This window comes from Drosophila guanche, unplaced genomic scaffold (assembly GCF_900245975.1).
Source record: "Drosophila guanche unplaced genomic scaffold, DGUA_6, whole genome shotgun sequence".
In the NCBI taxonomy this organism is placed as follows: Eukaryota; Metazoa; Arthropoda; class Insecta; order Diptera; family Drosophilidae; genus Drosophila; species Drosophila guanche.
In genome coordinates, this window is record NW_022995759.1 from 220,160 (window position 1) to 292,248 (window position 72,089).

The 72,089-nt window shown below is 37.2% G+C and overlaps 5 protein-coding genes across 19 annotated transcripts in view; 4 read left to right on the forward strand and 1 right to left on the reverse strand.

The window, feature by feature from the left end:
• Nucleotides 1–2,664: 2,664 nt before the first annotated feature.
• Nucleotides 2,665–15,015, forward strand: LOC117590652 (apolipophorins). Of its 3 annotated transcripts, none has more exons than XM_034283494.1 (8): nucleotides 2,665–2,770; nucleotides 2,908–3,011; nucleotides 4,664–4,689; nucleotides 4,757–11,934; nucleotides 12,002–12,222; nucleotides 12,285–14,403; nucleotides 14,469–14,589; nucleotides 14,649–15,015. In XM_034283494.1, the coding sequence occupies exons 1-8, from the start codon at nucleotides 2,759–2,761 to the stop codon at nucleotides 14,969–14,971; spliced, it is 10,104 nt and encodes a 3,367-aa protein (XP_034139385.1). In that variant the 5' UTR covers nucleotides 2,665–2,758; the 3' UTR covers nucleotides 14,972–15,015. The 3 variants fall into 3 exon arrangements, with proteins under 3 accessions (XP_034139385.1, XP_034139386.1, XP_034139387.1); XM_034283495.1 differs by having other exon boundaries at nucleotides 2,908–3,007; nucleotides 4,660–4,689; XM_034283496.1 differs by having other exon boundaries at nucleotides 2,681–2,767; nucleotides 2,906–3,011.
• Nucleotides 15,016–17,514: 2,499 nt separating this feature from the next.
• LOC117590629 (lipoma-preferred partner homolog) lies at nucleotides 17,515–25,363 on the forward strand. 5 transcript variants are annotated; one of them, XM_034283445.1, is made up of 8 exons: nucleotides 17,515–17,680; nucleotides 19,381–19,622; nucleotides 20,635–21,022; nucleotides 21,081–21,373; nucleotides 23,745–24,048; nucleotides 24,108–24,456; nucleotides 24,523–24,643; nucleotides 24,709–25,363. In XM_034283445.1, exons 2-8 carry the CDS (start codon nucleotides 19,401–19,403, stop codon nucleotides 24,838–24,840), a joined length of 1,809 nt encoding a protein of 602 aa, XP_034139336.1. In that variant the 5' UTR covers nucleotides 17,515–17,680; nucleotides 19,381–19,400; the 3' UTR covers nucleotides 24,841–25,363. The 5 variants fall into 5 exon arrangements, with proteins under 5 accessions (XP_034139336.1, XP_034139337.1, XP_034139334.1 ...); XM_034283443.1 differs by having other exon boundaries at nucleotides 17,516–17,684; nucleotides 20,584–21,022; XM_034283442.1 differs by having other exon boundaries at nucleotides 17,516–17,680; nucleotides 20,584–21,022.
• Nucleotides 25,364–27,506: 2,143 nt separating this feature from the next.
• Nucleotides 27,507–39,924, forward strand: LOC117590597 (calcium/calmodulin-dependent protein kinase type II alpha chain). Of its 7 annotated transcripts, none has more exons than XM_034283358.1 (16): nucleotides 27,507–27,786; nucleotides 29,797–29,986; nucleotides 30,045–30,139; nucleotides 30,263–30,322; nucleotides 30,386–30,440; nucleotides 30,803–31,128; nucleotides 31,237–31,331; nucleotides 31,391–31,513; nucleotides 31,567–31,693; nucleotides 32,723–32,815; nucleotides 34,349–34,405; nucleotides 37,070–37,135; nucleotides 39,185–39,263; nucleotides 39,336–39,430; nucleotides 39,488–39,602; nucleotides 39,660–39,924. In XM_034283358.1, exons 2-16 carry the CDS (start codon nucleotides 29,922–29,924, stop codon nucleotides 39,802–39,804), a joined length of 1,596 nt encoding a protein of 531 aa, XP_034139249.1. In that variant the 5' UTR covers nucleotides 27,507–27,786; nucleotides 29,797–29,921; the 3' UTR covers nucleotides 39,805–39,924. The 7 variants fall into 7 exon arrangements, with proteins under 7 accessions (XP_034139249.1, XP_034139250.1, XP_034139251.1 ...); XM_034283359.1 differs by having other exon boundaries at nucleotides 39,188–39,263; XM_034283360.1 differs by lacking the exon at nucleotides 37,070–37,135.
• Nucleotides 39,925–45,783: 5,859 nt separating this feature from the next.
• LOC117590615 (ATP synthase subunit beta, mitochondrial) lies at nucleotides 45,784–48,216 on the reverse strand. Its single transcript, XM_034283407.1, has 3 exons — nucleotides 48,082–48,216; nucleotides 47,113–47,427; nucleotides 45,784–47,042 (listed from the first exon to the last, which is right to left on the reverse strand). The coding sequence occupies exons 1-3, from the start codon at nucleotides 48,143–48,145 to the stop codon at nucleotides 45,901–45,903; spliced, it is 1,521 nt and encodes a 506-aa protein (XP_034139298.1). The 5' UTR covers nucleotides 48,146–48,216; the 3' UTR covers nucleotides 45,784–45,900.
• Nucleotides 48,217–65,132: 16,916 nt separating this feature from the next.
• Nucleotides 65,133–72,089, forward strand: part of LOC117590631 (paired box protein Pax-6) — a 23,306-nt gene continuing 16,349 nt past the window's right edge. The window contains exons 1-2 of one of the 3 annotated variants that reach the window (XM_034283450.1): nucleotides 65,133–66,073; nucleotides 66,190–66,370. In XM_034283450.1, the coding sequence (XP_034139341.1) occupies nucleotides 65,820–66,073; nucleotides 66,190–66,370 (435 nt within the window). In that variant the 5' untranslated portion in view covers nucleotides 65,133–65,819. The remainder of the gene's footprint in view (nucleotides 66,074–66,189; nucleotides 66,371–72,089) is intronic. The other 2 variants (XM_034283449.1, XM_034283448.1) reach the window with 2 other exon arrangements.

The window sequence follows — 72,089 nt, forward strand, 5'->3', positions numbered from 1 at the left end:
CAAAATCGTGTCGAATAGTGTTATTGTCTAAAATAACATAACTAACGCTTCTACATAAAAAATAATATAATATAAATAATAATAATAAATATAAATATAAACGGAAATAATAATGTAAATAAATAAAAATGTGATAAAAAGCTAAAAACACTAACTAACATAATTATCACATCAACATAAAGAAGTAAAACTGTAGTCTATCTGTCTAACTGTCTATCATCATAGACTATGAAAATAGATTTTGTGTTTCCCAACAAAGTTCGTCATATTCATGTTATCTTTTAATCTAATTTGAATGTATAAATCTTGAAATATTTTCCTGAAGTCCCACATTCTAGTCATAATTCCAAATTACATCCTTCTGAGCCGAAAATGTGCATTATTAACCTACATTTCAAATAGCAATTGATTGAACAATATTTTTTGTCATTCCGTCTTTAGCAAAAATAAATAAATAATCTCTATGGTTAGCCCACTCGAGAATATGCCATGTATAATTGTCCATGTGAAAAACATAGAGTTCCTAAATATAATCAAAAATAATCCTTATTAATGGGAAATTGAAAGCGTTTAAATTCAATTGCCACGTCGTTTCATTCGTGGTAACAATATATTTTCTCCTATGAACTTTCTATGCAAAACGGTTGCTTCGATAATATTTTTCAAAACTTTTTGAATACCCAATCTCGTGCTATTAAATAGACGTGGTTGGTTAAAATTTCGAACTAAAATAATCCAATTACACTGACTCAGTTCTCAAAAAATTATAAACATACAAATATTAGATGATTTTGAATACTAATAAATATAATAAATAATCATTTCGCAACTTTTTCACGAAAAAGCGACATGCCCATATGGACATTTATGTTATCTTCTTTGGTCGTCTGCCCTTTCTGTTCGACGGTGGACAGAGGCCTTGCATCTTGCTTGAAATGCTTCCACAAACAAATATAACTAAACTAAACAATTTAACAAACAATTTACATATGTATACACACAGACGAATATTATTTTATGTCACCTCTCAATATACAAAAAAAAGTTCATAAAAATCGGTCGAGCCGTTTAGGAGAAGTTCAGGGACTAACCCCGTGACACGAGAACTTTAAATATATAAATATTAGTGATTAAAAATGATATCATAAATATAAATATCATTAATTATCATTCCTTCCATCGTGGCATCAAATCTACTTCTGAATCAATATTAATCAAAAATCAACATTCTTTAGATACCGGTAAATTTCAACCTCAATGGTAATACATACATACATATGCAGGTCTTTAAGAAAAGAGAAACATTTCTAAATACTTTAGATAAACAATATTCAGGTGTATTTTTACTCGCACTCGAGTATTTTATTATGACTCTTTTAAGTTGTTGTGATTCACAAGGTAAAAGGTGCATCAACATATTGTTATCAAAAGTAATGATATTGTAGGTTATATATATAAATATACAAAATAAGTACACCATTCTAGAAGTAACATTTTTCCGAACTGTAATTTTTTCTGTCAGGTATACATACTCGGTCATTTTGCGGGCTTATCGAGCAGCATTTTGCGTTCAAGCTACTTTTAATTAAAGATTAAAGTTTCTTATCAGGCAATAACTGCAATTCATGTACATATGTATGTACAAACAAACATCACATAAAAGCGATCCCAAACAGTACATTCATATGTACACTAAATAAGAGAATTTGTCCAGTACAAATGCTAAAAATCGGGGACATATGTACATATACATATATGTGTATGCATGCGTGCCTATGTAGTACATTACATATGTACACTAAATAAGAGAATTTGTCCAGCACAAATGCTCAAAATCGGGGACATATGTACATATACATATATGTGTATGCATGCTTGCCTATCTAGTACATTGCATATGCACGATATATATTATAAATTAAAGTTTTAAAACCACAAAAATAGCTTCGGTAAGACAACACTGGTGTCTAACTTCTTACATACAAATTTTATAATGCAGTTTTGACATTGTTTAAACAAAATGTTTGAACAATTTAAAAAATGCATGTATGTATGTTTGAAGACAACATACATCACATTTTTATATATGTGTGTACGTATGTATGAACAAGTTCAATTACTGTTACTGGTAAAACGCCTTAGTACATTCAAACATCTACATTATGAATGAGATTGATTCAAATATAAATAAAACTTATTGGTTTTAATAAAACAATAATATAATTTCATCATTATTGGAGGCAAAAAGTACAATTATACAGCCCTATCTATTAACTTTATAGGAGATAGAATAAATGTAAAGGTACTGAGCTAGGGTCGAGTATCGAAGTCCGACTATTTTGAGATAATAGAAAGTAATCGCCCTTTTCTGGTGATAAAGCAATTTTTCTGTGCCTGAGAGCTACTTACATACAAACCTTCGTATGTACATATAGTTGCTATTCGCAGCCGCATGAGACTGCTCGGATCGAGAGGGGAGAATTACCCACCCAGAGCGCACACCAACTGTGCTCATCTTTGCATTCTCTGTACATATGTATGTACATGCTATTCATTTAGCCTACGCATGTGAGCGTACTCTCATTATGTACATATTTCTCCGGATGTATGAGCTCTTGATTTAGTGAGGTATTTAAAGTGAGTGTTTTCAAGAAATCCGGCTTAATTCGAAGTCAGTCGCCATCGGATCCGTATAGAGTTCATAACGGGGTCGTGTGTACATGTGTTTATCAATTTAAAAAGAAAAGTGCAAGTTTATATGGTGCTTAAGGTATTGAAGTGAGATTGTCAGCTGGATCTGACTAAGATTCTCGTTTTGTGATCTTACCAAAACGACAGTTACAAAAAGTTGAGAAGTCTCCACATTCGCATGTCAATAGTGCTCACAGACATTTCCACTTCCTCCAGGAAATTCCTAAGGGGCTCCACACGATGGCCAGGACCACATATGTGTGGCGTTTGATTGCAGTCCTTCTAGCTCTGCTATTAACAGTAGCTGCAACAGATGGTAAGTACTTTTGAGAAACCCTGTCTGAATGCAAGAAAATATACTAAACATAAACATATAACATACAAATGTAGGGATATTTTTGATTAGACTTATTTGAATAGAATTTGTATATCTCCTAAAGGAGATATAGAGATATAGAGATATATATGCATAGAGATATAGAACCTATAGGTTTAATTTTCTCCTGTGTTTGCAACTTACAGAAGGAAGCATATTCTGGAATTATCGGAAAAGCACGGCGGAAAAAGCAATGCACTTATTTATTATATTATATACTATTATATATATTTTTCTTTAAATTCAATGATTAATGTTCAATGTTTGGGTTCAAGAGTATGGATGGGGTCGAAGTTTTAAAATATAACATATGAGAATATAAATATATATTCAATTCTTTGCATTCATCTCTGTCTTGCTTTTATATTAATCCGTTAATCCGTTCACAACTGGATTTTGTGCATGCTTTATTCTCAACGTTAAAATTAACGAGAAGGGAAGTGTGAGACGCTTCTTACGCGTCACAACTTTTATACCCGGTACTCAGTACAGTACTACTGTACATCTACATCTCCGTTAGCTCGCCCCCTTCCCTAGACCCAAACACTGCAGACTCACTGCAGAGGCAGATACGTGGCAGAGGCAGCGGCCGCACACTGCGTGAAGCAGAGTGTGAATGGGAGAATTTGAAAATAACAAATATAAGCTGCGGGACGGGGTGGGTTTAGCCACTGCAAATTAATTTTATTAATTAATTATTTTGGGTTCTTTGCCCTGATTAATTATTAATTAAATTAATTAATTTGGGCTATAATAATGATCCAATCGGATCATAGATCCATGATCCCAATTTGGTGATCTGATAGACATGGTCCTTACCTACAGAATGGCGTTTTTAGTTTTCTTTTATCTTCAAAATTGTAGGTTTGGGAGGTTTTCGCACTTTTTCGGGGGCGGAAGGGGGCGGGGCTCATTTTTTAAATACACTTGTAACAGTGTGAGCATACAGCCATCTGAGTGCAAAATTTGGTGGATCTAGCTTTTATAGTCTCTGAGATTCAGGCGCTCAACAGGACGGACGGACGGACAGACATGGCTCTATCGACTCGGCTATTGATGCTGATCAAGAATATATATACTTTATGGGGTCGGAAACGTTTCCTTCTATATGTAAAAATCCACTTTGTGCACAAATACAATATACCCTATTTACTCTTTGAATTCCCTTGTATAAAAATACTTATGCACATATTCAAAGTATTACATTTAAAAATATTAATACTGGAAAGAATGGGAATTACATATGTATCACAGTCAAATTATCACTGACTCAGTGCTAGAATCTCTCTATAGGCGACATGAATATAGATGCCGAGCACTTACCGGAAACTATAAAGGTTAACAGATACATAGATCTTTTTTTAAATTTCCGAATTACCTATGCGAAGTTGTAATTTTATTTTAAAAGTGAATTTCAAAAATGAAATTGAAGTCAGACAAGTCGACACTTATAGTGTCTGATATTTATATACTTATATGTACATACATATGTGTAAAAGTTCATACACATTGTAGGAAGTTTATTCTTTGTATTTACATATGTATGTATGTAGATTCGGAATTATAAATCCCATGTTTGCTTGAAATTACAGGTAGCAGCTGCAAAAAAGGATGCCCAAAATGTAAGTATTTTTTTTTTAGAATTGCTAAACAAACATTTAAACATATTTTTGCGACCATTTCTAATAGCTGACAATGGCCCATTGAAGTATACACCCGGAAATTATTATGAATATGCATTTGATAGCATTTTAACGGTTGGATTAAGTTCCGGTGCAGTTAGTGAAGCCGATGACACCAGCCTCAAGGTGACAGGGTCGGCGAAGATATTCGCGGAGGGAAACTGTGGGTACACGCTTCAGGTCGGCTCTGTGAAAGTTGCCAACACCAAGGAGTCTGTAGAAAAAAAGATACTGAGCAGCATTCAAAAGCCAATTTACTTTACCCTCGTTAGTGGCCACTTGGAACCGGAAATTTGTTCAGACCATAATGATGCAGCTTACTCTCTGAATATTAAGCGAGCCATTATTTCACTTCTGCAATCGGGAACCGATTCGGATTATGAAATTGATGTATTTGGCCAGTGCCAAACGCACTCATCATCATCCAAAGCGGGTAATGCGGAAATTATCACAAAGGTACGCAATTTGAACAGCTGCGCCTACCGTGAGCAGATAAACAGCGGACTGGTTTCGGGAGTTGTCAATGCGAAAGCTGGCATAACGTCCAGCTTGCTTTTGGATGCCAATTACATTAAGGAATTGAAGATTGGAGGAGGCGTTATTGAAAATGTACAACTGGTGGAGACATATAAATTTATTGCTTCTGCCAGAGGAAACTCTGAGATCAGTGCCAAAGCTATTACCAGCCTTAAACTGAAAAATCCTGCCGGTACAAAGGCTAATGCACCGGCGACTGGAGCAACTGCAAGAAGCTTACTATACCAAAAGCCCGAAACATACGCATCCAAGAACATAAATTCACTAAAAGCCATACTATCGGATCTTGTAGACTCAACCACCGAATATGTTAAAAAGGACAGCGCCAAAAAGTTTGTTGAGTTTATTAGATTGCTCCGTCAATCGGACAGTGATACCCTGCTAGAACTTGCCGCATTTCCCCACCCGAACAAGGTATTGGCTCGCAAGGTTTACCTAGATGGACTTTTTCGCACCAATACCGCTGAGTCTGCTGTGGCGATTCTTAAACAGCTCTCAAAATTGGGTGAAAAGGAGCAAGCTATAGCCATACTATCATTAAACTTGGTAGAGTCTGTTGACAAAAATACTCTTAATCAAGCTGCTTCTCAATTGTCACCCAGTGCTCCTAAGGAGTTATACTTATCAGTTGGTACTTTGGTGGCCAAGTACTGTGCCCAACACGGCTGTCAGGCAGGAGAAATCGACTTTATATCCAAAAAATTTACAGATAGTCTTAAGCAGTGTAAACCAAATACCAAGAAGGAAGAAGAACGCTTTTTATATATATTGAAAGGCATTGGTAATGCACAAATCCTGCCTGGCAGCACTGCAGCCTCTCTGAGTGAATGCGCGTCGACAGGGCGACCGAATCGTATTCGTGTTGCAGCTTTGCAAGCATTTTCAGCTGTCACCTGCGACCCAACGCTGCAAAATAAATCCTTGGAACTGCTAAAAGACCGCAATGAAGATTCAGAGCTACGCATTGAAGCCTACTTGTCTGCAATTTCATGCCCTAATGCTGAAGTGGCTAACGAAATATCACAAATTGTGAACTCCGAAAATGTATATCAAGTCGGTGGCTTCATTTCGTCTAATTTAAAGGCGATTCGAGATTCCACAGATCCCACTCGGGAGCAACAAAGATACCATTTAGCCAACATTCGTGTGACTAAGACATTTCCAAGAAACTACAGGCGATATAGTTTTAACAATGAGGTGTCCTACAAACTGGATGAACTAGGCTTTAGCGCTAGTTCTGACTACAAGCTAATATATTCGCAGCATGGATTTCTCCCTCGCTCATCCCGCATAAATGTGACTACAGAAATCTTTGGGACTAGTTTTAATGTGTTCGAGGCGAGCGTGCGTCAAGAAAATTTAGAAACCATTTTGGAGTACTATTTAGGACCCAAGGGTTTACTTAACAAAGACTTCGATGAAATTGTAAAGCTCATTGAAGTTACTGGAGCTGGAGCCGGAGCCGGAGCTGGAGGACGTGCCAAGCGTTCAATTGTTGATGATGCTGCTAAGACGTCGAAAAAATATAAAACATATGGCAGTAAAAATAAGCAAGATCTTAATTTAGATCTCTCGCTGAAACTTTTCGGATCGGAGTTGGCGTTCCTGAGTTTAGGCGACAACATGCCAAGTACAATGGACGATATCATTAAGCATTTCTCTGAGGCGTTTGATAAGGCTAAGAATGACTTGTCTTCCTTCGAAAAGCAATTTGCTAGTCACCATCTATTCCTCGACACAGAGTTTTCGTACCCAACCGGCGTAGGCGTGCCTCTTGAACTTACAGCTCAGGGATTCGCTGCTAACAAAATCGATTTCGCCGTCAATGTTGATGTAAACGCTATTTTGGAGCAAAACTGGCAGAGAGCCAAGTACCGTCTAAAGTTTGTACCCAGCATTGATGTTAATGTTAATATTCAAATAGGGTTCAATGCTCATGTACTGTCCACTGGACTTCGCGTAGCATCTACAGCCCACTCGGCTACGGGAAATGATGTTACAGTATCGCTTATTAACGACGGCGAGGGATTTAATATTGACGTAGAACTGCCAAGAGAGAAACTAGAAATAATTGATATTAAAATAAACACTGAATTCTTTGTAGCTGAACAAGACAAGCAAAAGTCAGTTATACTGAAGGCTACCAAAAAAAATAAAAATTCACAGCCCAGCGAGCTTTGCTTTAGTCAATTGGAAGTCGTTGGCTTGAACGTGTGCATCGAAAGCTCGACTAGCCTCAGCGAAATTCAAGGGAGATCTGGAAGTGATTCCGAAAAGGGTCAGACCCTTTTTGACCAGTTCTATTTATCACGACCATTAAGCTTTGCAATCTATTTATCGTCAGAGCGAAAGTTGAATTTTAAGGGTGTGCACTTAGTAAAACCCTCCGGAAGCCAGCAGTGGAAACTGGACTACAGCACTCCCGGCTCTAAAGTTTCCCACGATACCAGCGTATCCTTCGAGCTAGGCTCAAAGCCACGTATATATGGGCGGTTAGGTTTTGATAATTCTCAATACCACTTTGGAGTAGAAACTGGAATAACCAATGACAATAACGAATTGGTGGTCTATGGACAGTATGAGCAAGATAAGGATATACAAAAAAGCAAAATCGGGTTTAGCAAGAACGGAAACGAATACAAGCCTTTGATTGAAATACATGACAAGAATGGCGTCACGAACAGCATTAACGGATACCGGGCCGACGGAAAAATCGTCGTTCAGAAAACCAATGACAAGCAGGCTCGGTATAACTTCGAAAATTTTCAAGTATCAAATTCCAATAACGAACGAATCATTATAAACGGATGGACTGATGTTGGCCCAAGTTCAGTAAATGCCGAACTGCACATAGCTTCGGGGCAGCAGTCCCACCTAGTAAATGGTAATTTCAAGCTGGAAAATGGGTTTTACGCAGCGGGACTCTTCGTAAACGACGAAAGCTCGCCGGAAAATGTATATGGAAGCTCCGCACAATTGACAGTTAAGGATCAGGCATATGCTCTTACAATAGCTGGAAAAGCTGCAGCATGGAGCTTCGACAGCGATACCGGGGTTGAGTTCGAAAAAGTTGACAATTTAAATTCCGTACGTACCGGCACATTTTCACAAAAACTATCGGTCGATCACAAGCAAAAACCAGTCGGTTCAGTTGGCGTAAAGTCCACTTTTGACGTGAATAAATTCGATTTCACTGCTGAAGTTTCAGGTGACCACAAGGTAGGATCGGTGACCGTCAAATATCAGAGCAACCAGCGATCCGTAAGTGATTATGCCCTCGAAGTAAATGGAAAGCTGAACAAGCATTCCGTTGATCTTGTATCGAAGTGCGAACTGAATGGAAACATTTACGTTGTGGAAAATATTGTCACTACTAGTTGGGGTGCTTCTCTGACTGCGAAGGGTGAACTTGGCCAACGCTACACGCTCCAAGACGTCCGCATTGATCTTCAAGGTAACGTTCAGTTTAGTGGAAAAGACAAGCCTACTCAATGGACACTTAAAATAATCGGCACGCCAGACAAAACCAACAGCGAGTTTCGGGTTAGCCGAGAAGCCGCAGATCTGCTTAAATTGACTGCCGAGGCCCAGCATCCTCTGGACAAGATTTCTGCAGCTAAGGTCAACCTGGTTGTAAAGAATCTCTTGACCGCCAAAAGCGAGTTCAAGATTGCAAAAAATGGTAAGGGGGAGTTAACAGCCATTATTGATACCCAAAAGACGGAACCCAAGCACAAGCTAGAGCTCGAGTCCAAGTTCCATATTCAGGCTCCTAAGTACGATATCGACACAAGCTTCACACTCGATGGCGACAAAAAAATTCACTTCAAATCGGAAAATAATCTGGATAAGCTCAAGTTCTCCACTAAAAATACAGCAGAAGCGAGCGACAAGAAACTCTCATTTGAGGCCAATGGCAATGTAAAGGGTGACTGGCGAGCAAATGGTGAAGTTCAGGGTGTGTTTGCGTTAACTACTCCCGATGGTCGAGTAGTCGACGGTGGCTTCCATCGCAAGGTTACAGCCAACGTCAAGACAGGAATTACCCAAGGAAGTATGGACGCCCAGATTAATGACCAGCCGTCTGGCAGTAATAATAAACGTTCGGTGACATTAAAGGGAAATCTGGATCGCCTGAACATCCGGACTAAAGAATTTTCTGTTTATAGCCAAATTTTATACACATCATTGGATGGGCAAAAGTCGGAACTAAGCTATAAGATCAAGCAACAGCTAAAGGGGGATGGCAAGAGCCTCGACATAACTATTTCTGCACGTGGTAGTTCTCTGAGCCAGCCCATAGAGATCTCGGTTGTTGCGGATGAGTACAGTACTCACCAGGCTACTGGTCGCATTAATTGTAAATATGGCGAGCTTCTGTTGCTGAATCTGAACGGCAATTATCATTGCGCACAGAACAATATACCAACTACATATGAGTTCCAGGCTGATATTCAAGTCCCAAAATCCAGCCTCAAGTCATTGACTATTAACAGCCATGGAAAGCTGTTAAAGAAAGGTACCACTAATGGTGTCTTCAATGTTGAGTTCTTCACAGATGCGAAGACAGGTGATGGACAATACGTTCGCGTCAATACCGACTGGAAGGGCACACCACAAGAGGGAAGTTACGCTCTCGAGGCACAAAGCACCCACATGGGCTCTCCCTTAAAAATCAATGGTGACTACCATCGCGAAAAATCTGGCAGCTTGAAGGATGGCGACGCCAGCGGCAAGCTAAAGTACGGATTCAATGCACTATATGGAGACAAGTATGTAAAAAGCGACGCCGCCCTTGACTATAGCTCTGAGACAGCATCGCTGTCTTATACATTAGATTCAAGCTACGAATCTGCCAAGAACATCGAAATAAACATTCGTAGTCAGAAGTCTGTAGAGGAATCTTACGTTGTGGCCGTGCAAGCCAAGCAGGCGGGTAAGTCCTATGGATTAGACACGAAATTATATCGGTCTGCCCACAAGAAAGGAGTTGATATTCGTGTTGATTTGTCGAATGGGCAGCCGATTGTTCTAACAAGCATTGCTGAAGTGTTGGGTGAGCGGAAGGGTAAAGTGAGCCTGGAAATAGAAAACCTAGCCGACCTAGATTTAAAATTGAATAGCGAAGCTTCGTATGTTAGCGTTGACGACTTCTATATTGTTGGGAGCTGGAGCTCCAATAAATTAAAACTTGACGGCTACGAATTGGATATACGAGCCCAGGGCAAAAGCATTAAAGCACAACTGAAGAATATACAAGGTCTGGTATTCTTAGGCACAGCCACCTATACCTTTAAAAAGGAACAGAGCAAGGCCATCATTGAGGGTCAAGGCCAAGTTCAGTATCAAGGAAAATCACATTCGGGAAATTTTAAGCTCGCCCGTCAGCAATTTAATTTAGACACTGATAAGGAAATTGGCTTTTCTTACACCTTTTATGGAAATTTTGGACCCAAAAATAGCGTGTCTACGGTGAAGATAACCAACAAGGAATTTAACACAAAATTGTCTCTATGCGAGGAAAAGAAACAGTGCACAAATGTACAAATTCAGTCCATTGTAAATATAGACGAGCAACAACTGGATTCTGTACAACACTCCACTCTCATTCTTGTGGATCTACGTGAGTTGGGCTACCCATATGAATTTGAATTAAAGTCGCAGAGCATACGCCAAGCATTTAAGTATCAATATCATCTAGACAGTTTCATTATTTCGGGAAAAAATCTAAAGTACCAACTTACCGCAAGCGTCCAGCCCACATCATCCACTATCAAGCTAGCATTTCCCAAGCGTCAGATTTTGTTCGAAACCTCCCAAAAGACTCCTGAAGGTAGCATTTTTGGTCATTATGAACAATCAGCTGCATTCTACATCGATAAGCTTGAACGCCCCGAGGATGTCGTTCGCGTTTCAGCTATTTTAGACGTATCAGGGGTCGAGCAAGTCGCTTTTAATGCCAAGGGTCACCTTAAAGTTGAGCATCCCACTATTCGTCCACTCAGTATTTCGGGACACGCTGATGCCAATCGCGAGCATCAAATAGCAAGTGCTGAACTCGTATTTGACATATTCCGGTTGCCAGAACAAAAGATCATTGCATCCAGCGTCATAAAAAATACAAGAGCACAACGGGGTTTCAACATTACAACCACACAACAGGTTAATTCCAATGGACTAAAGTTCCAGTATGAACTAAATGGTCACACAGCCGTCAACACCGAATCCCAAGAGTTCAGTTTTGGAGTAGACCTTCACAGTGGCAACGGTAATGGAAAGGTTGGAGCGTATGCATTGGCCAATAAAGAAAAACTGGAGATTTCTGTAGACGCATTAAACGATACGATTCTTCGAATCATTGGCGACTTCAACAGGCAAAAACGTTTTGCCAAATTCAACTCAAAGCTTCAAGTTTTTGATAAAATTCCAATTGAAATTGCTAGTGAGATCCAACCCACTTTTGCCAGAGTTTCACTTAAGCGCCAGGATCTAATTGATGCAAATACAGAAATTAAATTGGGAAAGGAGTTAAAATTCGATATTTCTGGTCGGGGAAAATCGCTTTTGAATGGACGAGTAGCTTTAGACGCTGCAAACTTCCTTCAAACCACATACAAGTCAAATGATGATGATGTGAAAGCCTTCTTGGTAAGAAAAAGTTTATTTACACACACGTATAAGTTTCAATGATATATTTTAATATTATTTGATACAGCTGATTGTTGAAGCGGAAGTTAAAAAGGACACAAAAGACTTTACTGAGAAGCTAAAGCAGCGCTTCGAAAAGTTAAGACAAGAATCCGAACAGATCGTTAAAAGTGCTAAGGAAGCCCAACCAGATTTCTCGAAACTTAAGACTAAAATTGACGACAATCTTAAAACAATTGTTCAAGAGCTGGAAATCGACCCCTCCTTAGCACCTATCATCGATGGCATGTAAGTTCCATACAGAGCAAGGCCTGCCAAAAGTTATTTATTATTATTGCCCTTTTTTCTAGACGCACCGTGGTTACAAAAATCGCAAATATTACTGATGAGTTGGCCAAGACGACATCAGAGTTTTACGAGAAAGTTCAGACGGCATTGACTGAGATTTATGAAAAGCTGCAGGCCCTTTGGAATGACTCACTTTCGAAGGCATGGGAGGAATTTGTAATAACTGCCACTGAAATTATTGGTCAGCTGCGAGTTGAGATAGTCAAAGTTTACACTAAAGCATTCCAGGATCTGCTGGGTCTCCTCGAAAAGTATGGACCAGCACTGAAAAACTATTGCAAAGCAGTCAACGAATTTCTGAAACCAATCAACGAGGCAGCTCAAGAATTCATTAAGGTGCTGGTGCATGCGACTGAAGAAGTCATTGAAGAGCTTAAACAGTATGCTTCCAAATTCCCTACGTTCGAGAGCATACGCACAGAGTTCAACGAAATAATGCAAGCTTTGAAATTGGTCGAAAAGACGTTGGAGATCGTTAACAATCTGTTTGATCAATTGCATATTTTACCACAAACTCAAGAAACATCAGAATTTCTACAGAAATTACACGATTATTTAGAAGCAAAACTAAAGCAGCAATCTGTCAATGATGAAAAATTGCTAGAAGAATTAAGCAAGCTTTTAATTAAGGCCTTCCGCTCAATTTGGGCCTCGATCGAAAACAGCGCTCCAGGTGCTGCCGCTCCAGTGGGTGATTTGCAGACATGGTTTGCTTCACTCCCTCACTCTGTAGACCAGCTATTCAAACTTCCAGTCTTACTTTCATTCCGTTCCAGTTCTATAAACTATTTGCTAAACGAGAACTGGGAACAAATTTTCACAAAAGACTTACTAAAATCATGGGTGTTCTTCAATGACTTTGAATTAAGAGGGCATGTCGTGGATGGGCAACACGTGTTTACTTTCGATGGACAGCATTATACGTACCCTGGCAACTGCAAATATATACTGGCACAAGACAGTGTGGACAATAATTTTACCGTCATTGGGCAGCTTACCAATGGAAAACTTAAGGGCATAACAGTTGTAGATAGGGATGGAAACTACGTCGAGGTCGCTGATACTGTTGCGCTAAAGGTAAATGGTAAACCAGTAGAATACCCGCAACATTTGCCCGGAGTTCACATATGGCGCCGATTCTATACTATACACTTATTTTCGGAATATGGCGTAAATGTTGTGTGCACCACAGACCTGAAGGTTTGTCACGTTAACGTGAACGGTTTCTATACTGGAAAAACACGAGGTCTGCTCGGCAATGGGAACGCTGAGCCATACGACGACTATTTACAAGTTGATGGTACCCTAGCTGCCAACTCTGCTTTGTTAGGCAACGATTATGGCGTTGGAAAATGCTCAGCTGTTCTATTTAACAATGAACAAATAGATAGCAAAAAACGAGATGAAATATGTGATGAGATATTCGGAATAGAGTCCCCTTTGGCGCTCAATTATTTGACATTGGACTCTAAACCATACCGAAAGGCTTGCGATATTGCTCTCAAGAAAACTGCAGAAAAGGATAAGGAGGCAGCTGCGTGCACTTTTGCTTTGGCATACGGCTCCGCAATCAAACAAATTAACCAGTGGGTATTATTACCACCACGCTGCCTCAAGTGCACTGGTGCACCTGGCCAACGTGACCTCGGTGATGAGTTCACAGTCAAGTTGCCAAATATCAAGGCCGACGTCGTGTTTGTCGTTGACATAAATGTAACGCCGGCAGTTCTAGGCAATCTGATATCACCGGCCATCACAGAGATTCGCGAGTCGCTCAAGAGCCGCGGCTTTACTGATGTGCAAATTGGCGTTATTATATTTGACGAGTCAAAACGGTACCCAGCCCTACTTACAAGCGATAACGGAAAAATTAACTACAAAGGAAATGTTGCTAATGTTCAGCTCAACGGACCAAAACGATTCTGTGACAATTGTGTGGAGCAAATAATTACTGAAAAGAAAGTTCTTGACATTTACAATGCACTAGAAGGTCTGGTGAAGAATCTTGTTCCTCAGTCGGATGAAAAGGCCTTCCATCTGGCCTTAGACTATCCATTCCGAGCTGGCGCTGCGAAGAGCATTATTGGTGTGCGGAGTGACTCTCTACAATATAAAAATTGGGTAAGCATTGTTTTTCTTAATTTCAAAATATGTAAATGGAAACATGTATTCTTATCTTCCCATAGTGGAAGTTAGTACGAGCTCAAATAACTGAAGGAGTTACCAAGTTTGATGGCGCCCTGCTCCATCTCGTAGCACCAGTAAAATCGCTTGCATTGGAGGGAGTACCAGACGAAAAATTAGTTGGTAAATATATTTAAGCTACCTCATCATGAAACATATTCACAATGTTCTGTTTATTACAGGCTTTAATTCTCGCTTAGTTGCAACTTTAGATGGTAAAGATAACAAGAAGCGTACTAAGCTCCAATTTGAAAGTGACTTTGGCATTGATTTTGTTCTCAACAATGGTGGATGGGTGTTTGCCACTCAAAACTTTGACAATTTAAAGGCACAAGAGCAAAGGAAATTCCTGAACCAAATTACATCGTCTATCGCAGATACTCTCTTCAAGACCGACGTCGTAAGTGATTGCCGTTGCCTTCCGGTTCATGGACTACACGGCCAGCATAAATGTGTCATCAAATCGTCGAGCTTTATCCCAAATAAGAAGCCAAAGACCGCCTAAAATTTCCACTTCGCGTTCACCCATAAATACGTTTGTCATTTTTTTACGTAATATGTAGAATGTAAATAAAATAAAACATAAATTATTAAAAACGTAATTAGTAAGGCTTTTATTTTTTAAAGAAAATAAAAGAAAGTCTTTAAAGGAGAAGCGGTCTTAGCGTCTAAGACTAATAACTAAGAATAAGAAGAATAAGAATAAAATAACTAATAACTTTGTATGGCGCTAGGGGGGCGTAACTAGATTTAAAACGGGAAGAGACGTGTGAGACGCTTCTTACGCGTCACAACTTTTATATCCGGCACTCAGTACTACATCTGCACCTTAGCGATGTTTTGTCAAATTTTAAATATTTTCTTCATCTGTCATCTAAATCTACAACAGTGTGAGAAACACCAACACGCTCCGTTTGCTCGCCGTCCTTCCCTAGACCCACACACTACAGACTCGCGACAGAGGCAGCGCCCGCACACAAAAAAACACAAATATAAGCTGCGGGACGGGGTGGGTTAAAAGTCGGCAGAGGCAGTGGCAGAGGCAGAGGCAGAGGCCGAGTGAAGAAAAAGCAGAGTGTGAATGAGAGAATGTGAAAAGAACAACAAAAGCTGCGGGACAGGGTGGGTTTAGCCACTGCAAATTGATTTCTTCATTGTAGCCATAATAATGATACAATGGGGATCTGATAGATATGGTCACTTCCTTCAGAATTCCGTTAGATTTCTTTTATGTTCAAAATTGTAGCTTTGGGAGGTTTTCGCCCTTTTGCGGGGGCGGAAGGGGCGGGGATAATTTTTGAAAAGCACTGGTTTCAGTGTGGTCATACAGCAGTTTGAAGCCAAAATTTGGTGACTCTAGCTCGTATAGTCCCTAACATCTATCTTTCCTGAATGCTCGCGACCGGTTCGGTTAATCTCGCCGCGCGTCATTTGGCAGCTCCCCTCGGTCGGTTGGGCGGGAGGAGGGCTGCGTTCTGCTGGGTTCCGCGCGTAACAGGCTTTGGCTTGGTGTCGCATTGCATATCAACGTCCAGACAATAATCAAAAGAAGTTGCGTGCGGAAAAATATAATCTTCTTGCGAGTCGCTAAAGCCTAGTACTCACATCCGAAAACACGTTTTCTAGCAAACAGTGCAATTTATTTTGCTAGCAGCAGAGTGTGAACAGATGTGAAAAGGGTGTGGGTTCCGTACGGTTACACTTCTCAGGAAGCCGTTTGGCTTTGTTTACTTTTTAAAAATCTTTTAATAATCCGCAGTTTGAAAATATGACAGAGAATTTGCATATGGCTGGGAATAACATCAGCAGACTTCTTTGATTGGTGGAGCAGCAAGGCCGTGCCAAGGAATATTTGCCCCCGTGCCGAAGTTGTAAAACGGCGCCTCTAAGCACCCTTCCTATTCAAGATAGTTTCTAGTCCAAATCGTCGCCATCGCCCCTTGGCACGACCCTGTGGAGCAGTACTTGGTCACATAAGGAAAACATCTTAAAAAATTTGGTTAACAGCCCAGCCAGGTCTGTGTCTTGGCAAAATGAAGCAACTGCCGTTAAAATAAGTTATACAATTTAAATATGCAAATAAATTCAATAAAATCTCATTAATCTATAATAAGTGTTTCCTTTTTTTTTACCATTTGATGACCTCAAGTTCATTGAGAAGCACGGTGATCATTTATCTTTCAACTTTAGCGGCATTGTTGACTCCATTTTATTGAGTCTTTACTGTCTGTTTTCTAGGTACCCTCGCTTAATATAGAACATATCTATACTTGTCGAGCTGCTAAAAACATACCATCGAGTACCACAAAATACTATCGTCTAATTTTCTAATTTACACCCGCTAGAAAGTACAATATTTCTTATCGGTTCCATACGAATATCATCTCTGATTTTTCTAGCCGCCCCTTTTTTTCGATCTGACTACTAGGCTTTACGATGACACTCTTAAGAACTTTGTAGTATTGTTTTGATTTAAACGTCAAAAATAAGATCGATAAGTCAGAAGAGCATTTAATTGAATCAAGTTTCATACTATCACTGACGAAATATTTCATAATTTTTGGCTGTAAATTTGCCGCTAATTATGAAGTGCCAGCATAAGCCTTAGGAAATATAGGGACCAATCTGACTTACATAAGTTCAGCTGCAGAAGACGATATGTTTGACGAACTTTATGAGTTTTCAAAAGTACTAGATTAAATCGATAAAAATAACTTTTCAATACTCTAGCGTTTTTTTAGCTGTCATCAACATTTTCTGGCATTCGTACTTTTTTCAAAGTTTAAGCTTTATTATGACAAAGAGTGTTGGCAACACTGCGCGTAATGTCTGCTGATAAGTTTTTGGTCGACCGAAATACAGGCACTTATTTTTATCGTTCCCGTACGAATATCATCCTTGTATTAGTCCACGGAAAATGTATCGCATCTAAGTAATAGGATGACATCTAGTAATAACTTTATAAAAATAAAAAAATAAAACACGTGAATACCCTAAACCCCTAAACCTTTCGACGCTTATCGAGTATTTGTACTGTTGATATTTTTCAGTCTCTACTTCTGCCGCCGCGAAACAAACAGAAATATTATGTCGAATTTATTTTCGTTAAAATGGGATGGAAAAATACATTAAGATATTCAGATTTAAAGTTTTGACTTTTAAATTACTTTAAAAAATAAATAAAATTTATACATGAGTACATTTGCACACAAATGTAGGTTAGAACAGAACTGTTTATTCGATTTACATACATACAAATGTACATAAAATGTGTTTGTTGTTTGAGTGAATTATTTTTTACGTTTCTAAATTTAATTATTTCCGTTAATGATTATTACAAATGGAAAACCTAAAACTTAAACATTCAAAAAAATAAAAGTACATGTTTCATTAGGGTCCTATAAGTCATAAAACACGGCGACAATTTACAGTTAGTGCTTAAAAAAAAAGTAATTCAGAATCCAATAATAGTAAGCCGAAACAATAATTGTTCGAGAATAGTTGCTTTTAATACTTAAAGTAAAAGTCTCAGTCGCTAAGAAGCGAAGAATCTTGAGAAAATGAAATGCTTTTAACGGCGCATATGATCTGGATCGAATCTCCACATCAAATGACTTAGAAGTCCTTTTTGATCCCAATAGCCACATTTAATAGCCACATTGATTCAACGCTGAACAAAGCTAAGGGAGTCCTAGCGTTTATTAAGCGTTGGTCAAAAGAGTTTGATAATCCATATATATGTAACTATAACACTGTACGTCTCGTTGGTACGTTCGATATTGGAGTATTGTTCTCATGTGTGGAGTCCTCAATACAAGGAGCAAGAAATTCTTGTTGAATCCGTTCAAAAACAATTTTTAATATTCGCCCTTACAAATCTTAACTGGGACTCTGACAGACTCTTACCCCCATACCGATCTATGCTAAAGCTAGTGGACCTACCCTCTTTACACCATCGCTGAATTTGCAATGGGGTGGTATTCATTCACAAGCTCATTCTCGGGATGGTGGACTCATAAACTCTTGGGACAGATAGATTTCACAGTTCCCTCCAGACCAACCCGTACTTTCCGTCCCATTCTATTACCCATATGAAGATCTAATTCCGCACAGCATGAACTTATCCGGGTTGTATAATTATTATTATAATAATTTGTACCATAAATTAAATCCACCGAAATATCCCTTTGAATAGTTTAGCCTTGGTTAAGCAAATTTGTAAATTGTATCCTTCCTTCCTCTCCTATACTTATATTTAATTTATATTTATTTCTATTCCATAATTAGCAGATAATTGTTAATTTCGGGGTTCGTACTCAATTTAAGCTTTATTTTAAAAATCATTCAATAATTATTTTGTTTAAGTTTTTAGCACGATCAGTATTGATAAGAATTATTATTAATAATTATGAATAATAAATATGTTTGAGTAAAAAATATAAAACTCAAAAATCATGATAAAATTGAAAAATTGAATGAAAAAATAAAACTAAAATTTTAATTATTATTATTTAGTTTTACTTTTTTAGTCAAACATAATTTTTATTTATAATTATTAAAAAAAAGTAGCAATAATAGTTAGAGCAGTCTATTGCTCCATTAAATTCTTCTGTGCGGCGTATTTAAATGGATGATTTGTTCAAACAAGAAAAGAATAATAATCATTATTTACCTGGTTAATTGAAATAAGTAAATAAACTAGTTTTGCACAGCCTAACTCCTGATTTTTCCATCGAAGATTCCTTAAAATTCTAGAGTTTCCCTCATGAAAATTCGGTTATACATACATTTTAACATCCCAGTTTAGGTTAGATTCCATGATTTGTGAGCCACTGTAGTTTAGTGCGTGTTATACGCACTATTTACTGTTAAAAAATTAACACGTACATATTGTTATTATTACTTGTTTGACAGATTAACATCAATGTGTCAGCATGGAATCCTTAGACAAGCAACTTAAGGAACTGTCGGTATTGAACGATAAGCCGTTGTCGCCGAAAGGGTATGCCGTCGATTACGGGAGACATGGGACAGTCGCAAAATTAGTTGAAAATTTACAGAAAAATTCGTACAGGGTGCAAGATGATACTCTCTATAAAAAAATGGCTCCATCTGTTCCACCGAAGCCGCCGAAAAAACTAAATGAGATGCCTCAGGTATGTATTTAATAAGATTGAAACCTTTTTTTGGATCGAACAAATTTTTATTTTTTTTTTGCCAAGGGGTATTATATGTATATAAATATTCTCTACTTTGTCGAGGAATAGGCAGTGCAGTAACAACAAAAATGTATGCAAGCGAGAAAGCGAAAGTCAGCTAGAATAAATTCAATAATGATGAAAAATTTAATCTAATTAAGACCTTCGAAAAAACACAGACTAAATGGATTTTATATAATACTATTTGACCCAGCAAATCATACTGCACAGTATTGTGAACTATTTATATATTTGTTGAACCGATTGATGCCATTTGGAAGCGTGAATTAAGTGTTCACACGGACTTCAGGAACAGGTTTGAATTCTGATGCGCCCTCCGTGCAACCCGGTTCAATGGTTCGGATGGTTTCTCAATTTCTGATAGTTGCACTTTTCCTGATGCGTAGCACCTACAATCTGATTCAGGTTTGAATTTAAGCGCATGAAAATTCCGACATAAATAGCACTGCTGTCCATAGTACTTATCAGCACTATCAGCCTTATCATGATGTATGTCACGCAGAGAAGGACAAGTGTCCGACCCCATAAAGTATATATGTACATTCTTGATCAGCATCAATAGCCGAGTGTAGATGTAGGTGTAGATGAGATGTAGAAACAATATAAAATGTAAAATTTGAAAGAAAAACCACCAAGGTACCGATGTCCTACTGAGTACCGGGTATAAAAAATGTGACGCTTAAGAAACGCACACGTCCCTTCTCGTCTATTTTTTGCTTTTAATTAACTAAGTACATACATATTATGTAGATATATATTGACTGAGAACCGGGTATAAAAGCTGTGAAGCGCTCTAGCGCATCTCACAAGGTTCCTATTTCTTTTGTTTTGTGTGTATATTATGTAATCTAACTGCCAACTTTATTGTAAAGTAATTTGAGTGTGAAACAAATTGAAGGTTCCATTAAGTAAGCAAGTTACTTGTTCACGGGAACCGCTTTATTCACAGCCACTACTTGGTTCGGAGAAACCATTTGGAACGTCCGTTCTTTTTCGTAAGAACCAACAATTTGACTGCGAAGTTTCCGGAAAAGCCAGCAATAGAAAATCAACTTTGGACAACCCGGCTGTATTGGAACAGCAATTAGAAGCTCTAGCGTATCACAAGCTTCAAATGGAAAAGAAAGGACTTTTAGGAATACAGATACAATCCATAAAATCTACCACAAGTATTCCAAAGTTGTCATCTAACTCCTTGGGAAACAGTATAATCTACAGCAACTTAAAAATGCCATCTGAAAGTAAACTACAATCAGAAAATATACCGCAAACTGAATCAATATATGGGTACCCGTCTTCTGAACGCCCCACAATGTACTCCAATGTAAATTCAACAGGTAAAAGTCTTTTGCCAAAGTATAATAATGACTGTACTTACTGAATTCATAATTTCAGATGCAAGCACTGATGCCACCGTGTCAACACTGCTTTCCTTACCTGGAATGCTTTCGGTCTGTACTCACTCAGTGTTGGAGAAGGAGCGAGAGGAAGATATGCTGCCACCTCCTAGCCCTGTAAGTGCTGTTAGCTCTTCCTATAGTGAGCTACGACGTGCCACCAATTTGTTCAGCAAGCCAACGGAAATGGCGGAAGCTGAGCTAAAACTTCTGCCACCGCCTAAAACATATATCAATGCAGCAAACAACTGTTCAAGACAACATTTGATGCAACATAACGCAATGATTAAGGTAAATTTAGAAAGAAAAAAAGAAAAGGGACGTGTGAGACGCTTCGTACGCGTCACAACTTTTATTCCCGGTACACAGTAGTAGTAGTTTTACATTTTTTCTTCACATGACTTCTATCTACATCACATCTCACGCTAACAGGCTCTTTTAGCTCGCCCCGCTTCCCTAGATCCCCACACTGCACGAAGCAGAGCGTGGAATGAGAGAATATGAAAAAAAAGCAATGCTGCTGGACGGGTTGGGGATAGCTGATGATCCAATCTAGATTCCTCTTATCTTTAAAAGTGTGGATACTGCAGATTTCGCCCTTTGTGGTGGCAGAATTGGGTCGGGGCTAATTTTTTTAATTAACTTGTTTCAGTGTGATTTCGCAGCAGTCTGGAGCACAGCAGTCCGGACGAACAGATAGAAGGACATAGACTGGATCATTGGGATCAGATAGGATCATTATTATAGCCAGAATGAAGAAATTAATTTGCAGTGGCTAAACCAATCCCGTCCAGCACCTTTTGTTGCTTTTTTCGCATTCTCTCATTCACACTCTGTTTCGAAATCTGCCTCTGCTACGTCTCTGCCTCTGCCGTGAGTCTGCAGTGTGTGGGTATAGGAAAGGGGGCGAGCTAACGGAGCGTTTTGGCGTTAGAAGTGTTGTAGATGGCACATGAAGAAAAAATTTAAAATTTGACAAAAAACCGCTAAGGTACAGATGTAGTACTCAGTACCGGGTATAAGAATGATGCGTAAGAAGCGTCTCACACGTCCCTTCTCGATTAAACTTAGCATACATTCTAGAATAATGAAGTCTTACTACGGCGTCCCTAAAAAATCACGTCTCAAAGCCGAAGACAGATACCTGATTAGGTTATGCTGGTGCAGCCACAGACTCGGCTATGGCTCGTGATCAAGAATATATGTACAAAGAATAGGGTATATTTTTAGAAGTGTCATTACAAGCTACTTCTAAAACCCTGTTCTAAAAGTCCTTTTTCACACAATGTATGATAAAGAAAAGATATTTTAATTATTATTGTTCAAAATGAACACTTCAAGTTATTTTCATTCATAATCATATTAGATCCATATAAAAAACACTTTTTTCATCTTTGCCGATGAGCAACCTGTTTAATGTTACTGTTTTGACAATAAGGACATTCTTTGTCCATACCACCGATCAACACTTTCTGATGAGTGGAATTATCCTATTTTGCTATAATTCGAATACCATACGAAGGAACGGAACGGATATTTACCGGTTACCGGTTTTTTGCTGTTATTACCGGTTATACAGTTGCGAAAAAATAATAGCACCACTACAACACATTTTGTTCTTGGAAAAAAAAAAGCAATTACTGTTGCGATTTTTTTTAATTTGTAGTTTTTTCATATAGTTAAGTATTCTCCATTAACAAACAAAGTGTTGCCTTTCTTCAAATTTATGTCTTTAAATTTTTTTTTTAACTTCAAGAAAAAATACCACGAACATGGCGAAAATAACGAGAAGGGACGTTTGAGACGCTTCTTACGCGTCACAACATTTATACCCGGCACTCAGTACTACATCTGCTCCTCAGCGGTGTTTTGTCAAATTTTAAATTTTTTCTTTAACTATCATCTACATCTACAACACTTCTCACACCAACACGCTCCGTTAGCTCGCCGCCCTTCCCTAGACCCACACACTGCAGACTCGCGGCAGAGGCAGAGGCAGCGGCCGCACACAAAAAAAAACAAACATAAGCTGCGGGACGGGTTGGTTGAAAAGGCGGAAGTGGCAAAGGCAGAGGGACGGCAGATGGGTTTAGCAGTCGGATCCCAATGGGGATCTGATAGATATGGTCATTCCCTACGGAATGGCGTTTTTAGTTTTCTTTTAGTTTTTTTTAAATACACTGCGCAGTCTATATCAAAAATTTGGTGGCTCTAGCTCTTATAGTCTCTGAGAACTAGCCGACAAACAAGACGGACAGACAGACATGGCTCAATCGACTCGGCTATTGATGCTGATCAAGAGTATATTTACTTTATGGGGTCGGAAACGTTTCCTTCTGTGCGTTACATACAACCGTTATTCCCCACAAATACAATATACCCCAATATACCAATATACTCTTCAAGTACCGGGTATAAATATACTAAAACCGCAATTAGGAAATTGTTGAGCTGAGCTTCTTTAGCCGTGTCAATGAAGAATTGCACCAAGTTGGAAAACGGCGCCTCCAATCACACTTTATATTCAAAATTTGATAGTTTCGAGTCCAAATCAAAGCGGCAAACGCCCCCTTGGCAGGGCCCTGTTCGGATTTCTTGTGTTACTACTTAATTTTTTGTATGTATGAAAGTGTATATATACGGTTTATTTATTTTTTTGCAGAGTTCATCGACATACGATTCAATCTATGAGCCTATAAATCCTCGTCCCCCTGGCGATATGCTATCACATGCATGTTACAATACGTATGATACATACGTAAATGATAACAATGTTGCGAATAGATCATGTGAAGTTAATTCTTTGATAGCAATTGATTCGAACAAGCCACTATATGTCAGAGGCGATGTCATGGCAGAATGTTATGATGAGCAAAACACTTATCAAAATAGAAATAAGAATGAAGGTGGTATAGGACTCTATGCTAGCGATCCAACTCGCCAAACAAATGACTTTGAAAACTATGGTACGTGAAACATGTTGAAATGCTTATTTTAAACTAATAAATATTTATTCTCCGGCTAGGTCGGTGCGTCAAATGCAATAAGCGAGTGCTGGGAGAAAGTAGTGGTTGTACGGCCATGGACCAAATTTACCATATATCCTGTTTTACATGCTCAGACTGTCAAATAAATCTTCAAGGTAAACCATTTTATGCCCTGGAGGGGAAACCATACTGCGAATATGACTATTTGCAAACTCTTGAGAAATGCTCAGTTTGCATGGAGCCCATTTTGGAAAGAATTCTCAGAGCTACTGGAAAGCCGTACCATCCGCAATGCTTTACATGTGTTGTATGTGGAAAAAGTTTGGATGGTTTATTGTTCACCGTTGATGCAACTAATCAGAATTATTGCATTTCCGATTTTCATAAGTAAGAGATTTGATTAAAGGACATTATTTCCGTTACTGCATGTTTTTTTTATATTGCGAAATATAGAAAATTTGCACCACGTTGCTGCGTCTGCAAGGAACCAATAATGCCTGAGCCAGGGCAAGAAGAGACAGTACGAGTGGTGGCCTTGGACCGTAGCTTTCACTTAGAATGCTATAAATGCGAGGTAAATTATTGAATTGATACACTTTCGTAATGAATTATTACTAATGTGTATATTTTTTAAACAAGGACTGTGGGCTCTTATTATCATCCGAAGCTGATGGTCGGGGGTGCTACCCTTTAGATGATCATATACTTTGTAAGAGCTGCAATGCACAACGTGTCCAAGCTTTAACGAATCGTATGACAACGGAGCACTAAGCACTAGCTACTTAAGTATTATCAAAGACTATACAATACCAAGATGTTGCATGAGCGACCAAAAAGCTGTTCTTTGGTGTGATGTTGCGGTCTCAATTCTCTTTTCGCCTATGCCTGTAATCGAGACCCTGTTATCGAAGGGCAGAACCCAGACGGTCTCTACTCTCGAGGCCCGTCTCACAGTGGGCAATTTCAGCTTGCAAAATTAATAAGTGAATGAGAGTTCAACAGAGTTTTTTGCAAACTGAAACAATTTTCTACTTTAAGTACTCTTATCTCCGAAACTAAAATTATCTTGAATATTCAATATTTTAAAAATATCTTGGTACCTTGTACCTTGTTCATCGATACATGAATAATCGAATTTGCATTCCATACACAGTACTTATTGGATATTATTTTATCGCAAAGCTATGAAACCAAAAATATTCGTACTTATTTTTAAATCCATACACCTATTAGTTGAACCTGCCATGACTTTGTCCATGTGCAATTATTTACAATAAATATAACTACTTCTTAAGTTATAACGTTTTTTACTGTATTAACTTAAGGTGGTGAGGAAAGGATTACATCGGATTACAGATACTCCCATCACCCATCCCATGCACGGTAATCATAACGAATCAGCACTGGAAAGTATCTAAAAGCTGTTACCTTTGCGAGTTTGGTCCGGCTAGACGGCCTTCAAAGATAGGGGTACCACATCACCATAAAACGCCACTTACTACACCATGAATTTTGGGTTGTTATATTTGTTTCCTAATGCTTCGAATATTTTTGATTTTGTCAACGAATTCGCTGTGGAGGCTCCAGATCACACATGGGACCACCACTTGCCTGTACCTTGACGCCTTCAAGCAGCTATTCACCCCTTCTTGGCTCTCAAGTTGGCTCATAGTTAAAGTTTTCATAAATTATTTAAAATCGTTGAGTCTTAGCTACGAGTCTGATGTTTGGTTTTTTTCGTCGAAAGGGGAAATGTATATAGGGAACATTTTCGTTTACAAAATATTAATAGATTATTTTATATAAATAGATAATATTTTATAGCCATATATAACTTGTCAATCATGTTTTGAGCGAGGCTTTCATTTAGTTTAGTCGGTTATTTTTATACCTGGTACTCGAAGATTAAATAGGGTATATTGTATTTGTGGGGAATAATGGTTGTATGTAACGCACAGAAGGAAACGTTTCCGACCCCATAAAGCACATATATTCTTGATCAGCATCAATAGCCGAGTCGATTGAGCCATGCCTGTCTGTCCGTCTTGTTTGTCGGCTAGTTCTCAGAGACTATAAGAGCTAGAGCACTAACCAAATAGTATACTATTTTGTTAGTGGCTAGAGCCACCAAATTTTGGCTCCAGACTGCTGTATGCTCACACTAAAACCAGTGTATTTCAAAAATGAGCCCCGCCCCCGGAAAAGGGCGAACACCTCCCAAAACTATAGGTTTGAAGATAAAAGAAAACTAAATGACCATATTGACCATATCCGATTGGATCATTATTATGTCCACAATGAAGAAATTAATTTGCAGCGGCTAAACCCACCACGTCCCGCAGCTTATATTTGTTTTTTGCACATTATCTCATTCACACTCTGCTTCGCGCAGACACGTCTCTGCCTCTGCGGCGTCTCTGCCCTGACTCTGCAGTGTGTGACTCTAGGGGAGGGTGACGAGCTAAAGGAGCGTGTTGGCTTGAGTAGTGTTGTTGATGTAGATGACAGATGAAGAAAAAGTGTAAAACTTGACAAACAACCGCTAAGGTGCAGATGTAGTACTGAGTGGCGGGTATAAAAGTTGTGACGAGTAAGAAGCTCTCACACGCCCCTTCTCGTTTACTGTGAGAACAGAATTATTTTTTTCTTAGTCGGAATCAATACAAACAGAGTAAGCCCATCGTTAAAAAAAATTGTGAGAACCCTCAAACGATGTAATTTTCAAGAATGTTCGGAAGAACCAGCAAGGTTCCCCTCAATCTGCGTCAGTTTCAGGTCAAAATGTGTTATTATTTGGTATTGAGATTCTTTTGTTGTTAGTATAGCATACCCATACGAGCTTTAACTGCCACCACTTTGACTTTCCACCACCAGATAGATTTACTGCACGTGCGCAGTTTGGCCGATGCGGTTTGGACTTCGGTACTCTATGAGTCTGCGCCCTGTAATATATATTGCAGATATCGATATTTTGCCTATGATCCGCGCGTAACAAGCATTGTGTTGCTTTAACCTTTTAATGATGCTGTCACCGTCCAATCAAATTTAAAATAAGATCCTTTGTAACGTTGATATACTGCACTTATGCTGTTTTATGATAAAATGTTGTAAGCAAATATGAAGACCCATTATAAAAATACATATATGTTTTATGTTTGATCATGATGCAGAGGCTGAGTGATGATCTGGCCGCATCTTGTTTCTGTCTGATCCAAAAATTAGCTTTCGACGTAATGAAAGTTCTGAAAACGGACACTTCACTGCGCATACTCCTAGCATTGTACTACATACATACGTCTGCACGCAAATATGGCCTTCGTGGCCGTAAGTTTTAATTTTGCTTTACGAAAGTCAGGGAACAAAAATTCAGCACAAAGCTTTTCTGCTCGGCACTTCTACTTTAATCGAACCAAAAGAGACAGTAAAGTCTCGTCATTCAGTATTGAATTCGATTTTCAAGCAAACGGACGTTCTCAAAATTGCTATATCTATTTATACGCGTCGTGTATTCTCAGTGCGCTATATCTGTACATACTTGTACATAGATGTATACATACATATGTATGTTCGCATATCGGAACTTTTATTTTCCGTATTGACATTTAAACTTTTATTATTTTGTCATAATTAACAATTTATGATTTCACGGATTACTGATAAATGTATTCGTGATACATTGTTTTAAGTGAAACAGCCTAATTAATTTCATTTCATAAGGTATATGTACATTTAAAGTAATATTCATACAGTTTTTACATATTCTTAAGTGTTTTACCGACATATGTATGTATCCATTCATGCGTACACAAATGTATTTATGTATCTCTCAGGCTCGGGAGAAATTAAAAAATATACATAATTATACATACGTAAATATGTACACATGCATTCATTTGTATTACTTTAGGTTAAAATATACTTTCATATGTATATATTTATGGTACGTACAAGGTACATATATGTATAAAAGTGTTTGCTCTCCTTGCTACAATTAGGTTGACACAAGTCCACTTGCCTCGCCCTATGTTTTAAGGGACAATAGTTCCTTTACATATATGTAAGTATGTATTCATGTATACACATGTACATAAGTACAAGTTTTATCGCATAGTTCATACATACATATTAAGTAACATAAAGAATATTAACAATATAACAGGGCTACAGATACGTACATATGTATGATTGCTTAGAAATACAAATGCAAAGAAGGCAGTTGAAAAACTTGGAATATTCATGCGCAAGCAATGTGGACGTGTTTCATAAGGAAGCAGCAATATATTCATAAGTATACTTGTCAGTGTGGTATATGTATGTATCTACATCTTTGCATCATCTAAAAATATTTACACTTGCACACACATTAAATCAACGGTGACATATTCTGAAACATGAATATAATTTTAAAATACCGTATTGGTGAAAACTTGTATTAAACAAAATTTAGATGAATCGCAACAAGTTTTACTTGATGTCCTCAAAGACACCCTTGCAGTATCCTTATAGGATGGGCGTCTTAAAATTAAGCTCAATCAAAAGCTCCCTTGAAAAAAAATCAGGATACATAGAAAAGGATACATAAACTTGTTCTTTGACTCTTTGCCAGTATGTATGTACATTACCATTAACCTAACTGTAGATACTCATGCGGTGAGGTACCCTTTTTTCAATAATGAAATGCTCAGAAACACCTGTCGCTTTCAGTGGTAAATTTCATTTAGTCAATAAATGTGTATATCATATAAAAATAATGCATATGTACATATGTTCTACAGATATATTTTTTCTTTACATTTTCTGATACTTAAATATTGATTTCAAGGTTCAAGAAATGAACATTATGTACATATGCTAGCCGAAAACATAGGACTCTTCTTGTTGTATAAAAGATTTTGTTTATGTATCATCTAAAACTTGGTTAGTAATTTTCTAGTCTATTCTTGAATCAGCATATTGATTTTGACCAAAAGCTCTCAATGCACCTCAGAACAGAGCCCCATATGCAGTCGTATGTACATACGAATGTAACCAAATAGTTATGTATGTACATGGCGTTTAATTCATATCGAAGACTATTTTAATAAATATCTAATCGATATGTACATGTATGTTATCGTATGTAGCCATAACTAACGCCATTCCTCAAAAGATTACATACATATATACATGCATAACGTATGTACATACATACATAGATACATATTTATATAAATACATGTATATAGAAATATGCAATAAATGTATTTAAACAAAAACATTTTCATTTTGTTTTTAAAAAACAATAGATCGAAATGCATTTATTTATTTTGTTTTGCAAATGTACATGCTGTTATACTATGAAAATTAATAGGGATGGGAGAAACTATTGTTTATTGCCGATAACAATAACAAGTCACTACATTAAAAATGTCATATTGAATTGGTAATGGAATGGAATGTCAAATATAAAAAAATTAAAAAATTATTTGCTTTCGACTGTTTTGTTATTCCGGTAGCCGGTGCAGTACGTACATACATATGTACATATGTTCGTCATAGAGCGGAGTCACAAAACAACAACCAGATCTTTGCCGGTAGGTTACAGGTTACAACCTGTCTTATTATTGTAAAGGTGTTTGTGCAAGCACGAATACATATATTTATGTATGTAGACTATGTTAAAAAATATAAACTTTCTTTGCTCCATTAAACTCTAACTTTTATTCCATTGTCTTATTAATTAAAAAGCTAAATTAACAACCTTGGAAGTGGAAATATAGGCACACTGAAAATCACAGAGATAAAGGCAATTTTATACAACGCCTTGCTGACAATTTATTGCCGAAATAGATTTTCTTAAGTGTGCCATCGCGATGGCTGCTCCAGCAGCCTGTACGCGTTTTTCGGACAATTATGACATCAAAGAAGAACTAGGAAAGTATGTTTAATGACCATTGTATTATTTCAAATTCACCCAAAATGGTCCGATTTTTCAGAGGTGCCTTCTCAATAGTAAAAAGATGTGTCCAAAAATCAACTGGATTTGAATTTGCTGCAAAGATTATAAATACCAAAAAGTTGACAGCAAGAGGTAAGGATATTGGCATTTGCTCCAACCATCAATTCCATCATGCATTTTCCGTGTGCAGACTAGGCTGTTTTTTATGTATACAGAGTTAGTGCATATTTCATGAATAACTAATTTTGTTTTAAGATTTTCAAAAACTAGAGCGTGAAGCTAGGATCTGCCGAAAATTACACCATCCAAACATTGGTATGTATTGGTATTACAATGAGTCTAAGTTGTGCATTAGAATAATTCAACTATATATTTCAGTGAGATTGCATGACAGTATCCAGGAGGAGAACTATCATTATCTTGTTTTTGATCTGTAAGCATTAAAGTATAATCTTGAAATAACTTCGAAACTTTTGTAGCGTTGTCTATTACCGAAAAATGTTTTATTGTAACATTTTTCATATAATATGTAGATGTTTTCGGATCTCTCAAGAAATGACTTGACTATTGTTGATTGAGATTCATACTTCATCCTTTCCCCTCCGAGTTCTACGTTAATTTATGTATGAATATGTATGTGTTCTGCATAAAACGTGAACGCAAAACAAATATTAATGTAAGAGCTTTAAGCTCTTTTAATTCGTATGAGTAATTTAATTAAAATTTAAAAATAATATAGTACTTCAATCTAGACAAGAAATCAACAAAATTTACTGTGCATACATACATTTTCAGTGTAACTGGTGGTGAACTTTTCGAAGACATTGTTGCACGCGAATTTTATTCAGAGGCTGATGCATCACATTGTATTCAACAAATATTGGAGTCGGTCAATCACTGTCACCAAAACGGTGTGGTGCATCGAGATCTGAAACCTGAGAATTTACTATTAGCTAGTAAGGCAAAGGGTGCAGCTGTGAAACTCGCTGACTTTGGTCTAGCCATTGAAGTACAAGGCGACCATCAGGCCTGGTTTGGATTTGCTGGTACACCGGGCTACCTATCACCGGAGGTATTAAAAAAGGAGCCGTACGGAAAATCAGTAGATATATGGGCATGTGGTAAGCAATGGAATTTTGTCTGAAGTGCATCGCGCATGCATCATGACGAAAAGAACAAAAATTAACCAAATTCACGCTGTCCTGTAAATTTTTTTTTTTTAATCTCAGGAGTTATTCTTTACATACTTTTGGTGGGCTATCCACCATTTTGGGATGAAGACCAACATAGATTATACTCCCAGATCAAAGCAGGAGCCTACGATGTATGTCTATAGCTTTACTCATCTCACGACAAAAGTTTAAATATTGTTAATCCCTTTAGTATCCATCGCCAGAATGGGATACAGTAACACCAGAAGCTAAAAATCTTATCAATCAAATGCTAACTGTGAATCCAAATAAACGAATAACCGCATCCGAGGCTTTGAAGCACCCATGGATTTGTGTAAGTAACGGCCAATACGTATCGTATACATCAAATCATCATTGTATTTTCAGCAAAGGGAACGTGTGGCTTCTGTTGTGCATCGTCAAGAAACCGTGGACTGTCTCAAGAAATTTAATGCACGTCGCAAGCTCAAAGGAGCTATACTTACGACAATGTTGGCTACTAGGAATTTTTCCAGTAAGTAATTTAAAACGAGAAGGGACGTTTTGTGAGTCACAACTTTTATACCCGGCACTCAGTACTACATCTGTATCTTAGCGGTGTTTTGTCAAATTTTAGCTAGCCGCGCTAGAGGCAGAGGCCGAAGCAGAGTGTGAATGAGAGAATGTGAAAATAACCACAAAAGCTGCAGAACAGGGTTGGCTATAATAATGATCCAATCGGATCCCAATTTGGTGATCTGATAGATATGGCCATTCCCTACGGAATGGCTTTTTTAGTTTTCTTTTATCTTCAAAATTTTAGGTTTGTGAGGTTTTCGCTTTTAAATACACTGGTCTCTGAGATCGGACAGACAGGCATGGCTCAATCGACTCGGCTATTGATGCTGATCAAGAATATATATACTTTATGGGGTCGGAAACGTTTCCTTCTGTGCGTTACATACATTCACTTTGTGCACAAATACAATATACCCTATTTACTCTTCGAGTACCGGGTATAAAAGGACGAGAAGGAACGCTTCTTACGCGTCACAACTTTTATAACCGGTACTCAGTAGAACAGTGGTGTTAATTTTTTTTTTTTTACTCACTTTTCACGCCATCACGCTTTTCTAGCTTTCTTTCGACTCGGCTATTGATGCTGATCAAGAATATATGTATATACTTTATGGGGTTGTGGGGGAAACGCTTCCTTCTATGTGTTACATTTTTTCCCACCAAATACAATATACCCTATTTACTCTTCGAGTACCGGGTATAAAAATAAATCAAAACTGAGAACAGTTACGTCTCGTCATTGGCGATGAAATTAGTTATTTAAAATAAGCTACATGATGGACAGAAACAGTTTTGAAAGCTTTGTAGCCGTTAAATTTTCACGTAAACAAGTTGAAATTAGTAAAGGTCCACTTAATCGTAGTGTCAGAGTGGCTCACTGTCTCAGAGAATCTAGAGAGTCTGCGGCAGTCAAAAAGGTCAAACTAAAGACTGAATTTTGGCTTTAAATAATGAATATTATTGTTATTATTTTTATTTTTTACAGGCAGAAGTATGATCACCAAGAAAGGTGACGGATCTCAAGTCAAGGAATCAACTGATTCGTCTAGCACCACCCTTGAGGACGACGACATAAAGGGTAAATATTAAAACTTACGTATATTTCTGTTTATACCGACAACGCGATCAATGTTGTGAATAAAAGACACATACATAGATATCTCCTTTTAGTAGGATAGGCTTTGCTCAATCGGTAGTGCATTATTCAGTGCATCAACATAGTATGAACTAAAGAAAATCGAAATAACCGTCATGTCTCTAACAAGTCTTACACATAAAAATTACACTACTAGACAAAATCGAACCTTTTTTTTGCCTCAAGGAACCAAAACCGACTTTTTCTGAGAGATATCTGGCATTAAAATTTCCTTAATAAATTATGGTTTTTTTGTTCTATTGCAGAACTTTTTTTATTACACATTTTTAAGGTCTGGTATTTTTTTTAAGTTCTTTCAGAGAAAGTTCTTTTTTTTACATAGCTCAAGTTTCTTAGATCTGGTTGTAAAGAACTTCATGTAGGTGTAAGATTACCGTCTGAGAATATTAGGCTTTGAAATGCAAAAATTTTGATTTTTGTGGGGTATTTTTTTGACATTAAAAACTCAAGAAACGTGGAAAAAAATATATATTGCGTCGTTTAAGGTATTGTTCTTCAAAATACCGCACAAAAATCAACATTTTTTAATTTCAAAGCTTAATATTTTCCAAAAGGTAATCTAAAACCACAAAGTAGTTGTGAAGACCAAATTTCTTTACAACCAGATCAAAGACACTTAAGTCATGTGAAAAACAAACCGCTACCTCTGAAAAGGGCTAAAAAAAAAAGAACACATTTTACAAATTCTTAGAAAAAAAAGGTAAAATCGTGTAGGGTACTGTTATATGAAAGGACATACAAAAGAAGTGTTTGGTGCAGAACCTGATAAAAGTGTATATCCATTTTCATTTTTTATTATTTAAGTGTTCCCAAAATAAGATATTGTGTATGAATTGGTTTTTTTTTTTTAATATTTTCGCAAGATTTAAATGATTTTATTATGTTGTTATTTTTACTTTATATCAATAGAACACCATTTTTTCAAACGATTTCAGTATATTCTTAAAGACATTTTTTAGTAGCCCAAACACTAAAGGAGTATTTCTAATTGATATTCAAAACGACTGAATATAACTCTCAGAATATCATAAAACACCAATGTAAAAATTATTTTGTCTTCCTATTAAACTATGCAGAACCGATCGTTTTTATTTTAACTACGCATGCATTTTCATAAATTATTCTTTATATTCAAATGATTACTTTAACTTTAAAATTTCTGTCACGCTATGATCAAATCTTTGCAAAAGTTTTTTTAAACTCTAAGATTTGTTTACCAAAAAAAACGTTTGATGCTCAATGAGTGTCAATCTAATATTTATTTGAAATGAATTTATTTACATTTGATTAAGTAATGCTTTTCATCGAATATAGAATCGACTTATAAAAGCCAGTATTAATCACATTAATCTCTGAAATACTCACTCGTTCATATACAGTACATAATATTGGAACAAATCAAGTCGCATTTTCAAATATGAAATTTGTTCGTTTTTTTTTTTTTGTTTTTCCTAGAAGATAAAAAAGGAATCGTTGATCGCAGTACCACAGTCATATCTAAAGAGCCCGAAGGTAAATGAAATCACACACTGTTTGCGGTTTCCAATTATTTTCAACAATTTTGACACAAACATGTACAAATAATAATTTCACCATTAGGTTCATTTTTCATTAATCAAGGCTTAGTATTAGGCTAATATGTTAGGAAACCATGCATCGGCATTTCTCGTAGAGCTTTCACTACTCGTATGTATCGTCAATTGGGGAAGAATAAGTATTTAATGTTGAAGATCCTTTCTTGCCAGAGTATAATTTTACTGTATAGTGAAATCTTACTTGATCCTTATATACTATGTACCACACATTTGCTTACATTTTTTTACAAATGTACATACATATGTACGTACATATTTTATTTAGATTCAAACGCAAGCATTTTTTATCAATCCAAAATGGTCTGATCTTGATTTTTATTTCAGCAATGTATCTTCTGCATTTGGATTGAAGTTTGAATGCAACTAAATACAAGCATATCTTATCACACGTGTTAAATAACTACATACATAAGTTCCAAATCGGTTAGCCTTTTACTTAGATATGTATATCAGAGATACTTGAGTCAGTTATGATTAACGTAGTCGTACCTATACGTGAGTATTTCACTCCAAATAATTCAACTGAGCGGTACTGTTTTATGCAGAATTGACTATTTTGGACTTAGTACTAAGGATAGAAAACCAAATCACTAAAAACTATCATATAAACATACTTGTGCACTACGTAATTATATTGGCTTGCCGAACTATATATATATATTTTTTTTTTCCGTCCTTTCATTAACGTCCACATACGAAAAAGCTTCTTCCGTTCCGAATTACCTTCTACCCGTTATATGTTACCCCGTACAATCTTAAATTATTTTTATTGTATATGAAACTTCACCAAGCAATCTGTCAACAACTTCATGCAAATGTATACCGCAACAATATTTAAAAAATATTATAAAATATTATATAAAATTAAATTTGTATAACATTGCAGATATTCAAGAGTCGAAAGCCAAAACATATCGAAGCACTTTGTGTTTGAAACTTAGCAAAATGGCACCATCTCGAATACTTCAGTCATTTGTAAATATCAGTTTAAATATAAAGAACAAAATCAACTCCTACGATTCTACCGCGAAACCTCGTTGAAAGCTAGCCAAGTACTTGGTCATTCCGCAATCAGTTTAAATCGGTCTATCGTGTTAAAATACTCCGATTTACACCTGTTTTACACTTTTTATATAATTATTCGATTTCCCTGTTATGGCTGTTATAGATTTTTTATCACAGGAACGTGTATATGCATGTATATAGGTATCAGGTGTATATAGCCTTCCATTTAGAAAAAGATCGATGGGATCGACTCGTTGGTCTTAGAATGCTGACACTGGGTGTTACCAGGTATGGTCCGAACCTACGCTACGGGACCTATGGTCCTCTCTGACCGATGTACGGACGACCAGACATATCAGATTTTATGCGCAGAAAATAATTTGGAATAGATTGGAAAAGTAAATATTTGTATGAATATTTAAGTCGAAATTTGATATGATTATTCAAATTTTGTGATATATTATTCCTTTGACATAAACATATTTTATATGCATAGGCTTTCGTTGTTACTATTCGTACAATAAAGTGAAAGGGGAAAATAAAAGCTTCAAACGGAAATCGGAGATCGATGAATACAAAAAATGTAAATGAGTATTTACAAAATGTAAAAGAAATTATATATGTATATGTATATATACTTATGTATATATATTCCACCAGCCTGTAAGCTAAAGCAGTAAGAAATCGATAGACAGTGTGAGCGAGAAACTTGATACAAATATATGTACATGCAGGTATATGTGCATAATGTACATACATATGCACGTGTGTACATACATACATACATATATGCTATATTGGCTTATAGCTGGTTTAAAAAACAGCTATATTAGCTCTGACATACATATGTATATACTGCGTCCACAAATGAGGACGAAATAGCCAGGTATACATACATACATATGTATGTATAAGCCTCTTATAGGTTCTAATAAATCCATTGAATTTGGTCCTGCCCCATTTCAACCATGTTCCTTTTTACACCATATGTCAACCGATAAACAATGGCGAACACCGAAAGCAAACAATATGTAAGTTAAAAACTACATTCGGATTGACCAGGTCGAAACTATACTAATTAGTCCAAGCAGCCCAAACTCTGCGTCTAGTTAATACGGATAAAAGTGTATTTTATTTCGCTAAACGTCGACGCTAAAACTAAACACAAGGCAATGGTCAAACCAATAATTTGTTTACCCATTTCTGTTGAATCAGGTGGTCGGGCACTTCAAATTGTTTACTTTCTACTTACGAGTGTTTTCTTCATGAGTTATTTTCTTTACCAGGAGTCAAATTTATTTAAAAGTAGGACACAGCAACAGTAGTTTATTCAAACTAAGATATGAACTCACATTAAACTATAATTTACATCCATATATCCCAAAAACACTGGTCGGTGGTACGATTTACGTTCCTGTGTTAGGCTATTCCTTTTACAGTTTTTTATACACAAATCATTGTTAAGAAACGACACCCTAACTAAACTTTTTATGATTTCGTTTTATAAAAATTAATATGTTATGAATTATGGATTTTTACTTGTTTCACGGAAACAATACAAATGTGTGTGTTTTAGAAATAAGGATAGTGTGTCCTGCTAAAACTTGCCAGCAAATTTCTGGAAACTCACAGTGCTCCTCAGGTACGTACATATGTATGCCCAAAATATTAACGCCAGCCATCACTCGCTTTTTCTATGAGAACGTAAGATGACGACTACAAATATTCCGTAAAAACAAAAAATGACTTTGCTTATACGAACTTTTTAATAGACAATATACATAAATGCTTGTATAAATGCATGTGAATAAACTATCCGATTTTGTTTTAAAGAAAAACGTAGACAGGATGAGTGGAATACAATGAGCACATCTGATCCAAAATTAAAACGGGAACAACTAAACTCTCCCATGAGGGCAATTTCACAAATTTATAATATTTTGCTACTCTCGAGGATTTTCACTCCGGTGTTTTCTCTAGATGTTTTATTTTGTTTACCCTTAGTCGGGCTGTGAGTGCTCGAACATTACTGAGCCATGCTCCTCAGAAATCATTTGGGTTGGTTTGGTTAAAATACCTTTTGAACCAAACAAGATGTCTACACGAAGACTTCAAGTGAGAAAAGGCCAGACATTTATTTGTAAGCTTCAAGATATAGCCGAAGTCAGATAGCTTCCAAATTAAACGGTTTACTTTAATCCTGCTCATTTACATATGCTTTAACAGGGATAATAAATGATACCGTTTAGGTTATTTAAAGATCATATGTATGTAGTTAATGCCATAAAAAATATTAATCAATAGCAGACAGTGAATTTTGTACACTAAAATACATTTTTGTTTTTTTCATATGGTTTTGGTATGTTTTTTTCTAGAGAAAAGCTTATTAAACTAGTTAAACATAATAAATTCCCATTCCCACCAACAGATTAAACTCTGTATTTCTGTTCTTACGTTATGAACGTTGAACAGTATTAAATAAATTAGTTTATATGCTTGTACCTCCTCTAAGTATTATAGCTAGTTTTATGCGTGAATCTACCTGATTTCAGAGTGTTACAGAATTGTTCATTTCTCTGCTTTTGTGATATTCAAAAGAACTAAGATCAGAACAGTTTTCCGTCCAGAACATTGTTCTAGTTCCCAACTTCCCAACCCATACTTGGAAAACTGTACATTTTTGTAAGTATGCGGAAAGTGCTCCTTATTAGTGTTAAAGTCCGGTATAGTGTTTTCTTTTGGCATTTTTTTTAAACTTGACCGTTTTTACCGATATGATGTAAAAACGATATATTGCTAAACAGCTACTGAAAGTGTTTATACAATACAAATGTTTCCCCACTAACCTAAAACTTTGCGTACTACCCATCAATTTAAAGTGAGTTAACATGAGTGTCCATATTTCACTGTCCGCTGCTGTCGTTCGTAAAACTCCAATAAGGCAGACAATACTACATACTATAGATCATATAGAATAGTTTAAACGTCTAGTTTAAACGCGTGTCTATGAACTATATATTTTTTTTTTTAGGTATTGCATGCGTAAAGTAATCAAATTGTTTCGATATAATTATATGGATAACAAACCATTTAAAAGGCAATGCATGAATAATACATGTATCGTAAGCCTTTACTTCACATCGGTTCATCCATTCGTATAGCCCATAATGGATCAACTGGTACTATCATTGTGAGAATCTTATATTACCCCACTATTTCGTAGGTTTAGGAGATCTATATCTAATAGTTTTCACAAAGAAATGCAGTGGGTTATGGGAAAGCAAAAAACGGTTGTGTATTATCAATTATTTCTGTTTAATAATGCTTCATTTTTCGTTTAGGTCGAGCCTAACTTTAAATCTTCCCTAAAATTAACATCTGCACCATTAATTGAAAAAGTTTCAATGGCTTTAGTTGTATTTTTTTTTTTTTTTTTTTGATAAAAATATCATTAAAAGCTATGATATACACTTTTAAAGCAATCCATTTTTAATTTCATCGAATCGAAAATCTATAATGTACATAGAAAGCATAGAAAACAACCTTAAGATTACGGAACATAATCAAGAGTCAGTTAGTCAGTTTGCAGGTCATTCAAATTATTTTTGTAAATATTATTTTAAACAAAATTTAAATGAAAAAATGTATGATACTGACTAATTGCAAATTTACCTTTTCACAATATACAAAGCAGCTAGACGACAAGAGATAATAAAGATCACTGAACAGCTGATTGAAGCAATAAATAGTGGTGACTTTGATGGATACACGTAAGTTTTTGTTTTAAATTTAGCAATTGCGTTTGATAACCATGAATATTTTCGTTTGTAAACTACACTTAGTAAAATTTGTGACCCCCATCTAACCGCCTTTGAGCCAGAAGCTTTAGGTAACCTAGTCGAAGGAATTGATTTCCACAAATTTTACTTTGAAAATGGTAAGAATAATTAGGAGTACATTTTAAAATTGATCAAGACGCCTTTTTTACTTTTAGTTCTTGGTAAGAATTGCAAAGCCATTAACACAACTATATTGAATCCCCATGTACACTTATTGGGTGAGGAAGCCGCTTGCATCGCCTACGTCAGGCTAACACAGTACATTGATAAGTAAGTATAGTTGAGTATTCACAGGATAATATTATTTGTATGCAATTTTATTGTCAGACAAGGACATGCTCATACCCATCAGTCAGAGGAGACGCGCGTCTGGCATAAACGCGATAACAAATGGCAAAATGTTCACTTTCACAGAAGTGCATCAGGCAAGATTAGTGGAGCTACTACATTCGATTTTATACCACAGAAATAGGTTGCGTCAATCAATGGATTGATTTCATCACACCAAAGATATAAAGTCTAGTTATGCAGTTAAATCAGTTGAATATGATACATTCATTTGCAGTTGACACATATATAGTGTCATACCTATTAAAAAGTTTTTTGTAAATTTGATTACTTGTCTACATTACATTTAATATTTATTTGTTTATGTTTTATGTTTATGTTTATAATATTATAAATAAATTTAAATCTATAAAAAACTCATGAAAAAGGTCAGTCAAATTCAAGGCTCATAAGTTCCACAGAAATTATAAAAAATTTATAGATTCAAGATACAAGTCAGTTTTGATACTACATACGAGTATATAATAAAAACTACGTTTCGTAGCCAACATATCTGTGGGAGTAAAATATGTAACTGTAACTGTTGTGCATCTTAATGTGGGAATATGTTTCTTTAATGGGCTGATTTTCCGATTCAAAGTCGTAGTGACCATCACAGAATTTGTTAAATAGATTAATTTGTATCTTAGAGAAAACTAAAAAAAAAAGAAAAGAAACGAAAACTATAAAGCCTAATAAATCTTTACTCTTCTAAAAATGCCTGCAAACATTGTTAATGTATGTATCTGAATACTTATAATCATTTGTTTATCTGCATAAGCACTGAATTATTCACGTTCGTAAAATACATAAACACAAAAATATATAGCATACATACGTACGTATGTGTGAATAAAACAAGAAATTAACAACGCAATTTAAAAAAAATGTATCACGAAAGTGTAAAGCATTAGATAATTACAAAATAGCATTTACAAATTTAAAAAACAAACATACATAAATTTAAATCTAAATAAATTATCTAATTGTTATACAAAATGATTTGGCGATGCTTTTCATTATATGATGCATTGCATCACCGTTACATGCATCACACATCACCTGTCTGTCCGCATCTTAGCTATTTCATATATACATATGTAGCTTATACATATACGCAGAAATTATCGATGCGTTTGTGGATGCAGTGCATTTTCCACATGACAGGAAGTCAAATATACTTTTTATTATTACATAAATGTATTAATATTATGATTTATTAACATATTGTATGACTGTTTCATTATCATGAAAAAAAAAACAACAAAAATGTTCTATTCAATTAAAACCCACACGACGTGATTATTTATTTGTAATATAAGATGATTTGCATATTTTTCCAGCTCGTAACTTACATCAAATTAAGTGTTTTAGTTTAAGCCTCTAACTATGTATGTATGTATGTATAGTGTAATATTTATTGTGAGCAGGACAGGAGTACGAATATTAAAATTTATGTTCTGAGACTGCATCCACTGCATCCTCCTAACATCTTGGAAAGAAACCAGCTATTTTATTGTGTCATATTTTTATGGAATATTGATTCTGTGAATGTATGCTAAGTTGTTTAAGACACAATCATACTTGCCACAATAATTCGGGACGGATACTTTGGATATATGTACATACATATGTACTCGAAATCAAACACACGTCTAGATTTAAATATTTATGGCTAAATGCTTTTAAAAGACAGCAGTAATTTGTATTAAAATATTTTATGTGGGAGAAAAAAAATTTCGAATGCACTTACTTCTACTCACCTTTTTTTTCGATTGATTTTACATCATGGATCAATAAGATGTTACTACTACCTATTTCTCCCAAAAATCATACATCAGTTTTAAGCAAAAAATAATGTATTTAATAAATAAATGCTGTTTGTATGATCAAATTTTCCAGGACTTAAACGTCTTCTTAAATAATAAATAATATATAAAGCATACTTATATGAAAGGAAAATAATTCTTGCAATTTTAAATTTATCGAAAAGCTGTTAAGGTAACCAAGTAATAATTACAAATTACAACCCGATGATAAGAGATAAAATGATAAATAAAAATTGCCTTTTTACATTTTTTGCGGATGTTGATGTCCCCAATATTTAAAAACTATTAAAGCCAACCATAATGAAAATTTAACAGTAAAAATTATTAATATTAATAAATTATTCCATAATTATGATTTATAAAATAAACATGCATACTTAATAAAAATTATATCAAATTATATAGGAATGATCGTTCGTCTCGACGTGGAGGAGGGGTTCTGATTGCAGTAAACTCTTACTTAACGTCGGAACTTTTCATAGTCCAGGTCTCACAAGACCTGGAATTCCTCTGTGTTAGACTGATTCTTCCCGGCCAGTCTATTTATGTCACTTGCTCGTATATTCCACCGACTTCGGATGTATTAATATACGAGCAGCACTTGTCCGCCTTAAAAACTGTTTCTTCCTCGCTTTTTGATAAAGGCCATTTAATAGTTCTTGGGGATTTCAACCTGCCAGGTACTGTCTGGTCTTCGGTTAACGAATCAAACAACCTTGTGCCCATGTCACGACATGAGTTTATTGATGGCTTATTAGACCTGTCCCTGTCTCAAGTCAACCATGTAAAAAACTCCTTGGGTCGATTGCTTGATCTGTGCTTTGTCTCGGATCCGACCGTAGCGTTGTTAACACGAGCACTCCCGCTCACTATACCTGAAGACTGCTATCATCCTACTTTCGAAGTGTCGGTAGATATTGGACCTACTGTATCGAATCGTGCGGGTAGGCTATCTGAACGCGTCCGCTGCTTTCGTAAAGCCGAGTTTACGAAGCTCAATAACTTAATTCGAAATTTTGATTGGTCCGCTCTGTACTCGTGCACTGACGTCATTGAAGGCACAAACATTTTTTATAATGTACTTGACACAATTTTTGACACGTGTGTCCCACTTTCATGTCCGACTAGATCTGCGAAACCTCCTTGGTTCACCAAAGAGTTATTCCGTCTAAAGAACCTAAAATCAAGACTATTTAAAAAATCTCAAGAAGTTGGTTCTCCCTCTTCTCTTTCTAATTACTTAATAGCTCGGTAAAATTTCACTGTTCTTAATGCTCAATGCTATAGGAACTACCTCCTTTGATGCAGGATACGTTTTTCACAGGATCCTAAACAGTTTTACAGCTTTGTAAACAGTAAGCGTAGAACGTCAGCACATCTAACCTCGCTATAATTTTTGAATATGTTGGCAAACAATGATCAGGCGCAATCGCCGATCTTTTTGCACAATTTTTTCAAGCCACCTATTCCCAGGAAAGCTACCCAGGTCATATGTATCCATATAGTTTACCAAGGTCGAATGGCATTTTCTGCCCTTTGTTTAATGAAGGCTCCTTACTTCATGAACTTCAATTAGTTAAGCCGGTATTTCACCGGGCCCTGACGGAGTTCCCGGCTGTGTACTCAGGTACTGTGCCGAGTCTCTGTGCGGACCTTTGCTTAAACTATTCACTCTATCCATCCATTCTTCTAGATTTCCGCCATCTAGAAGGAATCCTTTATAATTCCTCTCCATAAGAAAGGTAACAAGTCTGACTCTAAAAACTATAGAGGTATATCTAAGTAGTCCGCTATTTCTAAAATGTTCGAGAAAGTTTTAACTCCGCACTTGCAGCATCTCTGCAAATCACTTATATCTCCAGCTCAGCACGGATTATTATCCTTTGTCATTAAAGGATTCCAATGTAACTTGCAGACGAATGTTATTTACACTGTCTTCAGTAAGGCATTCGATTCTGTAAACCATTCTCTTCTTGCACAAAAGCTCGACCTTCTAGGGTTTCCGCCCAATCTGTTTAGATGCATTTCTAGCTACCTGTGTTCTAGGTTTCAAAGGGTCATTTTCAAAAACTCCTTATCTTTACCTGTTATTGTTACTTCTGGAGTACCACAGGGTACCCATTTAGGCCCCTTACTATTCACACTCTTTATTAATGACCTGCCTTCTGTATTAAACAATTCTCGAGTACTTATGTATGCGGATGATGTTAAACTCTGTGTCCACTATAAGGACATTTCATTTCACTCTCGCTTGCAATCTGATCTCAATAGCTTTCAGTCATGGTGCTGTGCAAATATGTTACAACTTAATGCCTCGAAGTGCAATGTAATGACTTTTTATCGCTCCAGCCCCTTCCTGGCTCCTTACACCATCTGCGGTAGTTCTCTTGAGAGAATTACATTGGTTGATGATCTAGGTGTTAAACTAGACCCCAAGTTAAGATTTTCTGAACACATTTCTACCATGGTAAATAAAGCCATGGGTGTGCTTGGGTTTATAAATGGGTGGTCAAAGGAATTTGATGACCCCTATATAACGAAGACTCTCTATATCTCGCTTGTTCGTCCAATTTTCGAATACGGCTCATGTGTATGGTGCCCTCAGTGCAACATACATCAGGACCGTATTGAATCAGTACAGAAAAAGTTTTTATTATTTGCCCTTCAGGGCCTCAACTGGGATGCAACTGTGAGACTGCCATCCTACCGTAGTAGACTTCTTTTAATAAATCTTCCATCCTTAGTTAGTCGTAAAAAAATGCTTGGTGTAATTTTTATGCACAACTTGATCAAGGGGGATGTAGACAGCCCTGACTTGTTGAGCCGCGTAAACTTTACGATTCCCATTAGACCCACTAGAAACTATATTCATTTGTTCCTTCCACTGTGCAGATCGAATTATGCCTTGCACGAACCCTTTAGGGTCTTATGCTCGGATTATAATTCCCTCTATCACATTATATCCTCGACTAACTCCCTTCCTCCTCTTACATCTCTTATACTAGCCTACCTCTCCCGTAGCTAGTTTAATTTTAGCATTGTCTTGTTTCTGACTTTGATAGTTTTGCTGGCTTAGCTATAGTTGCTCTAGTTTAGTTGTGTTTAGTTCTAATTTTCCTCGAATATTAGCCTAACATCTATCTTTCCTGCATGCTCGCGACCGGTTCGGTTAATCGCGCCGCGCGTCATGCGGCAGCGCCCCTCGGTCGGTTGGGCGGGAGGAGGGCTGCGTTCTGCTGGGTTCCGCGCGTAACAGGCTTAGGCTTGGTGTCGCATTGGCCATTTGATGGTGCAGTCATTGCATATCAACGTCCAGAGAAATACATTTATGGCTTCTTAAATTAAGGACATAACGCGACATATTTTTATACCCGGTACTCGAAAAGTAAATAGGGTATATTGTATTTTTACGGAAAAAATTTAACACACAGAAGGAAGAGTTTCCGACCCCAGAAAGTATATTGATGCTGTATGCTCACACTGTTACAAGAGTATTTCAAAATGTCGGCCCGCCCCCTTCCGCCACCGCAAAGGGCAAAAATCTGCGGTATCCACCAATAGAAGATAGGAGAACCATATCTAGGAAGGACCATATCTATCATCACTGAATTAGGATGCGATTGGATCATTATTATAGCCAGAATGAAGAACATAATTTTCCGTGGTTACCCCTCACTCCGTCCAGCAGCTTTTTTTATTTTGTGCGCATTCTCCCAGTCCACACTCTACTTCGTGCAGTGTGCTGATCTAAGGGAGGGGTGCGAGCTAGAAAAGCGTGATGGCGTGAGAAGTGATGTAGATTTAGATGACATACGTAGAAAAAATGTAAAATGTAAAACTTGAAAAAGTCACTGAGGTACAGATGTCTTACTGAGTACCGGGTATAAAAGATGTGACGCGTAAGAAGCGTCTCACACGTCCCTTCTCGTTTCAATTAGACTTAGACTTAACCAAAAGCTAGATCCGTTGAAAAAAGTATAATTTGGCAACACTGGTTACTGCATCCACCACAAGAGGGAAAGGTACTGTTAATGTGAATACGAGCAGGTAACGGTTAAACTAGCGCTCACTCACAGCAGTAGCAGGTAACAGTTTCATACCCAGAGAATCAGAGACCAGGTATTGGTGCCGGCCATCTTACCTAGTTTCCGTTAAAATGTACCAAACTTTTGAGGAATTAAATTCGGAGCAATATGGGCTTTCTAATTATATTCATCTTCAGAACCCCTATGGTGTGATGTAAACAACTGACCAAAATTATATGAACTTGCTACAAAATAGTATATGAAACTGACTAGGATTTAAATACGTTTTATTGAGTTCTTCTCGTATATAGAATTAAGGTTGATGTTAGTGGGTATTACAACTTCAATGCATAATTCACTTTATTATTCGTATTTCAGTGTAATTACTTAGGCAGCTTCCTTTGCGAGACGATCAGCCTTCTCAACTACTTCTTCAATTGGGCCAACCATGTAGAAAGCAACTTCTGGCAGATGATCATATTCGCCAGCCAGAATCTGTGAGAAGCCCTTAATGGTTTGCTCCAATGGAACCAGTTTACCAGCATGTCCGGTAAAGACTTCAGCGACCTGGAATGGCTGCGACAAGAAGCGCTGGATCTTACGTGCACGCGCGACTGTTAGTTTGTCTTCCTCAGAAAGTTCATCCATGCCCAAGATAGCAATAATATCCTGAAGAGATTTATAATCTTGCAAGATCTTTTGCACACCACGAGCAACGTTGTAGTGTTCTTGCCCAATGATGTTAGGGTCCATAATACGAGAAGTGGAATCAAGGGGATCCACTGCAGGATAAATACCCAATTCAGCAATAGCACGCGACAGTACAGTGGTGGCGTCCAAATGAGCGAAAGTTGTAGCTGGAGCCGGATCTGTTAAGTCATCAGCAGGCACATAAATAGCCTGCACAGAGGTGATAGATCCCTTCTTAGTGGTGGTAATACGCTCCTGCATAGAACCCATGTCAGTAGCCAAAGTGGGTTGGTAGCCGACTGCCGATGGAATACGACCCAATAAGGCGGACACTTCAGAGCCAGCTTGAGTAAACCGGAAAATGTTGTCAATAAAAAGCAATACATCCTGTCCCTCCTGGTCACGGAAATACTCGGCCACAGTTAGACCAGTAAGAGCGACACGAGCACGGGCGCCTGGGGGCTCGTTCATCTGACCATAGACAAGAGCCACCTTAGATGTCTTATCCTTTAGGGAAATGACACCACCTTCAATCATTTCATTGTACAAATCATTTCCTTCGCGAGTACGCTCGCCTACGCCGGCGAAGACAGAGTAGCCGCCGTGAGCTTTGGCTACGTTGTTAATCAGCTCCATAATTAGCACAGTCTTGCCGACTCCAGCGCCACCAAATAGACCAATCTTACCGCCCTTGGCATAGGGTGCCAGAAGATCGACTACTTTGATGCCGGTGACAAGAATCTCCTGCTCAACGGACATTTCAATAAACTCGGGGGCCTCTGCGTGAATCGGCGCGGTCTTATCCGTGGGAATCGGCCCACGTTCATCGATGGGTTCCCCTAAAATAAAGACACATTTAAGACTAATTTGTTTTAAATAAACCAAGGGTTAATCATTCGAAAAACATACCAATAACGTTCATAATGCGACCCAAAGTTTCGGCACCAACTGGTATACGGATGGGGTAGCCAGTATCGAGAACCTTCTGTCCTCGAACCAAACCCTCAGTACCATCCATGGCAATGGTACGTACAGTGTTTTCGCCCAAGTGCTGAGCCACTTCGAGTACCAAACGTGGGGAGCGGTTGTCAACCTCCAACGCATTCAAAATTGGAGGCAAGTCATCATCGAACTGAACATCAACGACAGCTCCAATTACCGCAACAATTTTTCCGTTGGCAACAGCAGCTGCCTTGACAGCTGCCTTGGCGGCATGGCTGCGAGCTAAGAAAAATGTTGCCAAAAATTAAGTTTTTGGGAGAATATGCACATTTTGATTATACATTTAACAGTTTTAAAATGATAGTACACTATGCTAAAGATATTGACAAGGAATTCACAAGTGATTGTACATTTTTTCCGTGTGCAAAGGTACATAAATACGTACAATCAAATTTGAGATTACGTCACGAATTTTTTTTCAAGAACTATTAAATTAAAATGATATATAATGAAATTTATTTATTTATTATTGATATTTCTATGAAGCAAATGGTCTTCCAATTCGATGAACATACTAATTTATCCACATATGTATGTACATATGTTCAATAAACCCAAAATTAAATAAACTTCATATATGTATATACGTGTGTTCAGTCCAACTACATAACACTAAAATAGTGTAAGGGGATTCCTTTAATAAAAATTATGAACATTCTCTCTTAGAAAACATGTCAAACAAATTAAGTTATGCAATCATTTTTTATTTCACCGTAAGAGCAGAAACGCACATTAAGGTTATGTGCATCTCCCACTAAAGTTACGTTATATTACACCACACACTCAACATTCGTCCTTCATGTAGTCCTCCCCCATCACCATTCTAGCCCGATCTAAGTTTTGTACATATTATCCATGATTATAATAAGTACTTACACAATTGCCCCAAAAATGGAAGCAAATTCTTATCGGCTTTGGCGGCAGCACGTAACGCGAACATTTTTCGGGCGAGTTGTGAAAAATTGTGGAGGAACGTCTTATCAGCAGTGTGACCAGTGTGACCGCGGAATTATCGATACCGACAGAACCTCGGAAATATACCGAAATATACCGCGTCCCGTAAATATACCGTGTATCTTAAATTATTTTCCTCGACTTTGATGTTCTATTTGATATTACCAGCTTGCAAAGACTTTTAACGCTGAAACAACATAATTGAATCCGTTTGAAGAATCGTTGCTAGTATACCTTATGGCCAGTTTAAAAATTCAAACATTCAAATCACCCCGTCTGGAAGCAAGGTAGCTTTGTGCACAGTATGTAAATATATGTAAGTTATTAAAAGAGACATGTATATTAACTGATAACATTGAAACATTTGAAAACTAGCGCGCTCAACAAAAGAGAAGAAAATAATCTTAAAAGGGAAAGGGCATATAAGACTTCGGTTTATTCATTTTAATTATTCCCTTCTTTCTTTAATTATGAAATCTAACTTCGGACGGACTCAGTTGCCAGTGATGTCATCCACAACAGCATCCAGAATCCTGTTTCAAATGATTGTCCGGTTCTGTTACATTAAATGGGGATGGATCTGCAGCTTCTTCCAGCTCCTCAGCTCCCGTACTGACACTTTTAAGAGTAGCTCCACCAGCTCGCTTTTATGGAGTACCACTCTGAGCGGTGGTCCCCCGCAAAGCAATCTTTGCCTCTCGTCTTATACCAGAAACCACACCTGATGACGTCAAACTACATCTAAGCATTTATCTCAGATCGCCGCCTGATACACATAATCGTAATATCTCTTCAATAAAGATTCTTCTTTCCGATTCTCTTGTATCCAAAGCTTGAAAACCGTCTGCGTGGCCTTAGCACACTATTATGAATTCAACCTGCTTGTGAACGACCTGACTGAAGTTATTTTGCACTCAGTTGCTTTAATTTATGCTGATGATGTAAAAATATGTTTTTCCTTTTCCGACTGGTACTTGCATACTCGCCTACAACTTCACCTTGATGAATTAAGGAGCCGAATAACATAATTTTCTTGAACAATTCTAACATTCAGCCTTATGACCTTTCACATCCACATTTTTTTCTCCAATTCTCTAGGAGACCATGTTCTGGTAACGTATGTTGCCAACGGTAATTGCCGTAAGATGGAATGGAATTCAACGTAAGTGAGGATGAAATAAAGACTCATTGCTGCGATGAAAATTAGCATGTTCCGAGAGAGAAACATCCCTCAAGAGAGAGAGGGAAAATTCCCTACGGAAAAGAATGAAATTCCTCGTGGGAAATTTGAAAAACATGCTTAGGCGTGTTTTGATACCCTATATTATTGAATATACCTTACAAATAGAATTTAATAGACGGATGAAACTTATTAAAAATACCATTATATACCGATATACCGTAAATACACAATGAACTCAATTTCGTAGTCAAAATATCCTGAATAGTATATAATATCCCTTAGTCACCCTGCTCATAGCAGCAGTGTGAGCACGGACTTATCGATCAATAATAATAAACAGCCTGAACCTCAAAACATTTTTTTATGTTTATTTTCAAAATATATTATAATTTTCCTCTATTTTAACATTTCATTTAATATTATATAATTTTTGGTGCCCGTTCGGCAAACAAATCTTTTTTGACTTCAAAAGTTTCAAAAGATATTTTGTTTTCTAATATTCCCCCAACATAAACTGAAGTACCTGGCCAACGCGGACTCATCTTCGTGCGACCAGGCGAGATCCAGGCGCTCAACAAGACGGACGGACGGACGGACGGACGGACAGACAGACATGGCTCAATCGACTCGGTTATTGATGCTGATCAAGAATATATATACTTTATCGGGTCGGAAACGTTTCCTTCTGTGTGTTACATACTTTGTTCACAAATACAATATACCCTATTTACTCTTCGAGTACCGGGTATAAAAAACCGCTGAAGTACGGAATTACTACTGAGTACCAGGTATAAAAGTTGTGAGGCTTAAGAAGCGTCTCACACGTCCTTTCTGGGTTTCACCATATTTTATAGTATTCTTAACTGGTTTTGTTAGTTTAGTTAGTGACTTTTCTGATGTTTGGTATTTGGATCACCAAATAGCTCAAATCCACCCCACAGGCGGCCTGGACACCATGTTAGACCTGAAACAAATATAGCTCTACAAGGCCGAGACTAGTGCCGCAAGGCTACTAGCTGAGCAGTTATTTAAGGAAAATGGTGACAGAGCGACTACTGCGTTTCGGAACTCTCATGGAGCAGAAGCTTCAGGGGACTCATACTGGATAAGGAAGAGTGGAAGAGTGTTCACCGACGGTTCTAAGACAGCCAAAGGGACAGGTGCTGGAATCTTCTTTGAGGAGCTAGCAACCAGCATATTCTTACGACTACCAGACTGGTGCAGTGTAATGCAGGCGGAGGTACTTGCAGTCAGGCAAGCGGCAAAGTTGCTATGCACCCTGAAATTACCTCCGAGGAACATAGCAATCTGTCTCGACAGCCAGGCTGCTTTCAAAGCCTTTGTAAGTCCACAAGCAGACTAGTTTGCGGTAGACACACTAAACCAGATCAGAGCGTACCGTATCACACTCACGTGGGTCCCCTACCATTGACGAGGTAAATCCACCGGACAATGCAATGTGCCGGCTCCACGATCACAAACTGCAGCAATTTCAGCATGTAGTACTACGCAAGTATGACCTGTGGCATGTCAATATGACATGACAGGATTTTAAATAAAACTCATGCAGATATTCTGTCGCACCCGTTGCCAGGCATTAAACTGGGTGCTGTGCATCTTAGTGAGCTTGACGAGCCCCAGGGACTAGAGTAGCATTACGTACTTGATTTAAGATTTCTTCTTATTAGATATAAGCCCGCCAGATACTTTGAAGTAGTACTGTATTCGAGATCGAAAATAAAAAATTGAATACTTTAATCCATTAAATGCCGACTTGTAAGGTATTTTGACCCTTTTATGGTATTTAACCAAACAAAATATTTCAAAAATGTCCACAAGGGCTGCAAAATCAATTTTCTACTTTTAGCCGAGCTAAGAACCTTTACACCAGTCGATTAACTATATTCGATATCTATCACCATCCCAATATATCGATAGCCCAATTGGGGCTAGTTTTGTTTAATATGAATAGAATGACAATGACGATATTTTCTTATTCGGTAGTGTAGAGGCACACCTTATTTTATTGCTTTATTTATATATTATTGGTTTTTAGAATTTTCAAATGATTTTTATGCTCAAACTAAACTTTATAAACAAATAATACAAATATATTTTTAGTGTTCGTTCGGCAAACAACTCTTTTTTGAGTTCAACATTTTTAGTAACATTTGTACCTGGTCAATGCGGACTCATCGTCTGCGACCAACCAATTTCGCTGTAGCGATTAAAATAAATATAAAAAAAAACAAATAATAGAATCATAACAATTTCACTGGGAAATAACAATCATTGGGGCACAAATAACACCACTACCCTAGAAAATTATTGTAGATTCATTTTAAGGTGCAAGAGCGTGTAAAAATTTCCAAGCCCACACGGGGCCGACCATCCATAGAAATTAACTGTTGAGTCAATTGCTGCCTCTCTATCTCCATTGATTGCTTATTTCGCTCAAAGTGTCCCTTGTAAGCAAAAACATGCATAAAGCCAAGACAAGTGCAGAAACTCCCATGCAAAATTGTGATAACCATGAAATGTGTATATCAATGGGGTTATTTTTAGCTATTGTTTCAGAAGCAGCAGGGTTGGGTTGCAGCAAAGCACGGAGCTTTGATAATGGTGATGTATGTACGTACATATATGTAAGTATCTAAACTTTGAAAGAATTCTTTCTGTAGTATACTTACAGCAAGCAAATGTCAACGACAATGAGAATTAAACACATTGATCCCACCACTTTTCTAGAGCGCCTCCGCATCGAGATTTGTCTGAAAAATTCTTATCACATGTCACAATTTAGTTCCAGTCGAGGAGTCGAACAAGCACATCGAGAAAAAAACACAAAGCCAAGAGGGATCAGATGTTCTTTTTCCCAATGCGGTTGCTCCGACTCCGAAATTAATGACACAAAATGAAATGTGGAAAGTGATGCTGTCAACAGCACTTGTTGGATTGGATTGGGTTGGATTGAAGAAGCAATGCCATTGAAAAACAAGGCAGATCAGAACCATGTCGAGTGCCGTAACAAAGAGATACGGATATCTTCTACTCAGTGGATGCCGTTGAATATTGTATATTTAGCTTCGGAAATAAGAACACAGGTTTGAATGGTTCTTGTCTATTTAACAAATGTTCGTGCCAAAGCTCTGACGTTTGTATAATTTAGCAAAATTTTTTTGTTGGTATTTAATCGTTACAGCTAAATTGGATGGTCGCACGACAATGAGTCTGCGTTGACCAGGTACTTCAGTTTATGTTAAGGGAATATTAAAACAAATATATATATTTGACTGTATATTTATTCCCGATACTCGAAGAGTAAATAGGGGATATTGTATTTGTGCACAAAGTGAATGTATGTAACACACAGAAGGAAACGTTTCCGACCCCATAAAGTATATATATTCTTGATCAGCATCAATAGCCGAGTCGATTGAGCCATGTCTATCTGTCCGTCTGTCCGAGCGCCTGGATCTCAGAGACCATTAAAGCTAGAGCTACCAAATTTTGCATCCAGACTTCTGTATGCTCACACTGTGAGTGTATTTGTGTGTATTTCAAGTGTGTTTCAAAAATGAGCCACGCCCTCTTCCGCCCTCGCAAAAGGGCGAAAACCTCCCAAATCCACAATTTTGAAGATAAAAGAAAACTAACGAGAAAGGACGTGTGAGACGCTTCTTACTACTTCTGCACCTTAGCGGTGTTTTGTCAAATTTAAAATTTTTTCTTCATCTGTTATATACATCTACAACACTACTCACACCAACACGCTCCTTTAGCTCGCCCCCCTTCCCTAGACCCACACACTGCAGACTCGCGGCAGAGGCAGCCCCAGCGCCCCACACAAAAGTCGGCAGGGGCAGAGGGACGGCAGAGGCAGAGGTCGAGTGAAGCAGAAGCAGAGTGTGAATGAGAGACTGTGAAAAGAATAACAAAAGCTGCGGAACAGGGTGGGTTTAGCCACTGGAAATTAATTTTTTCATTGTGGCTATAATAATGATCCAATCGGATCCCAATTTGGTGATCGGCTTGACAAAACACCGCTAAGGTGCAGGTGTAGTACTGAGTGCCGGGTATAAAAGTTGTGACTCGTAAGAAGCGTCTCAAGCGTCCCTTCTCGTTTTAACTAAAAAAAAACTGTTTGCTGAACGGACAAAAAAAAAAGAATTGTTCAGCAAATATAAATCAAAAAACTGATTCCGATGACGACTATATACATACATACATATATGTGTCGAGATAAGTAAATATGTACAAACATATTTACATATTTGGTTTTTTTTGCTTTATTTTAAGGCACTAGCCTAGCTGCTGCTCTCTGTCGCCTGTCGGATTGTATAATTTACTAATTCATACCATTTCAATTGAAATAAGATAAAATAAATACGTATGCATATAAGTATGTACATACAGCTGCGGCGTTTAAAATAGCACCATGACACTCATTTTTTTTCGTTGAGATATTTTTGCAAAACAAAGGTTCTTTAGAGCCCTCTAACTTCGTCTGTTTTTGGGTAATTTCCTTGATGAAAAGATACAACTCAACGGCATTTTCTATTGCATATAAGGCAGAATTATTGTTTTATTATATAATTACAAAGACATGTTGATTCATCGTCGACTCCAGCACGGGTACTATACCATATTCATAATACGAAAAGCATACATATACCATGATTCTTGTCTTAGCATGATTATTGGATATAAATATGTGTCAAAGGGTTGTGTTTTTAATTTGGTAGTCGTTTTAAATAAGATCTAAAGTTTTTGCAACAAAAAAAGAAACCAGAATTTTCAACCGAAAAGTGGATATTGCGCCAATTCTTTCACGAGTTTCTTGTTGGTAACATGTTTTAAAGCATAACGAATCATTTTAGATGATGAACCTAAATATTTACCTCACATAAGGATTTCTTTGTTCTTTTGGAGTTAAAGTTTTGATCGTTTGGCTTTTTTCTTCCCTAAAGTGTTTTCGACGACCCATAACAACTAATATTTTGTAACTATCTGTTTACAATTGACTTAAAGCAACGACTATTATATAAATTAAAAACATAATATAAAAAAAAAAAATTTTTATTACTGCCAAGTGCAAAAAATTTTGTATGGAACACATTTTTTTAAACAGTAAAGACCGTACAACGCGGTGCTATTAATTTCGCCGAAACTGTATATGTATGTATGTATGTATGTATGTATGCATGTACATATGTACAAATGTATGACATATGTACATACATATATAGCGCTCTTATGTTCTCGTCTACATTGGTTGAGAGAAGGGAAAAGGGAATGCTTTTTGCAGCTTCAATGTGCTATCTGAGATGGAGATGCCATTCGCAGTGAAATTGAAAGAGCGACTGGCAATGGCGAAACGTCTGGCGTTAATACGGCTATTGGTAAGGCTCAGCTCAGGCTAGGCTAGGGTTCAGAACTCACAAAATTTATTTTGAGCAGCTTTGCCCGATGCTGGTGCTGCTGTTGAAGTTCATCTCCCCTTTTTCTTTTCCGGACGAGTGGCTAATTGCCCAGTGAAGTGGCAGCTTCTCTCCGCTCCGGCTACAACAAAGCCAAAGAGAGTAGAGTAGTGCCCCTGATGATGAGGACACCATCCATCCACCGCAGCCACGGCTAAATTCTGGTTGTAATTGTCGTCATCGTCTTCATCTTTCACTGGGGGCGCATTGTATTGTTACTTAAATGATTTCTGTTGTTCATTATTGCATCCGCAGTAAAAATAATGAAACAAGCATTTGTTCATTTCAGCTGACAGGACTTACTACAATTGATAGAATTTAAATACAACAAAAGTGGGCGACCTTATAATATCTCGTAAATTCGAATTGAGATGGTTAAAGTTAAGCCGTAGCTTAAGGAAATCCGAAAAAAAAACTATTTTCTCCATTGCGAAAGCTCAACTGTTACTGTTACTTAACCTTACGACAAGCGTCGGAGTACTTTTCACCACCTCAAGATTAATCGAAAAGACCAGGTATAAACGCTTTTGAAATTACAAGTTAGTGTCTAGACTAGACTGAGACTGGTATTGGCCGCAAACACATACAATGTATGTATCGTTTTGTTTTATGCTGTCCCTGTCTTAAAGTTTAGATTGGACTTGAGATGGGCGTGCTAATAGTATAACTTCATCAAGAGAGAAACGCCTACTTTTCATATTAATGCTGAAGTGACGCAAATGTGTGTGGCTCACCAACAAACACGCACGCGTCCGCAGACGACACCACACCACCCCACCACGAAAAGTAAGTCAACATACAAAAAGGGTCAGGTCGGGTAGTGGCGAAACGAAATGTATTGGTAGTGCAAGAGAAGAGATGTAAAAACGTAGTGGAAAGTATGAAGCATTGAAGGGTGGTCGGATCTGCTTGCACCAGAGGGGTAAAGTTTCGGGTTTGGATATCCCTTTGATTGTTTTTTGGGATTTTCATTATTTCATCTCAATGATTTCGAATTCATGAAAATTGCCGAAACATTTGTTATACAATAATTTAATTTGCTGCCTATGACGAGGGACAGACAAGATTTTAATTTGCCACGGACTCTGCTGTTACGTTCCAGCAAATGTACATACATGGATATATACATAGGTATATAAACTTATGTATGTACATATACACACATATTTACATATTTCTTTTCTTCCTAATCAATATAGGTCTGACTAGCTAGCTGTTTTCATGCAAACTATAGCTGGTTGGTGTCCTTATTGGAAATGCAGGCAGTGTGAGTGACAGAAATCTATGAATATATTATGTATTTACCAGAAATTTCGAATGATAATCATTATTGAAATGTTTAATGCTTAAGTTGAATATAATTTTGATGTCTTAAGCGTGCTCTAAATAAGGATCCGAACGTAACAATTTGTGTTTATCTTACTGAATTTGTAGAGGTTGCGGGAACTTTTTTCGGTGTGATACCGAAGTTTTCTGAACAAAAGCCACATTATACTGGACATATAGACAACATGTCTATATTAAATCGCCTATTACTATTACGTTAAAAAGATATCGGTTTAATCGATTTAATAGTCTATGCATGTGATGTGTGCGTGGATACATTTAAGTTCATAAGATTACAAAAGAGATCTTACGAGCGCAGATGATAGAAGTTTGACAGCCATACGTCATGAACCAAAGGGTACAAAAGAATTAGTGTGTCAATGATAAGAAATGATGGATGGATGGTATCGAGTCCTTGGTTTCTTCTACCATGAGCTAGATCCTGATAAAGTGATCTTTTCCATCAGTCAAGTCAATTGAGTTTTGTTGGCAAACCATGGACACAATACAGGTGCTCGACTCAAAATATATTTTTTTAAGGATCAACATTCAGTCGAGTTGCTTCAGGCATCATGTCAATCTTCCCGTCGTTTTTATGTGCAAGTGAATAGTCAGCTTAAGGCTACCTAATATAATATTGTTAGTTGAGCAAGGTTGATGAATCCAATTTTTAAAGGCAAGGGATTGAATGTTCCTATTTACTGTAAAAGTAAATTGGAACTTGTCAATTATAAAACAGCTCCTGTTATCCTGCGTTTAACGCACACCTAAATACAACTGGGCTTAGCTTTGCTGACCACCACCACCCACCTACTAATCCCTTTTTACACGAGTATTGCCACATGTTTGTCTAAGAGTTAGTGTTTATACATTCTCTTATGCAAGTGTGTATGTATGTAAATACATATGTATGTATATGTTATCTTCACATGTTTTGTAAATATACTTGAGTGGTCGATGTTATAGGATCTAGTAAAACGAATACGTGGGCTCGCGCAGTCATCCATATAGTTAATTAATCACATTTGTTCTATATAAATATGTATGTATTTACATACATATATATGTACATCCTGAAAATGTCAATGATAATTTTGCCGTCGCAACATAAGCTTTTTTTCAAAATTTCTGTGGCATTGAGAGGACCTCTGCGGAAGATATTCAGTAGCCAGTCGGGCTGATGCACAATTGGTGCTCATCTGGTCCAGCACTTGGTAATTGGCAGCCAGGCGACCAGACCACCGATCGATAACAATAAAATTGTTAAAAGCGCAAAATGCCGCAAAGAGTGTAATTTGTCGAGCACATGAACAGGGAGAGGTACGACCCAGACCCAGAAACCAGGCGTATTTGAATTCATCAATGGCGTGTTTAAGCAGTTTGTCAGCGACACGTGGCATAGCGGCTGTTGGCCTTTCGAGTTCGCTGGCAACAGCAGGCGGTGGCTGTGACGTTGGCTGAGCTAGAGCAACGACTACAAACGAGGAAGAGGATAAGAACGAGGGCCGTCCCGGCCGTGTGCCGATGCTGATGATGATGATGTAAAACGTCAGTACTATTCAAAAACAGCCACCACCACACCCCCACCCTCACAGCTGGATGCGAGGTGCAGTAAATAGAGATTTAAACGCCCGTACTGGCTGGCTGGCCACTTTGCCGCTTGGCGTTGTCAACGCAACGCCACGCCACGTAACGACAATGGCTCAGTTGCAATACCCATTCGTACCCATTCATTGTAAACTAAATTGCTGAAATTCTTGTACCGTACAGCAGGGCCTGCAAAAACCGAGCGTCGCCTTAACTTAAGGGTATGCTTCCTTGATTCCTCCTTTGGGAATCGTCATTTAGCTTCATCTCACATTAGAACAAAGTTAACCCTTCAGTATCTATCACACGCTTACTGGAATACATTTTTCTTAAATTATCCCTTTTATCACTATCACTACGTTCGTAAAATTAATGATGAAAAATAGTAGTTCAGATATGTACCTAAACTGGAACAAATTTTAAATAATAAATTATTAAAATCAAATTATTTATATAAAATACTCCTTAACATTTTGTGCTTAATTTTGTGCCGAATTTGGAAGCATGAATAGAATGTTCGAATGAATATTAAGAAATGGTTTGAATCTTTATCCGTGCCGATGCTTCTGGTCGTTTCTCAATTTGAGGTAGTTTCTAGAGTCCTGAATAGAGTTCACATAAATTATTCGTACAGCCGTCCGATTATTTAAGTAAAATTCAAATATTAAAGGTAACATGAACAATATACATTTTTGTTTGCTTAATTTAGTCTCTATGATGACTAAGAGCCCTAGAAACAATATTTCCCCCATTGGTATTTTATGCGCCATGAAGTTGGGACAGTTGCAATAACTTCATCGATGCAATTTTAAGCTTCCGTATCCATTTTAAAAATGTTTCTTCACAGGCTTCAAGGAACTCAAGTTAACTAACGATAGGGAAATTTTTAGCTTGTTGCAGCTTTAAATGAGCCAGATTTTATCCAAAAATGAATTATTGTGTAATTTTGTTTGGTTGGAACAAGTTTGACTTCGAATTATGACAAAATGGAATGAGACCCGGATGCCAATTGTCACTTAAAATACAGTTTAATACATATTTTTTCACTTTTTCATTACGATTTTCAAGACCATTCGTACAGTTCCAGTCAAAATCCAACACAGGTATGTTGCTCTTTTCACAAAAAATAATTTATAAAAATCGGTCAAGCCGTTAGGGTCAGTATATTACAATAATGTAAACAGAGTAAACATATTTAACAGTCAGAAAAATGATCTTCGTAACCCATAAAGGGTATATGTTTATTGTCGATCAGCTATAGCCATTTCCGTCTTGATTGTTGCCTAGATCTAGGAAAATAAAGCAATTCTAACTCATTTTTTGTGCAGACTTCTGCGAAACCACACTGAATTCAGTTTATTTTAAAATGTTGATGAGGGCCAGCGAGTGTTATAACTGAAGGTGTGGTAGGGAAGCAGCTATGATATTTATCATTTAGTATACACATAGTATAGTATATACATACATACATACATATGTAAGCTTATGTAACCTATAAAAGCCTCTTAACCGCGAAAAATGATATTGCGGGCTATCGCAGCTGTTATTAACTAATTTTGAACAATGTACTACTCAAGCAGGGCTGAAAAAAAAGAGCAGTTTTGAACTGTAAATATATAACTAACTAACGAACTATTGCTTCTGCTTATGCTTCAGTTCAGTTATGGTTTCTTTGGGAGGAAACGGGGTAACGCACGATACGATTATATAAACTCGAACAACAAATTAATAAACGATGGTAGCTTTTGGTAAGCAAATATTACGAATCAGATTCTGCACGCTCCTTTGTTAATTTCCCGTGCACACGCTCAGTCAAACTCTCCCTTTCCTCGTACCTCATACCAATGCCACTTAATAAGCGCAATAGCAGTTGAGGACGATACGATGGTACCGATGTACCCTCAAAACCAGTCCCTTGAATAACCCACAGCCGCTGCATTAACGTTCTATGCTTTGGCTTGCCTTGATTTGTCCTTCGTGTTGGTGCGCAGTTATTTAAAATAATATTTCCGTATCCGGCATATAATACGAAACGCGTGCTGCTGCCAACGAGCGGTCTGTTGAGCAGAGATGTGCTGTGCCTAACACAGTCCTAGTCCCAGTCCCAGTCCCTCCCAGTCCCAGTCCATGTGGTCCAACAAGTAATTCCGATTCTATCACTGTAATCAATTGGACGTAATCAATAATGTTTCCCTACAGGAAGAGTGCTTTAAAGTTTTTTATCGATGAGACACTGTTTATTCTTTCTTACTATCTAACGTAAACATTCATTCGGCAAGGTCATATTCTATAGACCATAATAATTATCCATTATGTGTGTAGGGAAAAATATGAAAATAACCACTAATAAAGAGAAAATTGATTATTCCATTACTCCTTGCAATCATAAGGCTTGTATATCAAGTAGTAACGGTTTAAAAATCAAATTTAAGTTGGTTCAGTTATTGATTTGGCTAAAAGCACGTAATGACCAAGAACCAGGGTGTCAATAACTGTTGAGCATGACGGGTGTCATAATTGGGCTTGACAGACATTTTTCCAAGGGACATACTACAAATGCTCTCAGCTTCTACAGAAATGTACATGTTTTTGCTTAGTTATCAGCGAGTTATCAAATATGTATGTAATGTACATATGTATGATTCACAATGCTCAGATCAGCATCACCCGCTTGCTGTCCAAATCTGCGATGTTATTGGCAGAAGACTCGTTGATAAAGAGGTAAGTATGTGGATTTAGTCACTAAATTACTTCATTTTGGTGTTATATCACATATATGTATCACTAATTGCCATACCATGGGTTGACTAGCCGATTCCATCATAGAGCAAAATATGTCCGATGTAAACATTGAAACATCGATTGGCTCCTAGTGGGCTCCTAATTTCAAAAAGTGCTTTTGGCCGTGCCTCAACCGGTCGCAGCCTTAACTCCACAATGTGTAGACGGTACGGATTGAAAGGGAAAATTGTGCTGAACAGTTAAAAAAAAACTATTTAATTGGAGGCTTTTTTGATATTTTCTCTTTTCGACGAGGCTGCCAAATTGAATGTTAAAAAAAAACACATATGTATGTACGTATGTATTTATAGATAGGATGACATTGTTAACATGCATATGCTTATCTATGTATGTACCTACATACATATGTATGTATGTACTTATGAATGTTAGCATTTATCTCTTTAAATAGTACATAGTATATACATACACAACTTACATACGAGTGTGCATGCACATATTACACATAAAGATATATCGCGCCCTTTAAATATAAAAAAAAAAAACAACCACAACGTCGGGAGCAAGCAGTTCTATTCAAGCGCAAATCCACATACAATGCATCATTTTATTTAATTGTTTACTTCAAGGGTAGGCTCAGGGCAGAGCAAAGCAGGGCACCCCTAAGTAGGGTTGTCTGTCAAAATGTTCGTGTTTCTCTATTTGTCTAACATACTCTGGGACGGGACAGGAGTTCGCCGGCATGCCAAGCACTCGTATTTGCTCGTCTGTTTAGTGTAGCAACTTTGACCTCTTTTGTTCGTTACAAAACCTTGTCGGCATCGACTGCGGTTTTTTTTTGGTTTTGGTCCTGTCTCGATTCTTTGTTATCTAAGCTAAATTACACTCTCGTCCTTTTGCTCCTCTCTTCAATTGTTGTCTGTCCTATTCTGTCGGGTTTTGTTCGACTCTTCGACTGCGAGTTATTCAGTGGCCTGACGACTTTTCGTGAGCCAACTTGGGCATCAGACATTGGACATTCTTAACAGGCTAATGTTTTTGATGAGATTGCAAAACATCGAGGTAGTGGTAGTGCCGGCTGTTTTTGGTTCAGTAATATTCCGCCCGTAAAATTCTGTTTGTTGTGGACACACGCCTAATGAAAATAGAATGGATCGTACGAGTAGGTTTCATGTTTCATTTATGGCCTCAAGATGAAAGAATATAAAAACAGACTTATCCAATTGGTCAGCCTATTGGAACTCCCATGATCTCACCTTCACACAGGGTACATACAAATGTATGAACATATGTACTGCTACAGGTATAACGACAGTTGGTTAAATCAGTGCAGAGTTTATTTTGAATAGGGCTAGATAAGAGCAGCAGAAAGAATAGAAAGGGATTTGTTAGTAGATATATTAGATGTACATATGTACATTGTTTTAGATATAGTAGAGGAAATTATGTTCCGAGAATAAGATACCCTACTAAGAAGGATCCCATACAAAAGAATAACGGTTATAGTGGATCTAATAGGAATAGTGAAGATTATACTGCTCAAATAGTCAGGGCTAGTACTTGTTGTTGTACTTAAAAATCAAAGAAACAAATTGTTCTACTGTTAGCTAAGGATAGAAGGATTAAAAAATCAATATATTAGGATATCACACTTGAAAAATAGCAACATGATCTGTATATGCACTTATGGTACATACAGCTGTGTTCATGAAAATAGTAGTGCAGCACCTCACCACTTTCAAAGCTTTTTTGAGACACTTCCAATCATTCAATTAAAACAAGTGATACATTTTTGAATAGCCTGAAGCAATGGTATTCATGATTTTTGACACATACCCATTACAAGGAATGCTCATACAAATAGTGGTGTATTTTATTAAAACACCGATGAAACCCAGTTCCTAGCGAGCTTTCCGGAATGTTTCGGATGATAATCTTTGTTAAAGATCCTTCTCAAGTATAACTACATCAAAATTTTGTGTTCAATACTCAAACGATAGACAATCACCCAACATGCACAGAACTGTTTTTTTTTTTTCAAGAATTTGGGTAGTAGCACTAAGCAACCAACAAACAACAAAAATTTGGCTCCCTCCACTCCAGTGCTTTTTCTACCTTATATTTACTTTGCCCCATGAGTTCTCTGCTAAACTGGATTTTTTCTCAGACTTTGAAAACTTAATTTATATTCATTTAAGCTACAACTAGGTTTGCATATCTTCGGAAATTTTTTAAGATCCATTTTAAGCTCTGTATTCGGCTTAAAAGGATCCCTCTTGCTAGAGAAACCAGAATTTTCAAGGTTCTTGTTGGTAACATGTCTTAAGCATTACGAATCATTTTAGATGATTGAGAAAATTGTGAGAGTAAGGACACTTATTTGTCTGGACGGTGATATGAAATGACTGCACCATCAAGTGGCCCATGCGACACCAAGCCAAAGCCTGCTACGCGGGGAACCCAGCAGAATCCCGCCCAACCGACCGAGAGGCGCTGCCGCATGACGCGCGGCTAAACACAACTAAACAAGAGCAACTATAGCTAAGCAAGCAAAATTACCAAAGTCAGAAACAAGACAAAGCTAAAATTAAACTAACTACGGGAAAGGTAGGCTAGTATAAGAGATTTGAGAAGAGGAAAGGAGTTAGTCGAGGGTATAATTTAATAGAGGGAATTATAATCCCAGCATAAAACCCTAAAAGGTTCGTGCAAGGCATAATTCGATCTACACAGGGAAGGAACAAAGGAATATAGTTTTAGTGGGTCTAATGGGAATCGTAAAGTTTACGCAGCTCAACAAGTCAGGGCTGTCTATATCCCCCTTGATCAAGTTGTGCATACAAATTACACCAAGCATTTTTCTACGACTAACTAAGGATGGAAGATTTAGGATGGCAGTCTCACAGTTGCATCACAGTTGAGGCCCCGCAGTGTAAATAATAAAAAGTTGTTCTGTACTGATTCAATACGGTCCTGATGTATGTTGTGCTGCGAGCACCATACACATGATGAGCCGTATTCTAAAATCGGACAAACCTCTTTATAAACACAAGCACACCCATGGCTTTTTTTACCATGGTAGAAATGTGTTCAGAAAACTTTAACTTGGGGTGAAAAGTCATTACATTGCACATCGATGCATTAAGGTGTGACATCAAATCTCTTTATCTCAGATAGTAAACATCTCAACCTACTTTATATTACTGCGAAGTGCATAAAATTCTGTATGGAACAAATTTTTTTAAACAATAAAGACTGTTGTATGTACATGCCATACAATTTCTATGGGTGGGCGGTGTTCTTATGTTTTTTTATAATATTCGCCCAGTGCAACACAATATGAAATAAATTAACGTTTATTCACACATTCCAGAAAAATCAGATTCGTCACCTCGACAATGCTCCATGAAATTTTTGGCACACGCAGAAGGAATTACAAAAATTCGAACTGGGAATAAGTATATCCTTTGAAGAGCAAGCACCCTACTTAGATGCCGTCAGTGAGAAGGGGCCAAAGGTTGTGTGAATGGTGACTTGTGGGTGGCGGGGACGCAGGTTGGGGGTTTATCCGTTGGCGCGTGTGACTTCAAAAATCCCAAAAACGTGTCGGACGGCATGTTGAGTGCGAGTATTCTTGAATGCGGCTTGAATATTTGGGGATGGTTGTACATTCTTGGATGCTACTAGCTACTGCTCTGCTGCTTCTTGGTGGTGGAAATTGTGTAACTGACATATACGGCAATTGGCAAGCCCAAAATTTAGACAGGCCGCTGCGGTATGCTAGTAGTAAACAAATTTCGAATTTTATGGTCTATATTTTCTAGACTTACAAATTCCAATTTTCGGACATGAATGGTCGTAACTATTGCATTTTCAATATGTCCATATGTAAATGCATGTCCATATTTAAATTTGTATTATTTGCTTCAAAAGATAATTTTCGTTAGTTATGTTATGTTAAAATATCTTTATATTTTTTACAGAAACATGTATTGCGACTCACCCTCTCCCAACCCCTCACCAGCTGATATTGGTTGTGAGTTCGAGGTGGTTTCTGATTTTCAACAAAACACAATATTATAATGAGAATGTGGAAAAGCCTTTAACGTAAGGTTTGCCTCTAGGTACATACATATGTGCATTTATGTATTTACATATGTACATACAAGTGCGTATGTAAGGAACTGCGATAAAACAAACGAATCTTTTACATGCATTCATACATATGCATATGCAGCCGAAACTAAAGATGAAAATGGGTTCTCTTATAAATATGTACATAAATGTTTACATACATAACAAAACATACATACTTACATATGTATGAACGAACTGAATGCATTTTTGTTTGCCATCGTATTATCATCTGAATTCATAAAGTTAAATTATCAAACAACCAATCAAAAGTTTGCTATCAAGAAAGAAAGGGACAGCTTAACACCGACATGTTATTGTGGCCATCCCTCTCAACTCAACGCAAGAGAGATGCGATGGCAGAGGAACAGAGTACCTATAGCCATCTCTGTTTTAAATATACCCGATGGACGCAAGCAGAACGAAAGAGACAGATAGTGTGACAGTGGTGTAACTCTGTCAAAATGGCTGGCCATGATGATTGCGCTGTACTGTTGCTCTTGCCCGTGTTTTTTCGCATGAGAGCTCATTAACGTTTCGCTTGGCTAAGTGCGCGCCTCGCCCACTGAAACCAGTTGGTAGAAGCAAATTTTGTTCAGAGCAAAATACGGCCGACGTTGATTATTTTGAATGAACATACCAGTTCTTAGATTAATAAACGTGGACGCCAGCCGTGGCCCTGCCTGCCGCCGGGTCGCTGACGGCACGGCAGCACCTGCCTGCACCTGTGGCAGATAATATCGGGACCAATTTTAAGCTCAGTTTTAGTTCCGACTTTCGAATCGGATATTCTGTTGCGCTAAAAACTTAAATGTACAGAGTGTAAGAATCTGCCAACAGCTAAAAGAGATGGCAAAGAGTACAAAGATAAAATTGAAGAAACCCTAACTAGCCCCGCCGACTACCGCTACAGTAAAGGAAAAACGGAGCTATATATTATCGTATAGTGATGATAATCTAGTGTTGACTAAACAAGTGAAAAATAAAAGATTTTATGTTTACACCAGTAAAAAAATTAAGAAAAAATATGCGTGCAACGACAACGAAACGTAATCCCACTCCCTTCTAAACAAATCAATACGCAGTGATTCGCGAGGAGACAAACATCCTTACTATATTGACTTTGTTTTAAGTAAGATAAATACATATAAACGCTCAAATTGGCATCGAAATCGTCAGTGAAATAAACAACACAAAAATCAGCAATCATGATGCTAACAACTGAACACATCATGCATGGGCACCATCCCCACTCTTCGGTCGGTCAGAGTGCGTTGTTCGGATGCTCCACTGCGGGTCATAGTGGTATCAATCAGTTGGGCGGCGTCTATGTAAATGGGCGTCCTCTGCCCGATTCTACCCGTCAAAAGATAGTCGAGCTGGCTCACTCGGGCGCTCGTCCTTGTGATATTTCGAGAATACTTCAAGTTTCAAATGGCTGCGTAAGCAAAATTTTGGGCAGGTGAGATACAAGACCCACATAATAATACCCACACATAAAAACCGTGTAATTGGTGCAATAGCCCTACCGGAATATTCAAGTATTATTGCACTGATATTTTATTCTTTTTCTTTTAGATACTATGAAACAGGATCAATCAAACCTCGAGCAATAGGTGGTTCCAAACCACGAGTAGCTACAACGCCTGTCGTACAAAAAATTGCCGACTATAAGCGGGAATGTCCCAGCATATTTGCTTGGGAAATTCGAGATCGACTTCTTTCAGAGCAAGTTTGCAATAGTGATAACATTCCAAGTGTAAGTTCTGTGACCGTTTAAGACATTTTACTTCATTTACTCTTCACATTTTACTACCGTACCACCAATGCAGCAGGAGGTAATATTTAATTGGAATTGGACTTAAACAAATACTCTTTCAATAAATAATTTTTGATTTTCCATTGACAAATCGTTGAAAGATAGCCAGGAAGTATGCTGATTCAGATTCTACTGTCTGACAGGTATACATATTTACGAGACTGCGTAGTTTGTTTTCTCGTATCTTCAAATTTGTAGACCCCACAGATTTTCGACCTTTGAGGAGACGCAAGGTAGCGGGTCCAAATATTGACTCACTGATTCAATTTATTCAGTGTGATATCACTCATTTAGCCTGTACATGAAATTTGGACATTCTAACTCTTATAGTCGCTGAGAGCCAGGGTCAGAAATTATTACTTCGACTTACAAATGAAATATAACACTAAAGTCTTTGAGTACTGGGTTTACAAATTAAGTATTTTCTATTAAACAGTGACAATTTATTGTAAAGTTTTTTTAGACATTGAATCACAGTGGGGAGCTAGATTTTTCTTTTAAATTCAATATTTTTTTATATTTTTAGAAGACATCTCTATTTATTCAGACGTTAATAAGCCACTGCATTATCAGAAAATCTGTTTAGTCAACGAAACGATCCCAATTAGTCAAAATGAGCAAAAGTAACGAAATAGCGATTGTTACGTTGGTAACAAAAATCCTGTTTGGTTAACCACTAGTCGTTGGACTTAAAGGGGTTTAAAGGGAATAACATTTAGCTTCCCATCTTACTGGATTATTTTGAATGAATAAATAATAAAGCTGTCATAGAAACTCCAAGATATAGGCAAAATTAAAAAAAAAGCTTCGCTTCCGTCGACTTGAGTATAATAATATCTTATGGGTCATAAACGCAAACACAGGAACGTTATTCCGCCCCCTGCTTGTAGTTTTGTATACCTTTACTCGAAGAGTTGAGTTTATACCCAATCTCAAAATCTTCATTCTGGCTATAATAATATAATAAAATAATATAATGTAATAATAATTTATAGTATATATATATATAATATAATATATAATAATATAATAATGAGGCAATTTAATAATTGTCTGCGAAAGACAGATCTTAAATAAAGTTGAAACACGGCTCAAAAATATAAAATAATAATCATATCTAATCTAATATCTGATAGATATGGTCATTCCCTACGGAATCGAGACTTTAGATTTATCTTATCTTCAAAATTGTGGATACAGCAGACTTTCGCCTTTCGTGGGGTCGGAAGGGGGTTGGGGCTAATTTTTCCAATCCTCTTGTATTTTTGTGATATCGCAGCAGTCTGGAACCAAAAGGACAGGCGAACAGATTGATGCTGATCAAGAATAAACATATACATATGGATAATTTGTGGGGTCGAAAACGTTTCCTTCTTTGCGTTACATACAACCGTTATTCGCAAAAATACAATATATAGCTAACTATATAACATTTGACCTTTCAAAAGGGAAATGTACATAATTAAATGTTTGTCCATCATTGGCAGCATTTTGCTTATTTTTCGTGCGAAATTTCAATTGGATGTACAATGCACAGAAGGAGACTATAAAATCTACAGCAACCAAATTTTGGATCAAAACTGCTTCGATATCACACTGTTACAACTGTATTTAAAAACTTCGCCCCACCACTATAAAAGGCTAACCAACTTTTGAATCTACAAATAACGGAATGAAGAATCTACAGGAAAATAGAGAATGTCCATATCTATCAGATCCCCGAATTAGGGTCATATTGGATCAGTATTATAGCTAGAATGATTCACTTCATGTCCAGTGGCTACCTCCCACCCCTTCCAGCAGCCATCTAGTTTGTGCTCATTCTCTCTCGCTCGCACACTCTGCCTCATACATTGAATATTGCTAAGAATGAATATACAAACGGATAGAAACTCGAAAGATTATACGATAGATGGTTAAATTTTTATTCGACCGCGAAGATGCAGTATGTGGATAAAAATTGAGAACTTGCTGTTCCCTGCAAAAATGGTCTTTGAAGCCGTACTTCTCAAAGTTTTCATTGAAAATCCAAGAACGGCGCGTGAATACCAGATTGCCGTGACTGGTCTGGTATAGAGTTACTCACAAAAAGATTTAGAGTTAGCAAAGTTTAAGTCAGATCTTGATCAGAAATACGTGGTTTTTGTGGGGCAGGAAAAGTGTATTTGTTATTTTATGAATATCTTGTTCATTAAAAGTAAGTATAGCCTTACTTTGCAAATCCAAGTCGAACGAGTAGAGACATTGAGAGACTCCTCGTGCGCATCACAACTTGTATACTCGGTACTCAGTCTGTATATATATGGACATACATATGTATGAGAATAAATACGTACATATTCAATCATATGTATGTATCATACTAAGGTGTGGGGGGGCTTGGCACTGCAAATGAATTTCGTCCTTCTGGCTGAATTATGCAATCTGACCCATATTCGGTGAAATGGCTATTCTGTACGTTATTGCGTTTTTACTTTTCTCTTATCTTTAAAATTGTGGCTGTGGGAGAAAATTTGAAATGCACTTGTAACAGTGTGATATCATATGAGTCTTCCACACAACATTTTGTGACTGGCTCTTATAGTCTCTGATACTTAGCTCATCAAGACGGACGGACTGACAGAAAGTCGGACATAGACCCGGCTATTGATGCTTATCAAGAATGTATGCACATACATACATATATATATATACTTGATGGGGTCGGAAACGTTTCCTTCTGTGCGTTACGAACATTGCTCCGACCACAAATACAAGATACCCTATTAACAGTGCCTGTTAGAACAAGAGGATTTTTATTCAGAAGATACTCATTTTGGTAACTACTAAACTGAAATACCAATTCCACAGTAATTTTGTCTGGAGGTTGGCAGAAAAAATAAATTTAAATCCTGTGGCGAGAAAAATTTCTACAATCAAGATTGCAGTAAAATATTGCCAAACAAAAGACTAGGGAGCACAAAGGATTAAATAATTTCAAAACAAAAAGAATCCATCTCACTTAAAACGGATTAGGGAATGGATACATAGACCTTGGTCTAGTTTCCGAGGTCTTTCTCATTTTCAATGGTCTCAGCACAGTGAATACATTTACATTATTCTATCAGGTAAACAACCGCATTGTTCGTTTAATCCCACAAACGAGCGAGCGCTCATTCCTAGTGGTAGATTAGGTAGTTGTAAGGATTTCTGAGGCCTCAAAATGTTATTGAGGAATCTTCATTTTAAAAATAGAACGGAAAGGCAGACTTATAATACCGCTAAGATATACAATTAGGAATAACATTCTGGTAACAAAATATCAATGAACGAATGAGCATTGCTCTCAACTCCGACTGAGCTTTTTCGTCCCTTACCAGTTTACTATTAACTCTTTCGTAGGACGATAGCATATCGAGGTGTACAACTTTTAATTTCGCTCTTCGCTGCATACTTATGTACATATGTATATGCGTATGTATGTAACTCTTTCGTAGGACGATAGCATATCGAGGTGTACAACTTTTAATTTCGCTCTTCGCTGCATACTTATGTACATATGTATATGCGTATGTATGTAGACTATTATCCAAACATTTAACTTTAAATTTAAAAAATGTTCTTATCTTTTGATTCGGTCTTAAAGACATCCCTTAGTTTTTCCATCACAATAATTTTACTTGTCTTCCATTACAACAACATAAGAACACGCTCCCTTTAATAAACTAAAATTGTTTATTCCCGGTACTCGAAGGGTAAATAGGGTTTTATGTAACGCACAAAAGGAAACGTTTCCGACCACATAAAGTATATATATTCTTGATCAGCATCCATAGCCGAGTCGATTGAGCCATGTCTGTCTGTCCGTCCGTCCGTCCGTCTATAAAAGCTAGAGCCACAAAATTTTGCATCCAGACTTCTGTATGCTCACACTGTTACAAGTGTATTTCAAATCTGAGGCACGCCCACTTCCGCCCCCGCAAAAGGGCGAAAACCCCCCAAACCTACAGTTTTGAAGATAAAAGAAAACTAAAAACGCCATTCCGTAGGGAATGACCATATCTATCAGATCACCAAATTGTGATCCGATTTGATCATTATTATAGCCAAAATGAAGAAATTAATTTGCAGTGGCTAAACCCACCCCGTCCCGCAGCTTATATTTGTTATTTTCAAATTCTCCCATTCACACTCTGCTTCTGCATTATGCTGACTCTGCCTCTGCCGTCCCTCTGCAGCTTTTTAACACACCCCGTCCGGCAGCTTATATTTGTTTAGTTAGTTTAGTTCAGTCACTAGTTAGTTCAACAGCATTTAGTTTATGAAGTGTGACCAATATAATTATATTAAAACCGTTGCGATGGAAGATAGGGGGTGAGTTAGTATTGCTGTTGTTGATACACCAACGATCTATTTGACATATGCACATACACACATATGTACATATGTATTATCATAAAGTTTTAAATAAGAGTCGCCCCACAAAATTTGGATACTGGTTATTGTTTTTGAGACCTAGGCGTTAGACATGGCGGACAGGGCATCGACTGAGCCATTAATAGTAATCTGAATTGTAATTGTAATCTAGATACATTTCGTACAGCCGGAAGCTTACGGAAACTGTTCCTGTTACAGAATCCTAGTCAGCTATGTTTATTTTAAAATCAGTTGTATAGAAACAGATGTCACGATTTTTTTATTAGTACTGAATATATAATCGTATCGTACGTGTATGTATGTAAAAACGTACTTTTAAGCGTCGGGGATATGCTTTGTTGTGTGCTTTGAAATATATATATAAAAAAAGTAAGTACACTCTGCTTCGAAAAATAGCATGACAAGCTTCTTGGTCTCTGGATTCAATTTCTTTGATGTTCTTTGATGCTTTTATGTACAAATAATAACGACCAGTAATTCATTAGACCCATGCTCGTACTTGTACAACAGCCGAACGTCAACTCAACTGTGCTAAATGAGGAGAAAAGTGTCCAAAGAAATGTTTTGTCATGGCACGTGGCGACACTTAAAGCAACTGCAAAAGTGGCATTTTGTATGTTTGTAGTAATGACTTTGGTTATATCATTATGAAAGTTTATATTATACACTTCCCCGTAAATTTATCTGGCTACAGGGTCTTCAGAAGCTATAAGGTTTTATTTCCCATTATATGGCAGCATGCTACATTCGCGGTTCCTGCAAAATGTCACCCAAATTGCTCTTTGCATTACATAAAATTTTCGAAATATAATACAAAAAAGTGAAGGTATTTAAAACTGTTTGTTTAACATGGCTTCGTGGCTACTTACTTATTAGCTTTGTTGCTATCCAATGCAGGTGTACATATGTATGTATGTATGTACGTTTTTAGTATAAATTGAAAAATATGCAAGTGGGATCTGAGTTTTATATTTATTCTTAAATTTTCGTTCAACAAAATAACCAATATATTAGCTGTTTACCTATTTCCCTACCTATATGTCCAATGCCGCTTGCATGATTCACGTGGACTTAATTAAATTAAAATACCTTGTACTTGAAAACCGGCACACACATGTCAAAGCTATTGAAGTTTACCTGGAGCCCTCATGACTCTCTCGTTCTTGCAGTTTCTCTTTCTGCACTTTTGTCTGCCCTCACCGAAAAAAAATTATGAAAATCCTGTACCACATGAATAGCCTCC

Bases quoted from the DNA above. Each gene is read 5' to 3' on its own strand.
- LOC117590652 (XM_034283494.1), top strand. The intron at 3,012-4,663 runs GTACTTTTGAGA...AATTACAGGTAG, and splicing joins GTAGCTGCAACAGATGGTAA to CAGCTGCAAAAAAGGATGCC. The intron at 12,223-12,284 runs GTAAGTTCCATA...CCTTTTTTCTAG, and splicing joins GCACCTATCATCGATGGCAT to ACGCACCGTGGTTACAAAAA.
- LOC117590629 (XM_034283443.1), top strand. From the start codon at position 19,401: ATGGAATCCTTAGACAAGCAACTTAAGGAACTGTCGGTATTGAACGAT. The intron at 24,049-24,107 runs GTACGTGAAACA...TTCTCCGGCTAG, and splicing joins AAATGACTTTGAAAACTATG to GTCGGTGCGTCAAATGCAAT. The intron at 24,457-24,522 runs GTAAGAGATTTG...TGCGAAATATAG, and splicing joins TGCATTTCCGATTTTCATAA to AAAATTTGCACCACGTTGCT.
- LOC117590597 (XM_034283358.1), top strand. From the start codon at position 29,922: ATGGCTGCTCCAGCAGCCTGTACGCGTTTTTCGGACAATTATGACATC. The intron at 30,323-30,385 runs GTATGTATTGGT...TATATATTTCAG, and splicing joins ATTACACCATCCAAACATTG to TGAGATTGCATGACAGTATC. The intron at 31,129-31,236 runs GTAAGCAATGGA...TTTTAATCTCAG, and splicing joins AGTAGATATATGGGCATGTG to GAGTTATTCTTTACATACTT.
- LOC117590615 (XM_034283407.1), bottom strand. From the start codon at position 48,145: ATGTTCGCGTTACGTGCTGCCGCCAAAGCCGATAAGAATTTGCTTCCA. The intron at 47,428-48,081 runs GTAAGTACTTAT...CATTTTTCTTAG, and splicing joins TCCATTTTTGGGGCAATTGT to CTCGCAGCCATGCCGCCAAG. The intron at 47,043-47,112 runs GTATGTTTTTCG...TCTTTATTTTAG, and splicing joins TCGCATTATGAACGTTATTG to GGGAACCCATCGATGAACGT.